The 72,089-nt window shown below is 41.4% G+C and overlaps 1 protein-coding gene across 2 annotated transcripts; it reads right to left on the bottom strand.

The window, feature by feature from the left end:
• Positions 1-25,267: 25,267 nt before the first annotated feature.
• LOC140717039 (polymeric immunoglobulin receptor-like) lies at positions 25,268-57,385 on the bottom strand. 2 transcript variants are annotated; one of them, XM_073030224.1, is made up of 10 exons: positions 57,300-57,385; positions 55,588-55,908; positions 52,558-52,878; positions 43,105-43,425; positions 41,831-42,151; positions 37,249-37,569; positions 35,601-35,912; positions 29,712-29,757; positions 25,918-26,008; positions 25,268-25,669 (listed from the first exon to the last, which is right to left on the bottom strand). In XM_073030224.1, exons 1-10 carry the CDS (start codon positions 57,334-57,336, stop codon positions 25,622-25,624), a joined length of 2,139 nt encoding a protein of 712 aa, XP_072886325.1. In that variant the 5' UTR covers positions 57,337-57,385; the 3' UTR covers positions 25,268-25,621. The 2 variants fall into 2 exon arrangements, 1 of the variants encoding a protein (XP_072886325.1); XR_012096426.1 differs by lacking the exons at positions 25,268-25,669; positions 25,918-26,008; positions 29,712-29,757 and adding an exon at positions 35,998-36,162 and having other exon boundaries at positions 35,780-35,912.
• Positions 57,386-72,089: the final 14,704 nt, after the last annotated feature.

Raw genomic sequence — 72,089 nt, 5'->3', positions numbered from 1 at the left:
ACCTGATGTTCCAGCTTAACAGCTTGCAGGAAATTTCTCCAACTGGACATTTTCTCCCCAACCCCATTTTTCTACACGTTATTCCCCTTTTCTCCTTATCTGCTTCCACCTCTCACCTACCTCCAAACAACACCCCTTTCCCTCCCCATTCCATTTGCCTGTCATGCTTCACCTCTCCACAGTCCCCAACCACCAAGTGGACCCAGTCTCACACCTCCCTCTCTTCTATTTACACTATCACCCTCTCCATTCATACTTGATGCAGAGCGTCGATCCAAACCATTAACGTTTCCTCTCCATCTGACAGATGCTGCTTGATCCGTTGAATTCCTCCAGGAGTGTACTCTGAACCCCAGTTTCTGACATCTTTACTGTCTGCAGCTATTCAAGCACTGTTGAGGTAATTGTGTACGACCCCCAAACCAACACCGATTGTGCAAATTCCCAGTGCAGTTTGTCACTTACCGGATAGAAAAGCAGTCAAAAAAATTGAAGACCACATCTTATTTTTTTTCACAGAGAACCAGACAGGACCTGTCTGTCCTCAGCAAGCAATAACTGAAATAAAAATGAGGAAGAAGGAAGCAGGAAGTTTGATTAAAAAAAAACAAGGGTGACGCAAATGGTGTGTGGTGTGTGACATCTGAAAGGCTTTCAGCTATATTAGCAAGACAGAAATTGTGTTGCCTTTATGGCATTTGTTTAGTTTATAATATTTTCACTTAGTAATTCATTTGTTAGCATTTTTTAGTTAAAGTTAGGATTGTTTAAAGTAAATTTGTTGTCTGTGATATATCGCGGCATGCGATGACATCACATCCAGTTTCGCCGCGTCTTGTGGGAAAATACCGGTTTGGAGAAACGGGAAGGAGGGGGCACACATGTGCGAGATCAGCGCAAGAGAAGTTGTCTCTCTACGCATTAGAAACATAGTGAAGCAACGCCGTAAGTTAACGAGATAATCGATATGTTGAATTAAAATGTTAACGCTGATTCTGTTAAAAGTAATGACAGTTGATAAGGTTTATGTTTTCGTTAGTTAAAGAGTTGCGGATAATTTGTGTTGAAGTGTATTTAAATCAGTCAATGGCGTAAGTAGATTCTGTCTGTATGCTGCACTTTTATGTAATGTAGTTGTTGTAGTTTTACTTTTGCAAGTATTCACGATGTAAATGTGATATCAAGAAGGAAACAAATACTGTACAAATCTTGTATTGTTTTATCAACAGTTTTCACCATACGTTAATGTGGAAGAGTGAACAGTAAATGGTTAATCTTACTGCGATCCTGTTTTCATTGACGACGGTTTACCTCGGTGTTTAGTTCAGCGTTCTCTTACACCTGAGCGAGAACACTATAGAAATATTTAACTGATTCCCAGACTGAACATAATGGTGAGAAGAATTAAAATATTGGACACAACCAACAGCAAGTGTTCTAATCTGAAGCAACAGTAAATGGTTCGAGGAAGCAGATTAATCTATAATGTTGACCACTCTGCCTCTGCAAAGCCCAACTGATTCATCCAGATCTTTTATTTTTTGCCTGATTTAACATGTTAGCCATGTTGAGTCATTAGGGAAGGTGTTCATGGTGAATAGTTAATGGTAGAAAGGGTAAGAGCTTATGTGGAGCTTAGGAGGCAATGGCACCTAACAGTGACTCCTTTGCTTGCATTTTCGGAAACAGCTCTATTTCTATCTTTGATATCTCTATTTTTTCCCTTTCAAGGTTCTTTTGAAGACCCTGATCTGGAGTTACACATTGACTTTGATTCGTTGCAAAAATGCGACCTGTTCTCAGGGTCTCACGACTGACCACTATTCAATACACCAAGGAAGCGGCCTAGAAGTTTACCGTGCCTTCAGGGTTCCTGAATTTCATGGCTCTGGAGGTGAGTGGACTCGAGATCGGTGCCACTGCCTGACGTGTAGTGGGATCACAAGGAAGATTTAAAGCAGCAAGTTGGCTGCTGGCTGTGTGTCCAGAGACCCAAGTTCTTTGGCAACAGAGCTCAGAAAAAGTGACGCAACAGACTTTTTTTTTGTAATTTATTTTTTATTTAAGTTCATCATCAAACCAACATTTCCATAAGATGTATTTCAGATATTGTACATATATATCATATATGCCACAAATCTCCATATAATATTTATCTGAGTTATTCATCTATAAAAAAGAGGAAAGAAAGAACAAGTGAAAGGAGAAATATACCAGCAGTATATTCATTAAATATTTATCTCTTTTCAACCATTCTTGAGGTATATACGCAACAGACTTTTAACATCATAAATCAGTGAGTTGTTTGTTATGTCTCCCCTCTCTCTGTGAAATGGGGACACCTCTTTTCCCTTATTAGGGTGAGAGAGAACCTGTGATATGTCGATTTACTGATTGAACGAGTAATCTTTGTGGTACTGCAAGCCTCTGTCTTTATTGATGCTTTGCTGCACTGTTGATTGCTCGGTGGGGGGCGCTGATGCTTTTTTTCTGGTGGGTGGGGGGTTGTTGCTTATGCATGGGTGGGGGTAGCTGCGGGGGGCTTTGGGTTTCCAGCATTTAACTGTCATTCGTTCTTCGGGGCACTCCTCTGTTTTCATGGGTGGTTGCGAAGGAAAAGAATTTCAGGATGTATATTATATACATTTCTCTGGCATTAAATGTGCCTTTGAAAACTTGGAGTGTTTTTGTGACTGTGAGTAGAAAGTTACATCACCCCTAGTCCAACCAACAGGAGCATTCAATGGGTCTGGGTCTGTACTTACTGGAGATTAAAAGAACAAGGGGGTATCTCATCAAAACCTATTAAATACTGAAAGGCTTAGATGCAGTGCATGTGGAGAGGATGTTTCCTGTAGTTGGGGAGTCTACGACCAGCAGGTACAGTCTCAGAGTACAAGGACGTTCCTTTAGAACAGAGATGAGGAAAAATTTCTTCAGATGTAGTGTGGTGAATCCATTAATTCACTACCACAGGTGGTTGTGGAGACCAAGCCATTATTTAAAATGGAGGTTGATCGGTTCTTGATTATTGAAGGTGTCAAAGGTTATGGGGAGAAGGCAGGTGAATGGGGTTGAGAGGGCCTAAATTTGCACCTATGCCTTTTGGTCTTATGGTCCTCTAATACAGGCACAAATCTGGTGAATCTCTTCTGCAACTTGAATTCTTGAATGCTCAATGCTTGTCCAATGTCATAAGGTCTCTTTACCACCTACTTTACCATCTCCCTCTGTTCCAAATCTCAGGGAGTTTAGGACTTGCACCCCAAGATCCATACATCATTCTGGAGGTGCCTTGGTGATAATTCAGTCAAATATGAGACACGAAAAAGACATGACATGAGACTTGATGAAAGGTCTTGGCCCAAAAAGTCAACTGTTTACTCTGTTCCATAAATTCTGCCTGGTCTGATGAGTAAAATAAAATTTACACAAGCAGATTCAAGATTGTAGCTTGTTTAATGTTATTCCCTGTGCGTGTAAATGAGAATGAAATCATTGTTATTCTGGATTCAATGCAGCACAAAAAAAATAAAAGATATAGAACACAATAATACACAATAAAGTCTTATATCAGCTGTCATTGTGTTCCAAGCATTCTTCCCACACTGTCAATTGGCATAAATGAATTCCACATAGACTGAGAAGACAGCAGCATCATCCATCATCACGTGCTCACAGCTTTTCACATGTAGTGATTTTTATTTAATTGGAGTCATCATTGTCACTGCCCACTAATGTTTCCACATTTCTGAGTCAATAGATTACTGATCCAGTCACATTCCAGGCAGGTGAGCACAAGATCAGTTGGGGGTGGGGGGAATAACACACTGGAGGTGACTGTGTGAGATAGGATCCAGCTAAATTTGCAATGACTTTGTCAGTCAATGTGATTTTTCTGCATGCAAAATCTTTGTTCAAAAAAATTCAACTGAGTTTTTTTGAAGAGATGATCAAAGGAACTGCTGAGGACAGGGCAGTAGTGTTTAGCAAATGAATTTAGCAAGGTACTTGACAAGATCTTGCTTAGCTGACTGATTTGTAATGTGAGATCACATGTTAAGCTAGCGGGATGGATACTGAATAGGGTTGGTGAAAGGAATCAAATTGTGGTGGTGGAGTGTTGGTTTTTCTGACACATTCAGACTTTATCACCAGTGCTGTGCCATTGGGATCAGTGCTGTTATTTGTTAGCCTCTATTACTTGTTATCAATATTAATAATTTAGAATGAAAATGTAGGTGACATAATAAGTAAGTTACAGGTAACAGTTTAGTGCTGTTGGCAGTGGAAAAAGTTGTGTAAGTTTACAAGAGGATCTCAAAACTGAGCCAGTGTTCAGCCCCATTACTCAGTGCCAGCAAGCTCCCCCCACCTGAGCCTGTCCTGTCTGCTTGCATTTGACCCGTCTCCCTCTTTTCTCGGTTCTACCATCAGGTGGAAGGTGCTGGAGTCCTGGGTCCCACACCACAGGGTTCGTCAGCAGTTGGTGCCGGGCAGCTATCGGGCTCCTGGATTGGTTTCACTCATCTCAGTGCTGAACTGACTCTGCAGCTGTGAACTCACTTTCAGGGACTCTGCGTCTCATTTTATGTATTATTTGCTTACATATTTTTACTATTTGCATTGTTACATACATCGTGGGTATCTTGACATTGTCTTCCGGCCATGATGTAATTGAGTATCTGGTGAGTGTGATGTAATGGTCTTGTGATGGTGGGGTGATGTAACTTCCTGCCAGTGTGAGGTCACATGATGTAATTTTCCCACCAGTGTGAGGTCATGTGATGGTCTGTTCCAACAGGTATAAAATGGGGAAAGCCTGCTGTGACACAAGAGTTTTTGTTGGAATGTTGTTTAAGTTGTCCGTTACTCCATTATGCTGTATATTTGGTTTCATGACGCAGTTTTGTTTTAAAGTGGAGTTTTGATTCTTACTGTAAGGTACATTGTCGTTGGACCGGCAGTTTTGAAAATCACTGCCAGTTATGTTTGATGTATCTTCAATTTAATTTTAAAGTGTAAGTATTGGAGAGTGACGATTTTACCAAAGTACGGAAACCCGAAGGATCGAGTAAAGTTGATGTTGTTGGCGGTAATACAGGATCAACCTTACTGGATCTTCATTCAGGGAATAGTAACCTGCATCTGAGGTAGTCCTTGCATTGTAAGAGCAGAAAGAGTTGGGCGCAGCATTATTCGCCAAGAAAAAAGTCAGTTCCTTCAAGCCGTTTTTATTTCCTTCTTTGTGAATCCTTCGGGTGAGGCATATTTCAACTGGGATCAACAGTAATGTTATGTCATCGAGGAATTCGTTACTTCAGGAAAGTCTCTCTTAAATGACTGTATAAATCATTTGGACTTTCACATTTATCACTTTAAGAACTGTGTTCACATTTATCTCTTTAAGAACTGTTCGAGTTGCCATATAGCAGTTAACTTCCGGTTAAGTTAGTCATTTGTTTACTTTTCATTTTTATTGAGCAGAGTTTAAATAAATGTTTCTTTGCTTGTAAAAAAAAAAACCTGTCTCATTTCTGTATTCATTGTTGCTGTATTGTAACAGCACAACTTATCTTCTTCTGCACTTTGGATGTTTGTTGTGTGTGTGGTTTGTTGTGGATTTCATTGTGTTTCTTTGTTTGGTTGGCAAAAGTATGGTGGATGGTCACAGTCTTTATCCCAGAGTGTGTGTGTGGCCTCCATCGGTCGTGGTCAACCATGGGTACTGGACCTCTTGTTGTCATTGAGAGTGTCTTCTCCAGGGTGCAAGCCAGGGCAGAGTTGATATGGAGATCCGTCTGTTGCCCATGCAGTGGGACCCCCCTCTCCATGCTGATGACAGGTCCAAAGGAACGACAAAAGTCGATACAGTTTGGTGCCAGCAGCATCGCAGGAGTGGCCGTGCTGGTGCTGGGTACAGCAGTCAGCCGCCTTCCGGACTCCGACTCCGGATTTTTCCTTGGGGTTTACTCCCAAAGCCTTTCCTGTGAGCGGGTATAGCCGCAAGGCAGAGGAGATTTGAAATTGGAGTTATCCCCCTCCTAGATGAGCTACCATCCATGGTTAATGAGCCCCATCTGCGCAACGAGCACAACTAGTTTTAAGGTGCCAGTGGTCCGCCTTTGCCCCTTCTCCCATCAGTGAGAACAGCTCCAGCGGGCATAAGAACTATGCAACACGTGAAGGCCAGGAGTTGGACTTGGTTGTCAGAGGCTGTTTGAGACACACACTGTGAAGAGCATTTGTTTAGCAGTGGGAGCTCATCCCCACTACCACCCGTCAGCTATGACAACCATTGGAGCCAAAAACTAGAGACCCTACTCTGAAAGTGAGAGGGCAAAGTCTGAGAGGGGCTGGAGGGGCAGTATTTTCCAAACAGAGCAGTGTGTGCATGGAAAAAGATGCCAGAGGAAGTACTAGAGGTGGACACAAATACATTGCTTAAAATACATTTGGGCAAGATCATGTATAGGAAAGATTTAGATGGATATGGGACAAATGTAGGGAAATGGGAGAAGCTCAGGAAGACACTGTGGTCAGCATGGATGATTTGGGCCGAAGCTCCTGTTTGCATAACCTATAACTCTTTGATTCTGCAGAATCCTCTCTAAACTGGAACACACTTCTGAAAGTTTAAAACTCAGAATTCTATTCCATTGCCGCTTATGAGACCACAGCCAGTCAGAGTGCACCTCAATTTCAAAATCCAAAGTTCATAGTACATTCATTATCAAATATATCTATTATATACAATCTTGAGATTTGCCTCCTTACAGTCAGCTGCAAACCAAAAGAAAATCACTAGAACTGACTAAAAAAAAGATGCTCTAACACCCAATGTGGAGAACCTTTATAAGGCACTGGAGAGGCCTCACCTTGATTGTTGTGAACAGTTTTGGTTCCTCGTCTCAGAGAAGATGAGCTGACATTGTGGAGGGTTCAGAGGAGGTTGACAAGGATGATTCCAGGAATGAAAGGGTTTTCATACAAGGAATATTTGATAGCTCTGGAACTGTACTTGCTGAAATTTAGAAGGATGAGGGCAATCTCATTGAAACCTTTCGAATGTTGAAAGGCCTAGACAGAGTAGATGTGGAAAGGATGTTTTCCATGGTGGGGGAGTCTAGGACAAGAGGGCACAGCCTCAGGATAGAGGGGTATCCATTTAAAACGGAGATGTGGAGAAATTTCTTTTGCCAGAAGGTGGTGAATTTGTGGAACTTGTTACATTTGAATTACTTCTGAATTTAAATAATCATACTAACGTTTGACAGTTATGCAGAAAAGCATCTGAACACACAACACATCGAACCTTGAAGTGGATGGACCACAGCAGCAGAGGACTATGAACAAACACTCAGTGGCAAGTTCATTGGGTATAGGAGGTACCTAATAAAATGGCCACTGAATGTTTCAAGGCTATAACTTGTGAGATACCTGTCACATGTTCAGTAGCTTTCAGCAGGAAATCAAATTATGACCAGGTTCAATGACAAGCTGTAGAGAGGGAGACATTTTGCCCTGAAGTCAAATACTTGTAGATGTACATTAAATCTCGGATCGGCACCTGGTATTGAAATTCCACAGCTGTACCATCCTGTATCTCCAGAGTGAAGATCCTCCATAGTAACAGTAAATATTCCCTGTTCTGGGTTATCTGTGATTGACAATCGTCCACTTCATCCGTGTTGCTCTTTTGGTTCCACTAAAACTGAACAGTGACGAGTCTGTCCATGGCACCAGTACTTCGTGTGTGCGGTACTTTGCTCCATAGTGACAATCCATTGTGATCACTCTTCCCACAACTCCTCTTAAATATTTTGCTGCCCACAATGCACCTGAAACTGTGGGAGGCATTTTCAGACCTGAGGGAAAAGGAACAATTAAATGCAAACAGATAACTTTGAACATGCTGGTAAAAACAGGTCTAGGTCACGTCCAGCGTGTGGCACGTGTTGCCACTGCCAATGATTTTGGTCTGAAGTGCAGTCAGTGCTGTTACTGTGTCAGCTGTGTCAGTGCTCTCTCCCCTGTGTCAGTACATTGTGGGTTCACTTCCCACTCCAGAGTCCTGAGCAGAAACCCAGGGCTGACCTTCTAGTGCAGTACTGAGGGACAGCCGCAATTTTGAATTTTCAGTTATCTCAGATGTACACAAAGATCCCAGCTAATTAATTTGGGATGCTCCCAGATTTCAGTGTGTGCTTCAGATTTTGGGGAATTCTGGGGTTGAGATGGGGCTTGGTATGATCATTTAAGGTCATATTTCAATTCTCCACATAAGGCTAATATTCTGACTTCCTCATCACTTACAGACATGTTTATAAACTACAGAAAGAAACCCCTCATGATGTCTGTAACTGTGCCCTCTGGTTATGGTACAAATTCTGTATTTTGTACCTGTCAAGCATTTCTATGTGCAGTTAGAAGGTGGTGCAACAGTGTTCATTACCACTTTGTGTCTAGAAATCCAGCTGCGATTTCAATTTCTGTAAGGATACATTGAGAGTTTAAATCCAATGTATTATTTATGTCTGGAATAAAAAAATCACACATTAATAATGAGAAAGTTCAACTACCAGATTGTCAAAATCCCATCTGGATCGGAAAGGCCTTTCAGGACAGAAATCTCTCATCCTCACTGTTGGGCTCAAGTTATGCCCTGTGTTCGTTTGGAAGAGAGACAACCGACACCTGATTATAGTGAAACGTGGCTTTATTGGCAGAATCGTAACTGGCACAGTGAATCGACGGAGTCGCTGGAGAAGGCGCGCTTTCCGACTTCCCCTTACAATCTGCTCTTATTTATATCCCTTTTTCCCCCCAGCACAACCCCCCGGTACATATTAGGTAATATCGGGCACTTGTGTCCATCTTATTGGCCCGCTGCCATATACTCACGAGTTACCTGTTTCTTTTGTTTACTGAATCGCGTGACACTTGTAGTTTCGGTGTAGCGGAGTCCCCAGTTTCGCTCCCCCCTCCCTCGCATTCCGGCCTCCTAATATTACGTGAGCCACTCCTGACCTGTAATGGCAGTCTCGAATTAACCCTAACATTAACCCTAACACTCACCCACCCTGGTTTACCTTTGACTCCACATCTAGTAATGTTCTTCACTAATTACCCCACTGAAACGGCCCAGGAAAGACTCTGATTTCAACACAATTACGCCAATTGTTGTAGTGATTCCTGCAGACTCCAGCAATGGTAGACCTTTTTCATTTTTCAATCTTTTTTATTGATTTCCAAATAAAGAATATACAAATCGGAAGAGGAGTTTAACAAGTAGATAATATAAAAGACATATAAACAGCAATAGTAAAAACAGAAAATATATCATGTTAAAATCAAATAGATAAAATATTATGCCGTTATATATACAATGGTAAAAAAGAACTACAACTCCTCATAGCAATCATAAAAAAAAGATTGGAAATTTTATTGATAAGGGAAAAAAAACCACTAACTAAACTGAAACAAAAAAAAAGAGAAAGAGAAAAAAAAGAAAAGAAAAAGAAAGATTGGGCAGTCCAATTGAGGATAAAATTAGAAAAAAAGAGAGAGAGAAAGAAAAACACATCCTTCCAATCATCTCCGAACCTTCATGGATAAGGATTTTCCCCAAAGAGAATAAAGAAAAACAAATAAATAAAAATAAATTAAATCATGTGAAAACATTGAATAAAGGGTCACCAGACTTGTTCAAAATTAAAGGATGTATCAAATGTCCAGCTTCTAATTTTCTCCAAGCTTAGACGTGACATAATGGAGGAGAACTAATAGAAAACAGTAAGCGGGTTAGATTCTTTCCAGTGTAGCAAAATAGCTCTCCTAGCCAGTAAAGTTGAAAAAGCTATCACATGTTGGGCAGAAGCAGATACTTTGCTTGCTTCCTCTGGAATAATCCCAAAAATTGCTGTAAGTGGATTAGGTTGGACATCCATATCTATAACTTTAGATAATATTCCAAACACATCCCTCCAAAAATTATTTAAACTTACATATGACCAAAACATATGAGTTAGAGTAGCCACTTCTGCGTTACATCTGTTACAAATAGGGCTTATATTAGGAAAAATATGCGCCAATTTATCTTTGGACATATGGGCCCTGTATACTATCCTTAATTGACTTAAGATATGGCATGAGCAGATAGATGAATTATTGACTAAATAATAAATTTTACTCCATCGATTATCTGAAAGTGAATGTTGAGGTTCTACTTCCCGGTGCGTTGAACCCTATCATTAGGCGACATGCGAGCATTCAATAACTGTTTATAAATGATAGCTATTAATCGTTTTTGAAAAGGTTTAAACTGAAAAATAACATTAGCCAAATTTAAAGAGCAAGCCAAGGAGTAATACGGTAAAAAATCACGTAAAAAATTCCTAACCTGTAAATACCTGAAAAAATGTGTATTAGAGATATCATATTTATCCATTAACTGTGAAAAAGACATTAAACAGTTTTGTAAAAACAAACCTAAAAATGTTTTTATTCCCTTAATTTTCCATGTTAAAAAAGCCTTATCCAAAGTTAATGGTTTAAAAAAGAAATTAGAATAAATATTACTAGAAAGTAAAAAATCATTTAATTCAAAAAATCTACGAAATTGAAACCAAATTTTTTAAATATGTTTAACAATAGGGTTAAGAGCTTGTCTACCTATTCTGGAGAGAGAAAACGGAAGAGGAGCTCCTAATAAAGAAGCTAACGAAAACCCCATTACTGAATTTTCATCCAACTGTAAGCATGAAGGGCGATCTCGGTCATCTATATCATAAATCCAAAAAGTAATATAACAAATATTAATTGCCCAATAATAAAATCTAAAGTTTGGTAAAGCCAGTCCTCCATCTTCATTTGATTTTTGCAATAAAAGTTTATTCACTCTAGAGCTTTTATTATTCCAAACATAAGACAAAATCAGAGGATCTATTTTATCAAAAAATGTTTTTGGAACAAAAGAGGGAACTGCTTGAAATATATATAAAAATTTTGGTAGAATAACCATTTTTATAGCATTTATTCAACCTATCAATGACATCGACATAGATGACCATTTAGAAAGTGCCTGTTAAGTATATTCAACTAAAGGGAAGAAATTATGCCCATATAGCTCGTTAAAAATTTTTGTAATTTTGATACCAAGGTAAGTAAAATGGTTTTTGGCAATATTAAAAGGTATTTGATCAGAATAATCAGAATAATTATTAATAGGAAATAATTCACTTTTAAGTAAATTAAGTTTATATCCAGAAAAAGTACCAAATTCTATAAATATAGATAACACAGTAGGAGCAATGGTAGACCTGATGTTCCAGCTTAACAGCTTGCAGGAAATTTCTCCAACTGGACATTTTCTCCCCAACCCCATTTTTCTACAAGTTATTCCCCTCTTCTCCTTATCTGCTTCCATCTCTCACCCACCTCCAAACAACACCCCTTTCCCTCCCCATTCCATTTGCCTGTCATGCTTCACCTCTCCTCAGTCCCCAACCACCTAGTGGACCCAGTCTCACACCTCCCTCTCTTCTATTTACACTATCACCCTCTCCATTCATCCTTGATGCAGAGCGTCGATCCAAACCATTAACGTTTCCTCTCCATCTGACAGATGCTGCTTGATCCGTTGAATTCCTCCAGGAGTGTACTCTGAACCCCAGTTTCTGACATCTTTACTGTCTGCAGCTATTCAAGCACTGTTGAGGTAATTGTGTACGACCCCCAAACCAACACCGATTGTGCAAATTCCCAGTGCAGTTTGTCACTTACCGGATAGAAAAGCAGTCAAAAAAATTGAAGACCACATCTTATTTTTTTCACAGAGAACCAGACAGGACCTGTCTGTCCTCAGCAAGCAATAACTGAAATAAAAATGAGGAAGAAGGAAGCAGGAAGTTTGATTAAAAAAAAACAAGGGTGACGCAAATGGTGTGTGGTGTGTGACATCTGAAAGGTTTTCAGCTATATTAGCAAAACTGAAATTGTGTTGCCTTTATGGCATTTGTTTAGTTTATAATATTTTCACTTAGTAATTCGTTTGTTAGCATTTTTTAGTTAAAGTTAGGATTGTTTAAAGTAAATTTGTTGTCTGTGATATATCGCGGCATGCGATGACATCACATCCAGTTTCGCCGCGTCTTGTGGGAAAATACCGGTTTGGAGAAACGGGAAGGAGGGGGCACACATGTGCGAGATCAGCGCAAGAAAAGTTGTCTCTCTATGCATTAGAAACATAGTGAAGCAACGCCGTAAGTTCACGAGATAATCGATATGTTGAATTAAAATGTTAACGCTGATTCCGTTAAAAGTAACGACGGTTGATAAGGTTTATGTTTTCGTTAGTTAAAGAGTTGCGGATAGTTTGTGTTGAAGTGTATTTAAAGCAGTCAATGGCGTAAGTAGATTCTGTCTGTATGCTGCACTTTAATGTAATGTAGTTGTTGTAGTTTTACTTTTGCAAGTATTCACGATGTAAATGTGATATCAAGAAGGAAACAAATACTGTACAAATCTTGTATTGTTTTATCAACAGTTTTCACCATACGTTAATGTGGAAGAGTGAACAGTAAATGGTTAATCTTACTGCGATCCTGTTTTCATTGACGACGGTTTACCTCGGTGTTTAGTTCAGCGTTCTCTTACACCTGAGCGAGAACACTATAGAAATATTTAACTGATTCCCAGACTGAACATAATGGTGAGAAGAATTAAAATATTGGACACAACCAACAGCAAGTGTTCTAATCTGAAGCAACAGTAAATGGTTCGAGGAAGCAGATTAATCTATAATGTTGACCACTCTGCCTCTGCAAAGCCCAACTGATTCATCCAGATCTTTTATTTTTTGCCTGATTTAACATGTTAGCCATGTTGAGTCATTAGGGAAGGTGTTCATGGTGAATAGTTAATGGTAGAAAGGGTAAGAGCTTATGTGGAGCTTAGGAGGCAATGGCACCTAACAGTGACTCCTTTGCTTGCATTTTCGGAAACAGCACTATTTCTATCTTTGATATCTCTATTTTTTCCCTTTCAAGGTTCTTTTGAAGACCCTGATCTGGAGTTACACATTGACTTTGGTTTGTTGCAGAAATGCGACCTGTTCTCAGGGTCTCACGACTGACCACTATTCAATACACCAAGGAAGCGGCCTAGAAGTTTACCGTGCCTTCAGGGTTCCTGAATTTCATGGCTCTGGAGGTGAGTGGACTCGAGATCGGTGCCACTGCCTGACGTGTAGTGGGATCACAAGGAAGATTTAAAGCAGCAAGTTGGCTGCTGGCTGTGTGTCCAGAGACCCAAGTTCTTTGGCAACAGAGCTCAGAAAAAGTGACGCAACAGACTTTTTTTTTGTAATTTATTTTTTATTTAAGTTCATCATCAAACCAACATTTCCATAAGATGTATTTCAGATATTGTACATATATATCATATATGCCACAAATCTCCATATAATATTTATCTGAGTTATTCATCTATAAAAAAGAGGAAAGAAAGAACAAGTGAAAGGAGAAATATACCAGCAGTATATTCATTAAATATTTATCTCTTTTCAACCATTCTTGAGGTATATACGCAACAGACTTTTAACATCATAAATCAGTGAGTTGTTTGTTATGTCTCCCCTCTCTCTGTGAAATGGGGACACCTCTTTTCCCTTATTAGGGTGAGAGAGAACCTGTGATAGGTCGATTTACTGATTGAACGAGTAATCTTTGTGGTACTGCAAGCCTCTGTCTTTATTGATGCTTTGCTGCACTGTTGATTGCTCGGTGGGGGGCGCTGATGCTTTTTTTCTGGTGGGTGGGGGGTTGTTGCTTATGCATGGGTGGGGGTAGCTGCGGGGGGCTTTGGGTTTCCAGCATTTAACTGTCATTAGTTCTTCGGGGCACTCCTCTGTTTTCATGGGTGGTTGCGAAGAAAAAGAATTTCAGGATGTATATTATATACATTTCTCTGGCATTAAATGTGCCTTTGAAAACTCGGAGTGTTTTTGTGACTGTGAGTAGAAAGTTACATCACCCCTAGTCCAACCAACAGGAGCATTCAATGGGTCTGGGTCTGTACTTACTGGAGATTAAAAGAACAAGGGGGTATCTCATCAAAACCTATTAAATACTGAAAGGCTTAGATGCAGTGCATGTGGAGAGGATGTTTCCTGTAGTTGGGGAGTCTACGACCAGCAGGTACAGTCTCAGAGTACAAGGTCGTTCCTTTAGAACAGAGATGAGGAAAAATTTCTTCAGATGTAGTGTGGTGAATCCATTAATTCACTACCACAGGTGGTTGTGGAGACCAAGCCATTATTTAAAATGGAGGTTGATCGGTTCTTGATTATTGAAGGTGTCAAAGGTTATGGGGAGAAGGCAGGTGAATGGGGTTGAGAGGGCCTAAATTTGCACCTATGCCTTTTGGTCTTATGGTCCTCTAATACAGGCACAAATCTGGTGAATCTCTTCTGCAACTTGAATTCTTGAATGCTCAATGCTTGTCCAATGTCATAAAGTCTCTTTACCACCTACTTTACCATCTCCCTCTGTTCCAAATCTCAGGGAGTTTAGGACTTGCACCCCAAGATCCATACATCATTCTGGAGGTGCCTTGGTGATAATTCAGTCAAATATGAGACATGAAAAAGACATGACATGAGACTTGATGAAAGGTCTTGGCCCAAAAAGTCAACTGTTTACTCTGTTCCATAAATTCTGCCTGGTCTGATGAGTTCTTCTAGCTTTTTGTGTGTGTTGTGATATTTCCATCAAACCTGTTTTTGGGAACTTGCTGCTGAAGAGGGATCAAAGTAGGAAATAACTGTAGAGACTTTTCAGGCAAACTCAGCATCCATTCTTGGCCTCATTCCATCTCCTCTCTGAAGGCTGATTCCGCTCTTTGAAGGAACATTGAAAGCTCATCTCTTCTGAAATTTATTCCATCTGTTGATGCAATTTCAAGAGCTTTGATGGGACTTCACTTTGCTTTAGTTAGATGTCAGGGGAAAAGCTACTGAATGGAATTGCACAGTCACAATAGGTAAAATCCATGTCGGATGTGTTCCGAAACGAAATCAACATTTTGACAGGAAATGGTCTGTGTGAATAAACAACCACTGCAGTTTCTATTTCTCATAGAATCATAGGGTACAGTAAATGAACAGTTCACACTTGTCCAAGGTGAAGACATTTCTATTTTCCCTATCTCACCCCCACGGTTGCCCTGACCCTTGACCCTGCATACCTCTGCTGATCTTCTCCATTGCTAGTTTCCCAATATACCTGTGATCATGGTTAGATCTTTCAATGTTAGTCGAAATGTGATCTATCCAGGTTCATGCTGTGCAATTCCCTGGGGCAGATGAGGTCTGAAGAGAGCTACAGTAACAATTCTCACCTGTTACACATATTGGAGAAGTAACATAGAATCAGAATCAAAATCAGGTTTCATATCAGTGGCATACTGTATGAGATTAAAATTAGCTGCAGGGCTCCAAAACCTCATCTATCTATTAATTTTCATAGATGCTGGCCGACCTGCTGAGTTCCTCCAGCATCTTGTGTGTGTTGCTTTTGATGTCATTGTAGTGCAAGGGCTGAGGTGATCCAAGAATGTGGCTAATTTGTATTGTCCTGAATTTTAGATGCTGACTTTTCAATTGTTTATAAACACTTAATTTCACATTGTATAGAAATGGATAAATGATAAAATAATTCAGTGTACACGGAGAGCTTTTGTTACTTTGGGTTTGTTACATTTGTTTTAGGGGAAAACAGTGCTGTATATTAGCTGTGAATGTATATCTGCTAAAATTCTGTACATTCAATTGTATAAGTGTTGTACTTATCGCATCAGTCATTGCTGGCTTCCGTGTAAAGTTTGCCCTCAGTGAAGGATGTGGTTTGAACTTCTCTCTTCTGTACTTGTTTTACCAAACAGAATATAGAGAAGTAACAACTGATGCTACACATTGACCAATTGTTCTGGTCTCTTTCTGCATTGCCCAATCCTTCTTGGAAAATTTCTCAACAACCATGGTGCAATATGCTGATGAAAACAAGTGCAGATATACAAAACATCTTCAGCAAAACTTTCTTTGTTTCACCAACCAGATCACTGAACAACAATAACAATTCTTTGAAGAAAAGTGAAAAGGGCATTTAAGCATTGTGTTTAAACCTAATCCCAATCCTGTATATACTTCTAAATATAACAGTGGGATCGTAAAACTTTTTCCATTTGGTTATTGAGTAGCTATCCAAGTGAAGCTTTATAAGGCATTCGTCAGACCACAATTGAAATATGGTGAACAATTTTAGGCCCCTTATCTATTAAAGGATGTGCTGTAATTGGAGAGGGTCCCAGGAATGAAAGGGTTAATGTATGAGGAGTGTTCGATGGTCTGGGCCTGTACTCACTGGAGTTTAGAAGAATGAGGGGAGTTGGCATTGAAACCTCTTCTATAGTGAAGGGCCTAGAAACTAAATGGAGTGCATGTGGAGGGGATGTTTCCTACAGCGCAGGAGTCCTGGACCGGTAGGCACAGCCTCCGAATGCAAGGACATCCCTTTCGAACAGAGATGGAGGAATTTCCTTAGCCAGAGGGTATTGAATCAAAGAATTCATTGCTACAGATGATTGTGGAGGCCAAGTCATTGGGTATATTTAAAACAGAGTTTGATAGGTTTTTGTCAGTAAGCCTGTCAAATGTTACAAGGCAAATGTGGTTGAGGGGGATAATAAATCAGCCATTAGAGAATAGTGGGGCAGAATGAATGGGCTGAATGGCCTAATTCCATTCCTGTGTCTTTTTGTATTATGGTCTTCTGGTCTTAAGTGATGGAATGATGCAGAAAGAGAATGGAACAATTTGATTACATGAGGCATTTATTTGTTCTTCCATTAATTCTGTTTTGTATGAAAAGTAAAGAGAACTCACATTCTAGCCATATCCTTTGGGAATTGCTTTGGGATGTCCTCAGAAAAGGAAAGGGTCCCTTTCTGAATTAGAAGCAGATTTATTTTCACTCTCTTCTGAGGTAAAATTTTCTGTTTTCGGCAGAAAAATCACAAAGCAAGTTCCTTCCCTCAGACCATTAACGAGCCCAGGTTTAACAGGTCCAGATTCACAAGTGGGACCACTGCCTCTGGAATTATCTGCAGCTAATCAACACCCATCAGGTAACCCTGAGCTGAAGAGGTCAAGAGCTTCAAACAGACTCTGGTGTTACTGCTTCACATTCTCACACAGCAGGTGAAGATTATCATGCCATATTCAATAAGACCATAAGATATAGGAGCAGAATTAGGCCATTTGGCCCATTGAAGCTGCTCTGTTATTTCATCGTGTCTGACCCCAATTTTCCTCTCAGCCCCAATCTCCTGCCTTCTCCCTGTCCTTCATCATTCTTCATGCCCTGAACAATCAAAAATCTATCAACCTCTGCCTTAACTATAAAGACTTGGCCTCCACAGATTCACCACCCTCTGTCAAAAGATATTCCTCCTCATCTGCTTTCTGAGAAGATGCCCCTCTATTCTGAGGCTGTGCCCACTAGGCTATGACACTCCCACCATAGGAAACATCCTCTCCACATCTACTTTATCAAGGTCTTTCACTATTCAATATTCAATTAGGTCATGCCTCGTTCTTCTGAATTCTAATGAATATAGATCCGGAGCAATCAGATACTCTTCATATGACAAGCCATTCAATCCTGGAATCATTTTTGTGAACCACCTCTGAACCCTCTCCAGTTTCCACACATCCTTTCTAAGATAAGATGCCCAAACCTTCTCACGATACTCCAAGTGAGGACTCATCAGTGCTTTATAAAGTTTCAACATTACATCCTTGCTTTTAAGTTCTAATCCTCTTGAAATGAATGCTAACATTACATTTGCCTCCTCCACCACTGACTCAGCTTGCAAATTAACCTTTAGATAGATAGATAGATAGATAGATACTTTATTCATCCCCATGGGGAAATTCAACTTTTTTTCCAATGTCCCATACACTTGTTGTAGCAAAACTAATTACATACAATACTTAACTCAGTAAAAAAATATGATATGCATCTAAATCATTATCTCAAAAAGCATTAATAATAGCTTTTAAAAAGTTCTTAAGTCCTGGCGGTTGAATTGTAAAGCCTAATGGCATTGGGGAGTATTGACCTCTTCATCCTGTCTGAGGAGCATTGCATCGATAGTAACCTGTCGCTGAAACTGCTTCTCTGTCTCTGGATGGTGCTATGTAGAGGATGTTCAGAGTTTTCCATAATTGACCGTAGCCTACTCAGCGCCCTTCACTCAGCTACCGATGTTAAACTCTCCAGTACTTTGCCCACGACAGAGCCCGCCTTCCTTACCAGCTTATTAAGACGTGAGGCATCCCTCTTCTTAATGCTTCCTCCCCAACACGCCACCATAAAGAAGAGGGCGCTCTCCACAACTGACCTATAGAACATCTTCAGCATCTCACTACAGACATTGAATGATGCCAACCTTCTAAGGAAGTACAGTCGACTCTGTGCCTTCCTGCACAAGGCATCTGTGTTGGCAGTCCAGTCTAGCTTCTCGTATAACTGTACTCCCAGATACTTGTAGGTCTTAACCTGCTCCACACATTCTCCATTAATGATCACTGGCTCCATATGAGGCCTAGATCTCCTAAAGTCCACCACCATCTCCTTGGTCTTGGTGATATTGAGACGCAGGTAGTTTGAGTTGCACCATATCACAAAGTCCTGTATCAATTTCCTATACTCCTCCTCCTGTCCATTCCTGACACACCCCACTATGGCCGTGTCATCAGCGAACTTCTGCACATGGCAGGACTCTGAGTTATATTGGAAGTCTGATGTGTACAGGGTGAACAGGACCGGAGAGAGTACGGTTCCCTGCGGCGCTCCTGTGCTGCTGACCACCGTGTCAGACCTACAGTCTCCCAACCGCACATACTGAGGTCTATCTGTCAAGTAGTCCACTATCCAATCCACCATGTGAGAGTCTACTCCCATCTCCGTTAGTTTGTGCCTTAAGATCTTGGGCTGGATGGTGTTAAAGGCACTAGAGAAGTCAAGGAATGTAATCCTCACAGCACAACTGACCCCATCTAGGTGAGAGAGTGATTTGTGCAGCAAATATGTGATAGCATCCTCCACTCCCACCTTCTCCTTATACGCAAACTGAAGAGGATCCCGGGCGTGCCTGGTTTGTGGCCTCAGATTCTGTATTATCAGCCGCTCCATGGTCTTCATCACGTGCGACGTCAAGGCAACAGGTCTGAAGTCATTCAACTCCTTTGGTTGTGGTTTCTTCGGTACCGGGACAATACAGGATGTTTTCCACTGTCTGGGTACTCTTCTCTGCTCCAGGCTCATGTTGAAGATGCGCTGTAGTGGTTCTCCCAGCTCAGTCACACAGGCCCTCAGTAATCGTGGGGAAACTCCATCCGGTCCAGCCGCCTTGCTGGTACAGATCTTCCTCAGTTGACCTTCCACCTGTGCAGCCGTAATCCTGGGCGTGGGCAAGGTCTCCTATGAGTGGCTAATTTCCTGTGAGGGAAGTAAGCCTGGTGTGGATTTCTGCGGTGAGGATGAGATTGTGCTGTCGAACCTGTTGAAGAAGTTGTTCAGCTGGTTCGCTTTCTCCACATCTCCACTTATGTTTGCCCCCCGCTTTGCACCGCATCCGGTGATGATCTTCATCCCATCCCACACCTCCTTCATGCTTTTTTTCTGCAGCTTTTGTTCTAGCTTCCTCCTATACTGCTCCTTTGCCCCCCTTATCTGTACTCTGAGTTCCTTCTGAACTCTTTTAAGCTCCAACCGATCACCATCTTTAAAGGCCCTCTTCTTCTGGTTTACGAGGTCTTTGATGTGACTAGTGATCCAGGGCTTATTATTGGGATAGCAGTGAACAGTTCTAACAGGGACAACGGCATCCACACAAAAGTTAATATTAGTAAATATTAGTTAAAATTAGTTAAAAATAAATTTAGGGAATCCTGATCAAGGAGTCCCAAGACCCTTTGTGTCTCAGATTTTTGTATTTCCTCTCCACTTAGAAAATAGTTAATCTTTTCATTTCTTCTACCAAAGTGCATGACCATACACTCCCCAACACATTATTCCATCTGCCATTCCTTCACCCATTCTCTGAATCTGTTTAAGTCCTTCTGTAGCCTCTCTACTCCCTCAACCTGATATTTCAGCTATCTTCATACCATCTGTGAACTTTTTGACAAAGCCATCAATTCCACCATCCAAGTCATTGACATATAATTCAAAAAGTATCCCAATACAGAACCATGTGGAACACCACTAGTCACCAGCAGCCAGCCAGAAAAGGCTCACTTATTCCCACTCTTTGCTTTCTGACAGTCACCCACTGCTTTATCTATGTGAGCTTTTTATCATAACACCATGGGCTCATAGCTTAAGCACCCACATGTGTGGCACTTGTCAAAGGTCTTCTGAAAATCCAAGTACACAGCATTAACCCTTTCTCCTTTGTCTATTCTGCTTGTTACACCTTTAAAGAATTCCAACAGATTTGTCAGGCAAGATTTTTCATTGAGGAAACCCTACTTTGTCATGTGCCTCCAGGTACCCTTAATAATCAACTCCAACACCTTCCCAACCACTGAAGTCAGACTAACTGGCTGACAGTTTCTTTTCTTCTCCTCACTTCCTTCTTGAAGAGTGGAGTGACATTTGCAATTTTCCAGTCTTCTGGAACCATTCCAGAATCTAGTGATTTTTGAAAAGTCATTACTAATACCTCTATGATCTCTTTAGACACCTCTTTAAGAACCCTGGGTTGTATGCCATCTGGTCCAGGTGACTTATCTACCTTCAGACCTTTCACTTTCGCAAGAACTTTCCCTCTAGTTATGGTAACTTCATACACTCTGACACCTGGAACTACCACTATACTTCCGGTGTCTTCCACAGTGAAGACTGATACAAAATACTTATTTAGTTCATCTGCTATTTCTTTGAGCCCCTATTTCTACCTCTCTAGCATTATTTTCCAGCATTCCTATATCCACTCTCGCATCTCTTTTACACTTTATGTATCTGTAGAAACTTTGTGTCCTCTTTAATATTATCGGCTAGCTTACTTTCATATTCCATCTTTACCTTCTTAATGACTTCTTTAGTAGCCTTCTGTTTGTTTTTAAAAGTTCACCCATCCTCCAAGTTCCCACTAATATTTGCTCTATTATATGCCCTCTCTTGAGGTTTTACATTGGCTTTGACTTCTCTTGTTAGTCATGCTTGTGTCATCTTTCCTTTAGAATACCTCTTCTTTTTTGGTATGTAAATATACTGTACCATGTGAATTGCTTCTAGAAATTTCAGCCATTGTTGCTCTACTGTCATCCCTGTCAATGACTTTTCCAATCAATTCTGGCCAATTCCCCTTTCATACCTCTGTAATTCCATTTACTTCACCATAATGCTGATACATCTGACTTCAGGTTCCCACCTGTCAATAAGGCATTTCAAAGTTCAAAATTCAAATTAAATTGATATTCAAAGTGCAGTAAGTATGAGGAGTGATTGATAAGTTTGTGGCCTAAGGTAGAAGGAGTCAATTTTAGAAAACCTAGCACATTTATTACCCACCCCTCGTGTTGCTACCATGTCCTTGTGAACCTCCTTGGGTGATAAGCCCTTGAGACCGAGGTAGCAGATGACTGCACGAAGGCCAATGTTGTCCATTTTCTCAGACAGTGCTAACTAGGGCTGATTGATAAGTTTGTGGCCTAAGGTAGAAGGAGTCAATTTTAGAAAACCTAGCACATTTATTTTTCAACATAGTCTCCTCCTACACTTAGGCCAGGCAGCATCTATGGGAAGAAGTACAGTCAACGTTTCAGGCCGAGACTCTTCAGTTAGTCCTGACGAAGGGTCTCGGCCTGAAACATTGACTGTACTTCTTCCCATAGATGCTGCCTGGTCTGCTGCGTTCCACCAGCATTTTGTGTGTGTTGCTTAAATTTCCAGCATCTGCAGATTTCCTCATGTTTACCCCTCCTACATTTACACACTTAGTCCAGCAGTCGTGGTGCATACGGAACTCTTCTTTGTAGAAGTCGGCGTCTTAGACCTCCAGAAAGTGGTCTACAGCAGGGGTGATTGATAAGTTTGTGGTCTAAGGTAGAAGGAGATGAGTTATACAGCTCTCGTTACATGCACATGCAGTTCAACTCTGAGTGATTATGCAGAAAGTTTGAAGTTAATAACTTTTGTGGTATTTCTGTTTCAGGTAATTGAAAATTGCAAGTACATATAAGATCATACAACTAATATATGCAGACATCCACAGTATAGTAAAGTTTAAAACTATCCCATTCAGGCCTAAAGTTTTAATCACTGTGGAGGATTTCATACTCTTGTGGGGTAACACCTTTACTGACAAGGGGGAATCACTCTGCTTGGCATGCAAGATGTGACTGAGAAATGGTGTCAGGTTCTGAGGCCTCCTCCATGGTGGTTGTAGGAGCTGACTCTGAGACTGCAGGAAGTGGTTCTGACAGCTCTGGACACTGTGCTTCTCCTTCCCTTTTCTTTCTCTTGTTTATGCATTTTGCTCTTGGGGAGATACAGTTAGTTAATTGGAGTATTCTCTTATTAATCCTTCTAGTTTATGATCTGATTTCTCCGCTTGGTTTCCACATCCACATCATCATCTGATGTAATGTCTGCTTTCGACTCTTCATTGACTCCTTTCCTTTTGACCTTCCATTAATCCAGCTGAGCTTTGGTCATTGCTTCTATTTTTACAAGCAGATTTCTTTCTCCCACTTGAAGTTCATGCAATAAGCATAATGCACGCAGAGTAGATTCTGGATCTTTACACTCACTTACAACTTTCCTGAAGCTCCTTGAACTCTCTTCCAGCTTAAAACCAAGCCATGTTTCACACATAACTGCCTGACTAACATGCCAGAACCTTTCTCTGAAATATTGCCCACAAAAACTGTTGTAAATGGACCAGTGTTTTTGTGACTTTCACATTTCCTCTGATCAGCATGCTCCTTCCTTGGTCCAATATGCATTCCAACCAGAAGTACAGATGTTGGCACCAACACCTCTTAGTCCTCTGTTGGGCAATGTTTCATGTTGTTTCTCATGGAGACAGTTGTGGCATCATCCAGTACCTTTCTCAATGTGTTTTCAGTTGGCTTCATTACAGGGGATATTGTATGGGTCTCCAATCAAGTAGAAGTTGTCTCAGCCAAGTATGTCTCCACAATTCTGGTCCTATTTTTAGCACATGTAAACTCAACGTGGCTTGCTGTTTGTTGTATTTCACAGTTACAAATGTTATTCCTACAGGAGTTTTCTTTTCTCCAGGATAAGTTCTTAGCTGAGCATCTGCAGGCCTCAGGAGTCTTTGAAATGCTGTTCAAACTCATTTTGTGGAATGACTGAAAGACAGAAACAGCAGAACCCAGTGTCCAATTCCACTTTAATTATTTGCCCCATTTATTACCGGCATAAATAATATTGCTTGTCTATTGTTAATTTTCACACAGTAAATCTTTAGGCTACATAGTCTAGTGTCACTCTCATCATCATCAGATTTTTCAGCTGCAGCATGTAGATTAGTGCTCTATTGAAGCTGCAACTTGACTTTTTAATCTTTCTCTTCCCTGTACTGTCCATTTATATTTCTGCTCTGCCTGATATGCTCTATGTATGTGTCCTACTTTGTTGCACTATCTGTAAGTTTCACCTTTAAATCAGCCTTTGTTTGGTGAATGTGAGCCCGACACAACGGTAACACAATATTTGTTTGTCATGGCTGGTTTAGGTTCAGAAATTGCAATTTGTTCACATTCACTTTCATTCCTAACTGCAATTCAATTGCATCTCTTTCTGCAGTTTCTGTTGAGACACAAGTTTCCACTGCTCTTTTTAATGTGAGTTTTGATTCAGTTAGGAGTCATTTTTGAACATTTTCTAGTAAGATTCCACAAACTAAATAATCTCTCAGTGCATCATTAATCACATTACCAAACTGACAATGCTCAATCTCTTCAATTCAGCCATGTACACTTCTTTTTGATTCCACTTATGAAACCTAAAGCATTCTGCAATCAACAATGATTTTGGTTCCAAATGTTCCTGCGCTACTTTGAAAATATCAGCAAAACTCATTTCTGCTGATTTGCTTGGAGCAGTCAAATGTTGAAGCAAACTGTATGCCTTTAAAGGCAGCGTTCTCAGCAAAACTGGTACTCATTTTTCATTGTCAATTTTATTCACTTTAAAATATGGTTGAATTAGCTTAACACACATATTCTAATATCTATTGTGGAACCAATCCTTCCAACATAGACAGCTATTTCTCTTTATGAACCTGTGAATTTAGCCGTTTTCTGACTTTTTAAAAACTCAGTCATGTTTTCCCTGCCAAAGAAGAAGTGCTGCACTGCTTTTTTTTAAAAATTATACTCAACTGTGCTGGGTTATGATTTTCATGCAGTTCAACAGTTTGATAATGTTCTTGGGTATGTTTTAAAATTCCTCATTGCCAATATTATATTTTGTAACTTCAAAACACTAAACTAATTCAAAGGAAAACACAGAAGTATGGGAATGTGGTTCTAACTTTGTTCTTTAAGTGAGGCCCACATGTACCATATGTGTTACATACATTATCACTGTACCACATATTTATACACATAACCCATAATGAATTATTTGAACTAACAAGAAAGCTTAATCAACTACTATCTATATATTCAAGACTACTCAAATGTAGCTGAAATATTGAATATGCAAGTGTCCAATAGTTGGGGAGTCTAGGACCAGAGGACACAGTTTCATAATAGCAGGACATCCCATTAGAACAGAGATGAGGAGGAATTTCTTCAGCGAGAGCATGGTGAAGGTGTGGAATTAGTTACCACAGATGGCTGTGGATGCCAAGTCATTAGGTATATTTAAAGCGGAGGTTGACATCTTCTTGATTAGTAAGGGAGCTGAAGGCTACAGGGAGAAGGCAGGAGACAGGGGTTGAGAAGGATAATAAATCAGCCATGATAGGATGCTGAAGCAAACTTGATGGGACAAATGGCCTAATTCTGCACCTATGTTTATGGTCTTATGCTCTTGACTCCCTCATGAAAAGCCAGGAGCTTGAAAGTGATCTGTTCGCCATGTATGAATTTTCATTCTCAACTAAACCAAAAGGATAAACCATTTATTAACATCAGCAGTTTATAAACAAGTATTTTAACTGATTATTTATCAATTATTGGAATATACAACAGCATTGACCTCTGACATTTGAAACCATAGAAGAGAGTTTAATAGGGTAAAATGGTCTTAATCCATTCACAGACACAATAGGGTTAAAATTTATTACTGGGACAACAAAAAAAAACATATTGAGATCAGTGAGGTTGACATGTTGGAAAGAGAATGCTGAAAAGAAGTCACTGTCTTGAAGTACGGTAACATTACTTTGTCACCTTCATGAAGTTAACAATTCAATGACGAGAGGTTAACTCTTCACAAATGATGCAAGTTGCACAAGAGGGAAGAAGTATGGATATTTTATCTTGGTGCAAAATTCCAGCAGTCAGAAGCCTTCACTTTACCTTATAGACCAGTCTGTGAGGGTCTGATTCATCAGGTTTCTGTAAAAGGCAATGGTCAAATTATCAGACTCAATGACGCTGGGAACTCTGCTTTAGAGTTGTATCTGGAGTTCAATATATTCACATCAAGCATTCTGCACACATACAGTGTGTCAACATCTTGTCAATATCATCTGCAAATGGCTTTGGATTGACCAGTGGATAAGGAAAATTAAATGTGTTTAAATGTCTTTCCTCAAATGATGAGTATGATTGAAAGCAAATTCCATTGATCTCCATAAACCTACCTTAGTTTGTCTTGTAAACCATGTGACTGAAATAGTGCCAATCATCAGCAGAGTGAAGAACAGCCAACGAACCACCTTCCATATCATGAAACTGAGCAAAGGGGAAGAGATACAGAACTGATGAGATGAAACAAGATGTCTTTGCATTTGAAACATTAACCTTCTGTTCCCTCTGTAACATTATTGGTGTGGAGTGAGGTAAATAAACAGAGTCAGAGGAGTTCAACTAGAAGAGTACACTAGTATTGATTGAACAGCGGGATTCAGGAGGGTTAACAACCTGTGATCATCAGTTACGGACCTAATCACTGTGACATGGTCATGTACAAATGAGTTCTTTGAATTAGGAAGTACAACGTGAAAATGGATTTAGGAGTAATAATGAAGCATAGAGGTGCCTTTATGATACTGAAATGTCATTGGAGGAAGTGGACACAGCTGTAAGGAACATGCCACAAAGTATGTGATCTTTTTCCATTGCCACCATCAGAGAGGAGGTAGAAAAGCATGAAGACACACACTCAATGTTTTAGGAACAGATTCTTCCCCTCCACCGGATTCCTGAAGGCACAATGAACCAACCCATGAAGACTTCCTCAGTATTTTTGCTTTCTTTTTGTACTACTCATGAATATATATTTCTTATTGCAATTTATAATTTTTATGTATTGCACTGTACTGCTGCCACAAAATAACAAGTTTCATGACCCGTGCCAATGATATTAAACCTGATTCTGATTCTGTGAGGAAGACAGAAATCTCTGCCATGTAGGTAGATATGAAAGATAATGAATGATGCATGCCTGAATATGAACTGAGAAAACAATCATGAGGGTGATCAAAAAGTGTAATTCCCTAGTAAACACAAAGTACACTGCAGATGCTGTGGTCAAATCAAGACATACAAAAAAGCTGGATAAACTCAGCAGGTCGGGCAGCATCCGTTGAAAGGAGCAGTCAATGTTTCGGGCCGAGACCCTTCATCAGGACTAAAGGAGGGGGCAGGGGCCCTATAAAGAACGTGGGGGGAGGGTGGAATGTGCCAGGTGAAAAACCAATCAGAGGAAAGATCAAGGGGTGGGGGAGGGGAAGCAGGGAGGGGATAGGCTGGAGAAGTGAAGAAGGAATATAAGGGGAAAGCACTATGGGAAGTATTCTCCATGACTACTCCTTCACTAACCTCATCCCATGGTCTGAGGAGGAGCTTTGCTTGTTTGCCAAACCCCAAACTATGGGTCTCAGCCCAGAACGTTGACTGCTCCTTTCAACGGATGCTGCCTGACCTGCTGAGTTCATCCAGCTTGTTTGTACGTCTTGAGTGTAATTCCCTGACTGCAGTGGGCAAAGTGAAATTGAGTTCAACGGTTTCTAAAGGTCTCACTCGCAAGAGAAGGTCTAAAATCCCATTAAGAGACTTTGTAAATTGAGGAAACAATGGGGTAAATCAATCAGGGCAATGAAAATGACCACAATAAAATGCAATTATAATGACAAGTTAGTAGGAACCATGTAGGAATAAAAGCCAATTATCTCAAGACAATGACAACATTTTTCATTGTGGTCATTTATTGATTATATTGGTTATTGGAATTACCAAATATCCCTGCATGAAAACAAATCTCAGGGATGTATATGGTGACATACATGTACCTTAATAATAAATGTACTTTGAGGTTTGAAATCTTTTCTACAATTCATCCAGTTCAATTACATCTCTTCTTTAGCAGAGAACCAAAGCTGAACACAACACTCCAAGTGTCATCTCATCAATTGTCTTGTACAACTGAAACATCACATCCCAACTTCTCTATACTGACTGATGCCAAGTGCCTTCTTCACTACCCTTTTGAACTCTGACTGCACATTCAAGGAACCATGTACCTGAATTCCAAGATCCCATTGTTATTTAACATTTTTCAAGGCTGACCAATCACTGTGAAAGTCTTACTTGATTTGACTTTTGAAAATGAAAATAATTTGCACATACCTGAATTAAATTCTACTTGTTATTCCTCAGCTCAAATACCAAGCTGATAAAGATCCAGTGTAATTCTTCAAAATCCTATTCACTGTCTTAAAAATTATCTGAGTGTCATCTACAAATGAATATTTTTTTCTGCAATTACTGTTGTTGAGTCATTGGCCAATCCTGCAAATTGTTACTTTATTGCTTTTTGCTCTACCTGCAATCCTTGAGTCAGTAAGTGTCAGTGAATTTTACAGCAAGGGGAAAAAAGCATCCTGGGGTTTGGCAAACAAACAAAACTCATCCTCAGACCATGGGATGAGGTTAGTGAAGGAGTAGTCATGGAGAATACTGCATGGCAACTCTTTGAGTGCAGCAAATGATTCAAATTTCCTAAGAAGAAACCAGACTTGTTTTCCTTGGAGAATATGAGGTTAAGAGTGGCTATGATTGATGGATGAAAAATTATGAGATATACAAGTTGGATAGGAGAAAGCAAACATCCCCATTCTCAGAGGTGAATAAAACTAGTTAACATAGATTTAGAAGGGATTTGAATGGATTGTTTTCACCCAGAGAGTGGTGGAAACAGTCACAATCAGTGTTCGTGAAGTGTCTGAATGAAGTCTTAAGTCAGATCTCCACAGAAGGCTTTGGGCCATGTGCTGGAAGATAGGATTTATTGTACAGTATTGTGCAAATGTCTTAGGCACATGTGAAATAATTCAGTAATGTGAAGATCAATAATGAAAAGTCTCTAAGTATCAAATAAATGCTATATAGAACAGCAAATAGTAAAAAAAGATACTAAATCAAAACAACATTGGCTTTAAGACTGGATCAAATCTGTTTGGTATACAGTCATACAACTTTATAAGAAAGTTAGCTGGAAGGTTGTTCCAAGCATCTTGGAGAACTTGCCACAGTTCTTCTGCGGGCTTTAGCCGTCTTGCTTCCTTCTGTCTCTCCAGGTAATCCCAGACAGCCTCAATGTTGAGATCAGGATTCTGTAGATGCCAAAACATCTGAAACCATACAATAGTCTAGGGGGCCTTAGACTTTAGCACAGTACTGCAGATGGATGTGTAATGGAAAGCCACATGTCTATGTTGTATGGCTCTGGGACTGTGTGAACCTATTACACAACACCATGATATGAACCCTGAACCTTAAAGTTCAAAGTAGATTTATTGACAAAGGACATAAATGTCACCATATACAATTCAGGGATTCTTTTTATTGTGGGCATACTTAAAATATTTATAGAATAATAACCACAACAGAATCAATGAAAAACTGCCCACGTAGAGCATTCAACCAGAGTATAGAAGACAGCAAACTGTACAATTAGAAGAAATAATAAATATTGAGAACATGAATTGAAGAGTCCTTGAAAGTTATTACATTGGTTTTGGGAAAATCTCAATGGTGTGGCAAGTGAAGATATCGCCTGGCCTGTTGAATTCCTTCAGTATTTTGTGTGTGTTGATGAGACAAGTGAAGTTCAGTGAAGTTTTCCCCTTTGTTTGTTCATTAAACACTAATTATCTACTTCTAAAATATGAACTAATATTAACTTTGAAGTCCAAGTTATTACAAATTATTCAGAGAGATTTATTTATTTATCTTGGAGTCTTGGGATTAAAAGATGTAGGAGAGCATTGGTTGTACCACTGGTTGTAGAACTGAAAATAATATTGTCGCAGGCATTCTGTACAAGCAAAAACTAATTTCTCCCTTAATTATCTCTCATATGGGAACAGGACTAATCATAGCACCAGCAATGAGAACATTGTACCTTTAAGCAGAACTAGGTCAAGAGGTTTACCTTGCAGTTGATACTGTTGTAAATGTTTCACATGAATATTCACGTCCTGTTGAGGCAAGGAAAGATAATTCAGTCTCACGTGCTTTGCAAATGCAGCCAGGCAAGAGTACATGGTTAACAAGTAGAAACTCATGCCTCAATAAAGGACTGATCGGTTAACTGGAGGTGAGTAATTTCTGTTTCCTGTGCAAATGTGAACACCGTTGTTCCTGGGGAAGTTATGGGGCTTGGATCGCTGGGATTGAAAACCCTATTTAATCCTGTGCAAACAGAAGTGGAAGTTCCAGCCAGGCTAATGACAGCTGCCAGCACTGGGAGATCTGTTGTTGGGGTCACAACATCCACCAGAGGGATGAACTCATCTCTGCACAGAGGGTATATGGAGATATTGGACCAAGTACAGTTGCTGATACAACAGTGTAATGCTTCTCTTCTCAATGAAAAGACAACTCCTGGTATAATGTAAAATACTGGAGGAACTGAACAGTTCAGACAGCATCTACGTAAAGAATAAACAGTTAACTTTTCAGGCCGAGATCTTTCTGATGTAGGATATTGACCTGAAACTTTGACCGTTTATACTTTTGCATAAATGCTGCCTGACCAGTTGAGTTCTTACAGCATTTTGTAAATGTGGTTCTTGTTCTACAGCATCTACAGAATCTCTTGTGTTCCTGTTCTAATAGTGGGCAGACAAATGTCAGTAAACATCAGAGTTATACAGTATGGGAGCAGGCCCATCAGCTCAACTCATTCACACTGATGAGTGTGTTTAACTAATCTCGACTCACTTGCCTATATTAAACCCACATCTCTTTTCCAGAAATGTTTTAAAGTCATTTTTATGTTATCCACCTCCACCAATTCATTCAGTAATTTGTTCCAGATAACTCCCCCAATCTGTGTAAAAATATTGCCCCTCCTGTCCCTTTTATATTCAACATTAAGCAGTAAAACACAGTAGACCATTCAGCCCACAATGTCACAGCCTTAAACCTACTCTACGATCAATCTAACCCTTCCCTCTACACAGCACACAACCATTTAAGATTCCCTTAAATATACCCGAAATATTTAGCAGCATCATGATAAATCTCCTCTAAAACCTCAAGTTGCCACATCCTTCTTATAATGAGGTGACCAGTACTAAACACTATACTCCAAGTGTGGACTAACCAGAGTTTTAAACAGCCCTAACATTACCTCGTGGTTCCTGACTTCAACACTTCGATTAATGAAGGCCAATACAGCAGGTGCCTACCTCACCATCCTCTCAACTTGTGTGTCAACTTCAAAAGGTATTTGGTTTTGGACCCCAATATCTTGCCGTTAATCTTGTACTTTGCCTTAAAATTTTATCTTATCAAATGTATAGCCTCATACTTTTCCCAGATAGAATTCAATCTGGCTCTTCAGAGCCCAGTTCTGCATTCCATCTCCGTAAGACTACAAAGACCATAGAATTAGGCCTTCAGCTCATCACATGTGCTCAGCCATTTTATCATAGCTGATCCATTTCCTTGTCAACCTCATTCTCCTTCCTTCTCCCCATAACCTTTCACACTCTGACTAATCAAAAACGTTATGGTGTGCTCCCACAGGCCTGGACCCAAATGTGGAGGAAATGGCAGGATGCCCAGACTGCAATGGAACCAAGAGGTAAGATGTTGGAATCAGAGCCTCATAGGAGCGACTGAGAAACAGCATGAGGTAATTCATCCTCTCTGACACAACAGCCACTGCAAGGCCCCAACTGAGTATCCTTCTTAAATAATCTTAGACTGAGGGAAATAGGAGCCAGCCACAATTAACTTGACAAAGTCAAACCAAAAAGGAACAAGGGCTTATCAACTCTAGTTAAGGCACTGTTAACAAATACAGGTGCTTAAACGCCCCAGTGCACTACAGCACTCAGCAGGGCTCAAGCAGTTCCTCCCCTCCCAAGGCTGGCACTTGACTGTCCAGGGAGCTCTTCAGGCAAGTCTGAAAACACAGGGCAGTCCTGGACCTCAAGGCAGCACTGGAGAATCTAGAAAAGATCTGGTGCTCCTGAGGCAGGTCAGAAAAACACAAGGGAAACTTGGAGCTCAAGAATCTGGAAACAGGTCCAAAAAACACAAGGGAGACCTGGAGCTTGAGGCAGTGCTGGAGAATCCAGAACAGATTTGGAGCAGTCAAGACAGGTCTGAAAAAACACAAGACAGAACTGGAGCTCGAGGCATAGCATACAACTTGAAACCGTAGCATTTGACTTGGATGCATAGCATGTGACTCAGGAAGAACACATTAGATGGAAGACCTTATAAAATTTGTTGACCAAGAGAACTGTGGAAAAAAATCTTGAACACAGACTGGAGAAGCTCAGAACCTTCACTGGGTCCATACAGTGGGAGTCATTCCATCATGGTGCAAACCCTGAGGACTGGATCCAGCTGTAGAGGAACAGCAGGATCTCCAGGCTGAGACACAAGGTAAGACATTGGAATCAAAACCTCAGAAAAGTGATGAGTAACACCATGAGGTAATTCATCCTCTCTGACACCATGACCACCCCTGAGGCAGCAACTGAGATTCCTCCTTAAATAATCATAGAAACATGAGCCAGCCACAATTAACTTGACAAGATCAAACCGAAAACACAAGGGCTTATCAACTCTAGTCAAGGCTCTGATTAGCAAATACAGGTGCTCAAACACCCCAGAAGCTCAACACTCTATGGAAAGCCACAAGGCACATGACAAAGAACCTATGAACCACTGCCTTAAATGCACCTGACCTCCACCGACACCGATGGCAAAGAATTCCAGTCTCACTACCCTCTGGAAAAAGAAAATTCCTCCTTATTTTTGTTCTAAATGGACATCCTTCTCTTTTGAGGATGTGCCTTGTGGTCATCGACTCCCTCACCAAAGGAACATGCTCTTCACATTCACTCTATCTAGGCCTTTCAACATTTGATTGGTTTCAATAAGTTGCCCCCTTATTCTTCTAAATTCCAGTGAGTAGAGGTCCAAAGCCTTCAGTTGCTGTTCATATGAGAACCCTTTCATTCTCAGAATCATTCTTGTGAACTTCATTTGAATCCATTCCAAAGTCAACACATTTTAGATAATAGGCCTAGAAATGCTCACGATAGTCCCAGTGAGGCCTCAAAACTGTCTTACACAGCCTTAGCATTACATCCTTACTTTTACAGTGCCTATAAAAAGTATTCAACCACCTTGGAAGTTCCATGTTTTATTGTATTACAATATTGAATCACAGTGAATTTAATTTAATTTGGCTTTTTTTGACACTGATCAACAGAAAAAGACTGTTCTGTGTTAAAGTGAAAACAGATTTCCACAAAGTGATCTCAATTAATTATAATTACTTGATTGCCTTCAAGTCAGGATTTAATAGATGCACCTTTGGCAACAATTACAGCCTTGAGTTTGTGTGGATAGTGTGTTCTTGATGATGTGTGGTGTTTGGCTTACACCAACCATAGCACTTAGACTGATGGCCAGATAGCTCATTTTTGGTTTTATCAGTCCACCAAATCTTCTTCCAGTTGACTTCAGAGTATCCCACATGCCTTCTGGCAAACTCTAGTTGAGATTTTTGTGAGTTTTTTTCAATAGTGGCTTTTTCTTTCCCACTGTCCCATAAAGCTGTGACAGGTGAAGTACCTGGCTGGTGTATGCACAGTCTCTCCCATCTCAGCCACTGAAGCTTGTAACACCTCCAGAGTTGTCATAGGTTTCTTGGTGGCCTCCCTCACTAGCCCCTTCTTGCATGGTCACTCGGTTTTTGAGTATGGCCTGCTCAAGGCAGATTTACATCTGTGCCATATTCTTTCCATTTCTTGATGATTGAATTAATCATACTTCAAGAGATATTCAGTGACTTGGAAATTTTCTCATATCTTTCTCCTGACGTGCTTTTCAACAAGACTTTTGTGGAGTTGTTTGTAATGTTCTTTCGTCTTTATGGTGTAGTTTTTGTCTCACCAGCAGTTGGACCTTCCAGTAACAGGTGTATTTTCACTACAATCAGTTGAAACACCTTGACTGCTCATGGTGATCTCCATTTAACTAATTATGTGACTTCTAAAACCAACTGGCTGCACCAGTGATGATTTAGTATGTCATATTAAAGGAGGTGAATATTATGAAATCAATTATTTTGTGTTTTATATTTGCAATTAATTTGCATCACTTTGTAGAGATCTGCTTTCACTTTGACACGGAAGAGACTTTTCCTGTAAATCAGTGTCAAAAAAGGCAAATTAAATCCACTATGATTCAATGTTGTAAAACAATAAAACATGAAAACTCCGGGGGGTGGGGGGGAGGTATATATTCTTGACCTCTTGACTAGAATATTCTTGTCCTACTGTAACCTATGACAATCTTCTACACTCCACTACACCAGCAACATTTGTGTTTTCGGCAAACATGTTGAACAATCCTTCCACTTCTTCAGTCAAGTCCTTTATAAAAATCACAAAGGACAGTGGTGCCTGAACAGAACAAGCCTCCATTAATCAGAGAATTGAGATCAAGAGTCACGAGACAATTGTGTAACATTGCTGGTCACCATCTCCTGGCAGAATACATAATCTACTGCCATCCTCTGACTTCTGTGGGCAAACCAGTTTCAATTGTTAGAGTGTCTCAAATGAGGAGACATAGTAGCAAGATTAGGACTGGGTAATTTAAAATTAGATGCATAAGAACTTCTTCACAATCCTTGGAATTCTCCACCTGGGAGATTGTGGAAGCTGGATCAGTAGAGATATATAAACAGAAAGTAGATATTTTTGATATAGTTCAGGGAATGGAGAAGTGGGAGAGGGCGCAGTGGAGCAGAGATGGCCAGGTATAGTTCAGCCAGGATTACATTGATAATGGGATAGTCTTCAGAGACCAAACAGCCTGCTGTGGCCATTCTTCCTGAGCTCTTACACTAACTGCACGTGGTCTCCACAGTTCCTTTAGTCTGTACAATTCTCTGTGCTGGCCCATGGCCAGGTGGTTAAGGTGTTCATCTAGCGATCTGAAGGTTGCTAGTTCGAGCCTTGGCTGAGGCTGCATGTGTGTCCTTAAGCAAGGCACTTAACCACACATTGCTCTGCGATGACACCGGTGCCAAGTATGGACCTGTATAGGGTCCTAATGCCCTTCCCTTGGACAACAACGGTGGTGTGGAGAGGGGAGACTTACAGCTTGGGCAACTGCCGGTCTCCCATAAAAAAAAACTTGCCCAGGTAAAAAATCCATGGTCTATCTAAACTAACACACACAATTCTCTATATTTTCCATGAAACAAACCACTGGAAACTATTTATAGTGTAAGGAGTGAGTTTGGGTATTTGCTGTTTTTCAAGGTTGGAAAAATCTCAAGGTTGGAAAACCAGAAACATCATCCATTTAGACACAAAGCCACCATTGTCAGCAAGAGCAGGCGGCAGACAGGAAGTACTCTGTCTCAGCTATTGAACATGGCATTCGACTCTCTGCAAGACTTGTTACCGTGGAGACAGAATAGGCCAGATATGCCTGACTGCAGCCTAAAGAACATAACAGATTAACTCTCCAACCCACTAACCCACCCCTCCACAAACCCCACCACCACTATGTTATCATTTCATGTCAGCCACCTTAGGTACAAACACTAGTATGCCTAGTGTAATTTTATGGGCATGCACAGTCACTGTATATAAACTATCTTACGTATTTATAATTATTTTTTAATTTATTGTTGTGTTCTATATCATATTGTGTTTTTGTGCTGTATTGGACCCTTACACTCTGTACTAGAAATGACATTAAGCAATGTTGAATCTTGAAAGCAATACATGATAATCAATCACCCTGATGATTCAGACCCTCCTCCACCACTTACCAGTGCCAGTGAATCGAATCACAAAACTGCAGTTGCCCTCCCTGTTGTAGACGGACACATTCACTATTTCACTAGACTTTGCTCCACGAGTATTCGAGGCTGTGCAGTAATATTGATGGTGTTGGTACTTGTTGGATTGACAATGTAGATCCAATTTATCACTGACAGAGATCACAGATGAAGTGTTTTCATGCCATGTGTATTGAATTGGAGGAGATCCCTGGACAGACTCACAGGACAGTGACACTGAGCCCTCAACGCATGAGACATTTGCAGGAGAGAGAAATTGAAGCACAGGAACAGACACCGGTTCTGTGGAGAAGAATCAGTGAACATCAGAAAACCAATAAAGATTCCAGCAGCTCTGCATCTCAGCCAGAGCAGGTGGTTGTCTCACCTCTAAGTCCATCTGTGTCTCTGTATCCTCCCAGATGACTGAACCGCCACGTCTGCCATTATCCCAAAACACAGCGTGACTCCAGATCAGGACAGCAGTGATGATATTGAGGATGTGATGTGTCAGTGTGAAAGTCAGCATCTCTCTCAGCAGCAAGGAGACAGTCTCCAGCGGTGTTTGAAAAAAACAATGCAAATATTGTTTTAAGGTGAGAGGTGGGCGATTTAAAGGAGATTTGTGAGACAAGTTCTTTAGCTACAATGAGCATTGTGACTGTTCTGTCAGGCAAAAAGGTGGAACAGGTATAACAACAATATTTAGAATGCATTTAGATTAACCCACAAAAAGTTTGGCACAGGTGTAATTATGGACATTTACAAGCAGATAGAATTAGCTTAGACTGACATCATAAGATCATAGAACTATAAGACATAGGAGTAGAATTAGGCCATTCGGCCTGTTGAGTTTGAACCACCATTCAATAATGTTGATATAATTTCCCTCTCAAACCCACTCTGCTGCCTTCTCCCTGAAACCTTTGACACACTTACTGATCAAGAACCTATTAACCTCCACTCTAAGTATACCCAATAACTTTTCTTCCACAGCCTTCTGTGTCAATAAATTCCACAGATTCACCATCCTCTGGCTAAAGAAATTCCTCCACAGGTCTGTTCAAAAGTAATGTCCTTCTATTATCTTTCCCCTAGTCTAGACGTCTCCACTGCTGGAAACATACTTCCCACATCTACTCTATCTAACCAGTCAATATACCATAGGTTTCAATGAGATCCCATCTCATTCTTCTAAATTCTAGTGCATAAAGGCTCAGAACCCTTTCATTCCAGGGAACATGGTCAGGGGAGCACATGATGGGACAAAGGTATCCTTAGTATCATCACTTCTGTGCTGGATGTTCCATGTTCAATCTTCTTCTGTAGTTCCATTTCTGCATTTTCCACATAGGAAAGGTCAGGGAGGTCAGCAGGGAAGTGTGGGGACTCGGAGCTCCTTGACCAGTATGGAGGGAGAGAGAAAGAGAGAGATAGAGACAGTGGGGCTGGAGAGGATGTGACTGATCCCTGAGGTGAGATGGGGATTGGGTTGCCCTGCTCCAGGGCGACTGACCGGAGTCTGTTGAGCCTCTGCCTAACAGAGCCTCAGAATATTGATTCTGCCCTGGGCCCTCCCATGGAAAATATGGATCAGACATTTCAATGGAGACATAATGTCAATCAATGAGAAACCTACCATTAGATACCTGTAGATGCACATCAAACATTGGATGATTGCCAGATGTTGTAATTCCACATCTGTAATGTCCTGTATCTTGAGAGACAAGATTCTCCACAGTAACAGTAAATATTCCCTGGGATATGTTATCTCTGATTGTCATCCTTCCATACTGCTCATTTGTCCCATTTGTATTCACTAACGATGTGCATTGGCGACCCCACATATGGCAAAAATACTTTGTGTGTGAACGGTACATTGGTGCATAGTGACAATCGATTGTGACCGCTCTTCCCACAACTCCTCTTACTTTATCTTCTGCCCATAAAGCACCTGAAACTGAGGGAGAAGTTCTTCAGAAAATGGACAGGTAAAATCAAATTTACACAGACTGCACATAGACTGGGAAGACAACAGCATTACCCATCATCACGTGCTCCCAGCTCTTCACAAGTCATGATTTTTATTTGATTGGAGTCATCATTATCATTGCCCACTAATGTCTCAGTGTGCTTCCACATTTCTGAGTCAATAGATTACTGATCCAATCCCATTCAAAAAAGGTAAGCCTAAGGTCAGTGGTAGGTAAATTGTGTAAGAATGGATCACCTGAACTTGCAAAGGGAAGCTTTGATTTTGGATGGTCAACATGATTCTGTGCACAGGAAATCCCCTCTCTAAAGTATTTGTCCTGAGTTTTTTGTGAAGAGATGCTCAAAGGAACTGTTGAGAACAGGGCAATAGAGTTTAGCATGAGCTTAGCAAGGCTTATGACAAGACTTTGCATAGTGTGTAATGTGAGATCACATGGTAAGCTAGTTGGATGGATACTGAAGAGGCTTGGGGGAAATATTCACTTTGTGGTTGCTGGTTTTCTGACAACATCTGACTTTGTCACCAGTGGTGTGCTATCAGGATCAGCGCTGTTGTGTGTCAACTAAAGTTTTTTGTCATCTGCATTAATAATTTGGAATGAAAATGCAGGTGACATGATTAATAAGTTGCCGATGACAGAGTAGTGCGTTGGACAGTGGAAAGATCTAAGTTTACAATGGGACCTGGAAAATGAACCAGGATTCAGCCCCATTACACTCTGCTGGTATGACTCCCCAACCTGAGCCTGTATTTGACCTGTCTCCTTCTCTTCTCATTTCTACAATAAGGCGGAAGGTGCAGGAGTCTTGGGTCCCACACCGCTGGGTTTGCCACCAGTTGTTGCCCTGAAGCCATTGGACTCCTGGTTTGGCTTCACTCGCCATAGCACTGAACTGACTCCACAGCTGTGGACTTACTTTCGGGGACTCTGCCTCTCATGTATTCAATGTATTATTTGTTTACGTATTTTTTTGATCTGCACAACTTGTCATCTTTTGCTTGTCTGTGTCTTGTCATGGATTCTGTTGAGTTCCTTTGTTTTGTGGGTATCTGCAAGAAGATGAATCTCTCAGTTGTTTGTGATATACGTACTTTGATAATAAATTTACTTTGAACTTTGAACTAGGAAAGTGGCCAATGAAATGGCTGATGGAATTGAACTCAGGCAGTGTGGAGTGTTGCACTTTGGGAAATTAAACAAGGGCACAACTTACACTGTAGGGAATTAGGTGTGCAACAACAGTGGTCCCTGAAAGTGGTAACACAGGTGGACTAAGTGGTGGACAAGGCAAATGATCTGCTTGTCTTCATTGGATGGGGCATTAAGTGCAGCTGGGATAGCATGTTACAGCTATAAAGGACATTGACAAGACCTCACTCGGCTACCCTGAGCAGTTCCTGAGGAAGGGTATGAGTAAATTCAAGAGGGTTACAGAAAACATTCACAAAGATGCTGCTGGGACTGGAGGGTTTGGGTTATGGATAGGCTGGAACTGTTTTTCCTGACGTGAGGGTGACCTTATCAAGGTTCACAAATTAAGAGGGACAAAAGTATGGGTGGGAGAGTCGAAAATTAGAGAGTCTAGATTGAAGTCAGAGGGCCTGGAGGGGCAGTGTTTTCCACACAGAGCAGTGTGTGCGTGGGAAAGGATGCCGGGGAAGTGCTGGAGGTGGGTACAAATTTAAAATACAATTGGAAAAGTTCATGGACAGGAAAGCTTGAGAAGCGTACGGACTAAATACAGGGAAATGGGAGAAGCTCAGAAAGACACAGGGCCAAAGCTCCTGCTTCCATAACTTGAAACTCTATGACTCTGAGCATCTTCTCTAAACAGGACCACACTTCTGAAAGTTTAAATTCAGAATTCAATTTCACTGCATAGGTGTGGTAGCTTTTAGAATCACAGCCAATCAGATTACACTTCAATTGAAACATTTGAAGTTCAAAGTACATTTATTATCAAAGTATGTGTACTATATACAACATTGAGATTGTCTCCTTACAGGCACCCACAAAACGAAGAAGCCAAAGAGACCCCATTAAAAAAATTCTCAAACATCCAATATGCAGAAATAAAAATCATGCAGACTATAAAAGTAAGCAAATAATGTTCAGAACTGAAATTCACAAAAATGAATCACAGACGCAACGCCAGTCACCACTTCAGCTGATTCAGAATCCCGTTAGTTGCAGGTCACAGCCTCAGTTCAGCACAGATGAGTAAACCCTGTGGAGCAGCAAGCTGAACACTGGCCCATTCCTTGCCTACAACAGGCATTCCTGTAGGGTTTCCCATGGATTTTCAAGGTCTATTATTCTGTCTCAATCATGAAGTGCAACAGCCTTGATCATTTCTGTTCATAGACTCAAACAGAAGGAATGGGCTTCCTTCTCGTTATCTCAAAGTGAGTGATCTATTTTGATCAGCAACCAGAAACACAGTTTCAGCTTTCACTAATTTACCTGGGCTGTTCAGGAAATTCTAAAGTTAATGATGACCACAAGACAAAGGGACCACCAGACACAAGAGTAGAATTAGGCCATTTGGCCTACAGTCTGCTCCGCCATTCCATCATGGCTGTTCCATTATGTTTCTTAATCCCAAACTCCTGCCTTCTCCCTGAAGCCTTTTGTAATCTTACTAATCAACAAACTAACAAGCCCTGCTTTAAATATACCAATGAATTGACCTCAACAGCCATGTGAAGTAATGAGTTCCATAGATTCAATACCCTCTGGTCAAAGAAATTCCTCCTCAACTCTGTTGTAATACAAGGAGTTTGCACGTTCTCCATGTGGAATGCATGGGTTTTCTCCGGATGCTCCTGTTCCCTTCCAGTAACTGTAACCAGGATCAATGGACAACAAACTGTGCAAACTTTGACTTTGTTCTCCCCAAACCTGGCCACAAAGCTATCTATGCCACCATCCAAGTCATTAACATACACCATAAAAAGTAGCAGTCCTAAGACCAAACCCTGCGGAACACTACAAGTCACTGACAGACAAACAAGAAAGCACCATTTTGTTCACATTCTTTGCCTCTTGCCAGTCAGCCAATCTTCTATCCATGCTAGAATATTTTTAGTAATACCTGGCTTCTTATCTTGTTTAGCAGGCTCATGTGTGGCACCTAGTCAAGAGTCTCCTGAAAATCCAAGTAAACAATATCCACTCTCCTTTGTCTGTCCTGCCTGCTGTTTCCTCAAAGAATTCCCACGGATTTTTCGGGCAAGATTTCCCCATAATGAAACCATATTTTATTATGTGCCTTCAAGTACCTTGAAATCCTATCCTTCATAGTGAACTCCAACATCTTCCCAATCAATGAAGTCAGGCTAACTGGTCTATAAATCCCTTTCATTTGCCTCCCTCACTTCTGAAAGAGTGGAGTGACATTTCCAATTTTCCAGTCCTACAGAACCTTTCAAGAATCTAATTATTCTTTAAGGATCACTATTAATGTCTCCAAAAATTCTTCAGCTATCTCTTTCTGAATACTTGGTGTACTCTGTCTGGGGCAGGTGACATCTACCTCAACTTCCCAAACACCTTCTCCTCAGTAAAAGCAATTGCACTCACTCCTGCCCCCTGACATTGCTGCATTCCTGTCATACTGCTTGTGTCTTTCTCAGTGATAAATTATGCAAAATACTGAATAGGTTCATTCTCCATTTATCTGTCTCTCATCATTACCTCTCCAGCACCGATATCCAGTGGTTTGATATCCACTCTTGTGTCTCTTTACTCCTCATATATCTGAAATTGTTGGGTATTCTCTTTTATATTATTGGCTAGTTTCCATTTATATTTCATCTTTTCTCTCCTAATGACTTTTCTCATTGTCTTCTTGTTATTTTTTAAACGTTTCCCAATTCTCCAACTTTCCACTAATTTGTGCTATATGATCTTCCTTTTGTTTTTATGAAAGTGTCACTGTCTCACAACCCAATAGCCATTCTAGCATCCTCAATGTAGAAGCTAGAAGTATGAATGGAATGCTCTCTATTTGTCTGGATTTGCAAGTCCAACTATAGTTAAGATACTCCACATTTTTCAGGAGAAGTGATAGACTAAACTGCTCACCCCACCCCATGGAGGCTGCAATGTGTAACTTCTACAATGCAAAGAAATTCCTTACCCTCACTAGGCATATAAGAGCAGCAGCAACAGAGTAACAAAAAGAAATATTTAAATATATCCTCCCTTGAAATTAGAACTTACTGATGCCATTGATTTCTGTCACATAGCTGCAGATCTCTCCGTTGTTGAAAATGATCACATTAACCTTTCCACTGTATATTACTCCAAGACTATTGGAGGCACTGCAGTAATATTGATGGTGGGTTTGGTTGAAGTATTGACAGTGCAGAGTCAGCTCCTTGTTATCTGAGATCTTTGGATGCCCAGATGAGGTTTGTTCATACCATCTGTACTGAATGGGAAGAGATCCCTGGAGAGACTCACAGGACACGGACACTGAGCCCCCGAGACGTGAGACATTTGCTGGTGACAGATATCGAAGCACAGGAACTGACACAGGTTCTGTGGGAAGGAATTAAACATTCAGACACTGAATGAACATCGGCAAATCAGACACTCTTCAGCCACATCATTTGGTACATCTATTTACCTGCTTGTTAATGCAAATAACTAAACAGTCAATCATGTGGCAGCAACACAGTTCATAAAAGCATGAAAGCATAGCCAAGGGATTTAATTGTTGTTCAGGCCAAATATCAGAATGGGAAGGAAATGTGATCTCATGACTTTGACCGTGCAGTCAGATGAGGAGGTTTGAAAATCTCCTGGGATTTTCATTTACAACAATCAGTATATTTTGCAGAGAATGGTGTGAAAAACAATAAATATCCAGTGAGCAGCAATTATGTGAGCAAAAATGCCTTGTTAATGAGAGAAGAATGGCCTGACTGTTCAAACTGCCAGAAAGATGACAGGAATAAAAATAAGCATGCATTACTGCAGTAGTGTGCAGAAGAACATCTGGACACGCAACACATTGAAGCTTGAAGTGAATGGGCCAAAGCAGCAGAAGACCATGAAAATACACTCAGTGGCCACATTATTAGATATAGGAGTTACCTAACAAATTGGCCCCTGAGTGTTCAAAGGCAGCGTATTTGTGAAATATCCGTCACATATTTGGTGGCTTTCACGAGAAAATGAAACTGTGACTGGGTTCAGTGACCAGCCGTAGAGAGGGAAATATTTGGCACTGATATTAATGCAGAAATAGTGATGGATAGACAGGGCCTGGATAAATGTCTTCTAATATGTGCAAAGGCTGAGCAGGAGGAGGAGATTGCTGTTCTTCAGACACATCCACGAGATGGGCATTTCTCTATTCAACAAGCTTGCCCCTGGTATCAACACATCGTCACTCCCCAAGATGCCTAATGCATTGACCCTTCCCAGAGGAAACATGTTTGAGACATTTATTTAATTGAAGGCACAAAGTTAATCCCTGAGAAACTTACCATAAGATACTTGTAAATGTACATGAAACATTGGATCGGCATCTGGTGTTGTAATTCCACAGCTGTACCATCCTGTATCTCCAGAGCGAAGATTCTTCACAGTAACGTTAAATATTCCCCATTCTGGATTATCTGAAATTGCCACTCGTCCCCTCTGTCCATGTTGCTGTTTTGTTTCCACTGTAATTAAACAGTGACGAGTCCATCCACGGCACCAATACTTTGTGTGTGAGCGGTACTTTTCTTCATAGTGACAATCGATTGTGATCACTCTTCCCACAACTCCTCTTACATATCTCTCTGTCCACAATGCTCCTGAAACTGAGGGAGGCATTTTCAGATTTGAGGGGAAAGGAACAACTTAATGCAAACAAATATCTTTGAATATGATGGTAAAAACAGGTCCAGGTCACGTCCCGCATGTGATCCATGACACCACAACCAATGATTTTGGTGTGAAGTGCAGTCAGTGCTGTTGTTGTGTCAGTGCTCTCTCTCCTGTGTCAGTACATTGTGGGTTCACTTCCCACTTCACAGTCCTAAGCAGTCCTGACCTTCCACTGCAGTACTGAGGGAGATCTGCAATATTGAACTTTCAATTACCTCAGATAATGTCAGCCTTTCAAAAGTACACAAAGGTTCTAGCTGTTTCATCTGGGATGCTTCCACATTTGTGTGTGTGTATGTTTCTTGGATTTCAGGGAACTCTGTGTTGAGTCGGGAGTCAGTAGGATCATTTGAGGTCACGTTTCATTTCTCTCCATGACACCAATGTCCTGATATCTTCCACTAACAGACACACATCTAATCTGCAGAAAGAAATCCCTCATGATGTTTGAAACTGAGCCCTCTGGTTCCGATGGAAGTTTTATATTTCTATCTGTCGGGTATTTCTATGTGCAGTTAGAAGGTGCTGCAATAGTGTTCGTAACCAGTTTAGTGTCTAGAAATCCAGGTGTGGTTTCAATTTCTTTTGGCATGGATTGAATGTTTAAATACAATCCATTAATTATTTCTGGAATAACAAAAGCACATATCAATAACGATAATGATCAAATACCTGATTGTCAAAATCCCATCTGGTCGGAATGGCCTTTAGAGACAGAAATCCCTCATCCCTACTCACCCGAGTTTACCTGTGACTCCATGTCTAATAACGTGCTTCACAAATTGCCCCGCAGAAATGGCCCAGGAAAGACAGGTGAATTCAACACAATAAAGTTGATAGTTGGAGTGATCCTTGCAGAGTGAGACCAGATTCCAGCAATAGCAGAATTAACGGTTACACTGGATCAGATGCAGCACAATAGTGATTACAAAAAAAAATGTTTTAATTAAGGAAATCTGTCCAAACTGTCAATTGGCATAAATGCATTCCACATAGACTGAAAAGTCAACAGCATCGTCCCTCATCACGTGCCCACAGCTCTTCACAAGTAGTGATTTTTATTTGATTTGAGTCGGTATTGTCACTGCCTACTAATATCTCAATGTGTCTCTACATTACTGAATCAATAGATTACTGATCCAGTCTCATTCCAGGCAGGGGAGCACAAGACCAGTGGTGGGTAACTTTCTGGAGGCGATTGCGTGAGACAGAATCTACCTGAATTTGCAAAGGCAAGGTCGGATTTGAGATAGTCAATGTGAGTTTTGTGCATGGGTGTGGAAGGAAATGATGAGTTTTGATTAATTTTGAGTCTGGCTAGGTATTGCTCAAGACCTGGGCCATGAGGGTGACTGGATAAAAGGCAGACGCTTCGCTTGTGTGAGCTAACTATAGTCAGACATAGATCATGCCAGCAATGAGGTATGGTTAACCTTCTTCCGATATTGTCTAGCAAGTAGCAAATAAAGGAACTAACATAGTTGTAAAATATTGTATAGTGGTTAACAGTCATCGCCTGCAATGGGTCATAACAACGGTAAGTATCAAGGCGGTACTCAAGGAAGAAGACCGAAGGGTGAATCTTCTCTGCAATCGAGGCCTGCTGATCCGTTGAGAAAGGCGCCGATGAATAAGATTACAGGAAAGAAGGTCGAAAGTATAAGAAAATTAAACAACTCCACCTGCGTCACCCGCGGACAAAGTTTGGTTGGAAACGGGAGACAGCAGGTACTCTTGTCATCTATTCTCGTGATCTCTATGTGTACAGCTGTGGTGACTAGTCTTTGAAACTAAAGAAAAGTTAGTACAGTACTGGAAACATGAAACAGAAGCTGGGGACGGAGATTCTAACGGGGATTTGGAGTATATGATGTGGTGTTTTAACAAATGGGAAAAGGTGGCTAAACGGCACCAGCCACCAGTGGTTAAACCTAAAAATGAGGAAGAACAAATTACACAGAAGGCTGAGGTGCTCCCATCAAGATTCTTGGTTCCGACTGCCCCAAGCTCCGTACTATATCCCCGAATAGCATCCCCTTCCCCTATCTGGAACTTCTGGATGGTAAGGAAACAATAGAAGTGGTTGTTGGGTGTCCCGGCATTGTGACCGCCAACAACGGCCGCAACTGCAGCCGAGGAGGGGCCGACGGATAGCCCAGACTCTGTTCCAGGCTCCTCGCATAATTGGAGAGAATGTCCGATAATTAAGCCCTGGGCCCCGGCAGAGGTACGCGACATGATTATGGAAGCCTTCCATAGTTGGTTGGGCCAGGCTTTGCCCAGATTTCAATTCATTACCTGGAGATGCCCAGGCACTGCTCAAGGCAGCCTATGGAACTTCCAGACCCGGAGTTAAAGCATGAATTCCCAATGCGCCCCACGGGCACAGGGCCCCTCCATCGGGGAACCATGGGTTGGTGATGGGAGTGTCCTACTGACAGAGTGAAGGATTGGCTGAGCAGAGCAAAAGATGCCATTCTCCCAGGACTCAGGCAATAGGGCGACTTTGGAGAAGTAACTAAATGCCCGCAAATAGAGTCTATTACTAATGTTATTGCCTGATTTAAAGATACTTGGGAATCCAGCCCAGGGATACCCCTAGCAGAAAAGCCCACTGGCGGCACAAACATTTATAAATTGTCTCCGACCAGAGGTAACACGTTCTTTTAAAATTGATCAGTCTGACATGGCAATACCAAAAGGCAGTAAAAGAAATTAATGCCACAGGTCCGATGGTAGAACGAGCCCCTTTCCCAGTGGAGATTGGCTGTGGCAGCAAATAGAAGTCGACATTACAGTGGGGGGAATCTTGGATAATTTAATCGGAACTTGTAAACTAGTAACTGCGGCCCTCAGGGATCCAGATCCCGGGGACGATTATAGAAGCCAAGCAAATCGACATGAAGACGCGAGGGTTGGCTTGTTATGGACCAGATACAGCGGTAACCGTAGTAACTCCGTGACATGTCGACTGTGAATTCCATAGACAGAGTCCCCCTACACTAATCATGTAGAATTAGTGAAATCCGTAGCTCCACAGACTCGTCAGGGGACGAAATATCCGACTACCATCCATCAGATAATATCGCCCATCTCCGGAAGCGGCATTAAACTTGTCACAGAGACGCTATTGTCACAGGGGGTTTTGCGATGAACTCAAAGCCCTTACAGTACCCATCCCCAAACCAGGGAGGCCGAATGAGTGGCGGTCTGTTCGGGATCAGATCGTGCAGCCCATTTCACCGGTTGTTCCGGACACGAATGTGACACTGGCCTCCATCCCTTCGGACTCCCGTTTGCATACAGTAATTGATTTGTGCTCTGCCTTTTTCTCTACGCCACTACATGGGGACCGTCAGTATCTGATTGTCTTCACATGTAATGGACAGCAGTACACATAGACAGGGTTACTGCAGGGTTATGCAGAAAGTCCGGTTGTCTACGCTGCGGCGCTCCGTGAAGATCCGGCAAATTTCCCACTGCCCGGCGGTAGCATGATTTTACAACATACAGACGATTTATTGTTGGCCCCACAGGCTCTGACTGGATGTAGAGAAGACTCTGTGGAATTGTTGAATCATTTGGCTGCCACAGGACATAGATCCTCCTTGCTAAAGTTACAAATCTGCCAGCCTACAGGAACATACCTGGGGTATGTACTGCACAAAGGAACCCGCCAGAGCATGTCAGTGCCATTGTGCAGGCGTCTAGACCTGCTACCGAGAGACAGATAATAACCTTCCTGGGAATGACCAATTACTGCCGATGGTAAATCAGAGTAAAGTCTTCAACAATGGGAAATTGTCTCTCAAAAAAAAACTTGACGGGGTTATTTGAAGAGATGACCAGATGGACTGATGGTGACAGGGCAGTAGACTTCAGCACATGGAGTTTAGCAAGACTTTTGACAAAGTCTCACATAGCAGACGGATCTCTAATATGAGATCACATGGTAAGCTCTCTGGATAAATCCTAAATAGGCTTAATGGAAGGAGTCTGATTGTGATAGTGAAGTCTGACAACATCAGATTTTATCACCAGTGGTGTGCCACAGGGATCAGTGCTCTTACTTGTTAACCACTCTTATTTGTCAGCAATATTAGTAATTTGGAATGATAATGTAGGTCACATGATTAATATGTTATGGGCGACACTGTAGTGCAGTGGACGGTGCAAAGAGTTGTCCAAGTTTGCAATGGAATCTGTTAACTAAACCGGTGTTCAGACCCATTACTCTGTGTCAGCACAATCTGGCCCACCTGAGCATGTCCCATCTAACCATTTGAACTCTCTCCCTCTCTTCTCACTATTGCCAGTGGGTGGGAGATGCAGGAGTCTTAGGTCCCATGCCAGGCTCCTGGATTGGCTTCACTCACCTCTCCACTGAACTGACTCTGCAGCTGCAGACTCACTTTTGAGGACTCTGTCTCATGTTCCATGTGTTACTTGTTTACATATTTTTATTTCTTGCACGATTCATCCTCTTTTACAGGTTCGAATTTTGTCAGTCTTTGTTGTGGATTCCATTGTGTTTCTTTGTTTTGTGGGTGTCTGCAAGAAGATGAGTCTCTAGGTTGTTTATGGTATACATACTTAGATAATAAATTTACTTTGAATTGGGAATGTAGCCAATGGAGCAGGTGATGGAATTGTACTCAAGCAGTGTGAAGTGGTGCATTTTAGGAAATTAAACAAGGGCTCAACTTACACTGTAGAGAACAAAGTGTGCAACTACATTGGTCCTTGAAAGTGTCAATACTAGTGGCCAAAGCACTGAACAAGTCAAATGACATGCTGGTCTTCATGGATGGGACATGAAGTACAGTTGGAACAGCATGTTACACATTTGAAGGATGCTGACAAGACCTTACCTCGACTACTCTGTGCAGTTCCAGGGGAAGGATGTGAATAAATTATACAGGGTACAGAGAACATACACAAAGATGTTACTGTGGCTGGAGAGTTTGGGTTATACAGAAAGTTTGCAGACGACGCAAAGGTTGGTGGTGTTTGGATAGTGTTGAGGATTGTCGAAGATTGCAGAGAGACATTGATAGGATGCAGAAGTGGGCTGAGAAGTGGAAGATAGAGTTCAGCCCGGAGAAATGTGAGGTGGTACACCTTGGAAAGACAAACTCCAAGGCAGAGTACAAAGTAAGTGGCAGGATACTTGGTAGTGTGGAGGAGCAGAGGGATCTGGGGGTACATGTCCACAGATCCCTGAAAGTTGCCTCACAGGTAGATAGGGTAGTTATGGAGAGTTAGCTTTCACAAGTCATGGGATAGAGTTTAAGAGTCACAGGGTAATGATGCAGCTCTATAAAACTCTGGTTAGGCCACACTTGGAGTACTGTGTCCATTTCTGGTTGCCTTACTATAAGAAGGATGTGGAAGCATTGGAAAGGGTACAGAGGAGATTTACCAGGATGCTGCCTGGTTTTGAGAGTATGCATTATGATCAGAGATTAAGGGAGCTAGGGCTTTACTCTCTGGAGAGAAGGAGGATGAGAGGAGACATGATAGAGGTATACAAGATATTAAGAGGAGTAGATAGAGTGGACAGCCAGCGCCTCTTCCCCAGGGCACCACTGCTCAGTACAAGAGGACATGGCTTTAAGGTAAGGGGACAAAATTTCAAGGGGGATATTAGAGGAAGGTTTTTTACGCAGGGAGTGGTTGGTGCGTGGAATGCACTGCCTGAGTCAGTGGTGGAGGCAGATAAACGAGTGAAATTTAAGAGACTATAGATAGGTATATGGAGAAACTTAAGGTGGAGGGCAATGTGGCGGGGGCAGGGTTTAAGGGCCGGCATAACATTGTGGGCTGAATGGCCTGTACTGCACTGTATTGTTCTTTGTTACAGATAGGCTGGAACTATTTTTCCTGAAGCGAGAGTGGCTGAGGGGTGAATTATAGAGGTTTACAAATTAAGAAGGAGAAACATGTGGTAGATGGTCACAGTGTTTATCCCAAATTAGGGAAGTTAAAAACTAGAGAGCCTGGACTGAAATTGAGAGGGGAAGCTGTTAGAGGGCCTGGACTGGCAGTGTTTCCCACACAGAATAGTGTGTACGTGGAAAAGGCTGCCAGAGGAAAGGCTAGGGGTAGGTACACATACACTATTTAAAGTAAATTTGGACAAGTTCATGGACAGGAAAGCTTTAGAAGGATACCAACCAAATGCAGGGAAATGCGCGAAGCTCAGGAAGACACTGTGGTCAGCATGGATGCCTTGGGCCGAAGCTCCTGTTTCCATAACCTGTAACTCTTTGACTCTGCAGCATCCTCTCTAAACTGGAACACACTTTTGAAAGGTTAAATTTAGAGTTCTATTTCATTGTATCTGTTTGACAGCTTATGGAATTATAGCCAATCAGAATCCATGTCAAGTTCAAAGTACAAAGTGCATTGATTATCAAAGTATGTGTGCCATATACATCCTTGCAATTCATCCCCTCACAAGCAGCCATACAGCAAAGAAACGGAATGAACCAATTTAAAAATAAACCGTCAAACACACAATTTGCAGAAGAAAAACCATGTAAACCTGAAAAGTGAGCAAACTACATTTAGAAGTGAAATTCATGAAAGTGAGTCATAGACACAAAGCCAATCATTGGTGCAGATGATTGAGATGCCCGTTAGTTGCGGGCCACAGCCTCAGTTCAGCACAGCGATGAGTAAAGCTTCCAGAGTAGCAAGCTGCCTACCGGCCACCTCTCACCTACGACAGGCATTGCTGTAGTATTTTACGTGGATTTTGAAGGTTTATTATCCTGTTCACAATCATGAAATGCAGTAACCTTGTTCATATCCATACATAAACCCAAAAAGAAGGAATGGGTTCCCTTCTCATATCTCAAAGTGAGTGAGGTATTTTAAACAGCAACCAGAAACTCAGTTTTAGCCATCTCTAATTTACCTGGGCTGCTCAGGAAATTCTCAAGCTAATGATAACTATAAGACATTGGAGAAAAACTAGGCCATTTGGTCCATACAGTCTGCTCCACCATTCCATCATGGCTGATATATTATCGCTCTCAATCCCAAACTTCTGCCTTCTCCTTGTAACCTTTCATGCCCTTACTAATCAGCAAATTATCAAGCTCCAATTTAAATATACCAAATGAATTGGCCTCAATAACCATAGAATCACCACCCTCTGGCTAAAAAAAGTCCTCCTCATCTCTGATGTAATGTAAGGAGTCTGCATGTCTTCCTCGTGGAACGCGGTGAGCTTCCCTGGGAGCTCTCATTTCCTCCCACAGTCCAGAGATGTGATGTGCAGGCTAATTGGTCATTGTAAATTGTCCTGTGATTAGGTGGGCTTGTTCCAGTTCTGTCGAGGGTTGATCAGACGTTGTGGCTCGAATGCCGAAAGTGCCTTCTCTGCACTCTATCACTAAGTAATTAAATTAAAGAGACGTTGTTGTAATCTGAGGGTGTGGCATATGGTCTTGGTCTCCCCCACTACAGGACACATCTTCTCTATGCATTCTATCTAGGCCTTTCAATATTCCATGGGTTTCAATGAGATCCCCCTTATTCAAAGCCAAAGTCAAAGTAAAAATTTATTATCAGAGTACATACATTCAACCACATACAACACTGACATTCTTTTACTTCAGGCATACTTATCAAATCTATAGAACATTAACTTTAAACAGGATCAATGGACAACAAACTGTGCAAACTTTGACTTTGCCTTTGTTGTACCCAGACTTGGCCAGAAAGCTATCAATACCATTGTCATCATTGACATGAAATGTGAGAAGAAGCAGTCACAACACAGACCACGTGGAACACCACGAGTCACCGACAGGCAAATAGAAAGGGGCCCTTTGTTCACACTCTTTTTCTCCAGCCTATCTCCCAATCTTCTATCGATGCTCCAATCTTTTCAATAATACCATGGCTTTTTATCGGCTTTAGTAGCCTCATGTGTGGCACCTTGTCAAAGGCCTTCTAAAAATCCAAGATGTTTCTTTGTCTATCCTGCCTGTTATTTCTTCAAAAAATTCCACCAGGTTTTTCAAGGCAATATTTCCCCATAAGAAAACCATATTTTATCATGCACCTCCAAATGTCCTGAAAACTCATCCTTAATAATGGATTCCAACATCTTCCGAACTACTGAAGTCAAGTTAACTGCTCTATAATTCCCTCTCATTTGCCTCCCACTTTTCTGAAAGAGTGGAGTGACATTCCCAATTTTCCAGTCCCACAGAACCAACCCAGAATCCAGCGATTCTTTACAGATCACTACTAATGCCTCCACAATTTCTTCAGCTTCCTCTTTAAGAACCCTGGGGTGTAGTCCACCTGGGCCAGGTGACTTATCTACCTCCAGACCTCTCAGCTTCCCAAGCATCTTCTCCTTAATAAGAGGAACTGCACTCATTCCTGCCCCTTGACATTGCTGAATTTCTGTCAAACTGCTTGTGTCTTCCTCAGTGACAAATTATGTAAGATGCTTATTAAGTGATTCCTCCATTTCTTTGTACCCCAATACTCTGTCTCCAGCTTCATTATCCAGTGATCTGATATCCGCTCTTGCTTCTCTCTTATACCTAATATATCTGAAAATCTTCTGGTCTCCTCTTGTATATTATTGGCCATTTTCTCTTTATATTTGATCTTTTCTCTCCTTTTGGCTTTTCTTGTTGCATTCTGTTGGTTTTTTTTTTAAAGTTCCCCAATTCTCTTAACTTCCCACAAATTCTTGCTATATTATGTGTCCTTCCTTTTCCTCTTATGACAGTGTCACTGTCTCATGACTCAACACTCATTCTAGTATCTTCAATGCAAAAACCAGAAGTATGAATTGAATGTCCCCAATTTGCCTGGAGCTGCAAGTCCAACTATGTTTAAGACATTCCACACTTTCCAGGAAAAGTCACAGACTTAACTGTTGACTACACTTTGATCTACCCCATGGTGGCTGCAATGTTTAGCTTCTACAAATGCAAAGAAATTCCTTACCCTCACCAACAGTATAAGAGCAGCAGTAACAGAGTAACATAAAGAAATATTTAAATGTATCCTCCCTTGAAAGGAGAACTTACTAGTGTCATTGATTTCTGTCACATAACTGCAGATCCCTGTGTTGCTGAAGATTGTCACGTTTAGCATTCCACTGGATTTTATTCCAAGCCTATTCGAGGCGTTGCAGTAATATCGATGGGCTTGGAGGTCTAAGGATTGACAGGGTAGAACCAGTTCATTGGTGTCTGAGATCATTTGATCCCTAGATGAGTGTTTTTCATGCCAAGTGTACTGAATGGGAAGGGATCCCTGGAGAGACTCACAGGACACTAACACGGAGCCACCGAGATGGGAGATATTTGCTGGTGACAAATATCGAAGCACAGGAACAGACACAGGTTCTGTGGGAAGGAATTCAACAATCAGACACTGAATGAACATCTGAAAATCAAACACTCTTCTGCCACTTTATTAGATACACCTGCTCACCTGCTTGTTAATGCAAGTATCTAATTAGTCTATCACCTGGCAGCAATGCAGTCCATAAAAGCATGCAGACATAGTCAAAAGGTTCAGCTGTTGTTTAGTCCAAACATCAGAATGGGGAGAAAATGTGATCTTAGTGACTTTGACCATGGAATATAGTTGGTGCAAGACAGGGAGGTTTGAGTATCTCAGAAACTGTTGATCTCCTGGAATATTCATGCACAGTCTGCAGAGTTTACAGAGAATGTTGCAAAGAGTATCCAGTGAGCAGCAATTCTGTGAGCTAAAATACCTTGTCAATGAGAGTGGATAGAGGAGAATGGCCAGATAGTTTCAGGCTGACAGAAAGATGACAGAAGTTCAAATAAACGTGTGTTATGACAGTTACTGTATGCGGAGGAGCATCTGAACACACAACACATTAAAGCTTGAAGTGAATGGGCCACAGCAGCAGAAGACCATGAACATACTCCTTGGCCAATTTATTAGTTATAGGAGGTACCTAATAAAGTGGCCACAGAGTATTTAAATGCAGCAACTTGTGAGATATCTGTCACATGTTTGATGGCTATCAGGAGAAAATGACCTGCTGTATAAAGGGAAACATTTCAGAATCAGAATCAGGTTTTTTATCACTGGCATGTGTTGTGAAATTTGTTAACTTAGCAGAAGCATTTAAATGCAATACATAATATAGAAGAAGCAAAAAAGAATAAAATAATAATAATAAATAGTAAATCCATTACAGTACACATATATTGAATAGGTTAAAAATTGTGCAACAAACATAAATAATATATATTAAAAAAGTGTTGTGGTGTTCATGGGTTCAATGTCTATTTAGGAATCAGATGGCAGAGGGGAAGAAGCTGTTCCTGAATCACTGAGTGTGTGTCTTCAGGCTTCTGTACCTCCTCCCTGATGGTAACAGTGAGAAAAGGGCATGCCCTGGGTGCTGGAGATCCTTAATAATGGACGCTGCCTTTCTGAGACGCCGCTCCTTGAAGATGTCCTGGGTACTTTGTAAGCTAGTATCCACGATGGAGCCGACTAGATTTACAGCCCTCTGCAGCTTCTTTCGGTCCTGTGCAGTAGCCCCCCCTCCCCCACCACCACCATATCAGACAGTGATGCAGCCTGTCAGAGTGCTCTCCACGTTATATCTATAGAAGTTTCTGATTGTATTTGTTGACATACCAAATCCCTTCAAACTCCTAATGAAGTATATTCGCTGTCTTGCCTTCTTTATAACTGCGTCAATAGGAACCAGGTTAGATATCTGAGATTTACAAACCCATGAGCTTCAATTGCTCACTTTCTCCACTTCAGATTCCTCTATGAGGATTGGTATGTGTTCTTGAAGTCCACAATCCCTTCCTGAATTCCACAATCAGCTCTTTCGTCTTACTGACGTCGTGTGCAAGTTTGTTGCTGTGAAACCACTCCACCAGTTGGCATATCCCACTCCTATACACCCTCTCATCTTCATCTGAGATTCTACCAACAATGGTTGTATCATCAGCAAATTTATAGACGGTATTTGACAGTGATATTAATACAAAGATTGTGAGGGATGGACAGTGTCTGGACAAAGATCTTTTAAATTGTGCTGAGGCAGAGCAGAAGGAGAAGGAGACTGCTGTTCTTCAGACACATCCACGAGATGGGCATTTCTCCATTTTACAAGCTCAGCCTGGGGTCGGCACATCGTCACTCTCCAGGAGTTCTCATGTTCTGACTCTTCCCAGAGGAAACATGGATGAGAAATTTATTTCATTGAAAGCACAAAGTTAATCACTGAGAAACCTACCATCAGATATAGTGCCTATAATCAAGAGATTCTGTTGTTGTTCAGGGCAAGTATTAGATGGTGAGGAAATGTGATCTGAGTGACTTTGACCGTGCAATGATAGTTGGAGTCAGACGGGGCAGTTTGAGTACCTCAGAAACTGTTGATATCCGGGGATTTTCATGTACAGCAGTCTTCAGAATGGTGTGAAAAACAAGAACTATCTAGTGAGCAGCAATTCTGTGAACAAAAATGCTTTGTCAGTCAGAAAGGTCAGAGGAGAATGGCCCGACAGGAATTCAAATAACTACACATTATGACAGTGGTGTGCAGAAGGGCATTTGAACACACAACACATCAAAGCTTGAAGTGAATCGTCACAGCAGCAGAAGACCATGGACATATGCTTTGTGGCCAATTTATCTGATATAAGAGTAACCAAATGAAGTGCCCACTGAGTGTTTAGAGGAAGCAACTTGTGGGATATCCATCACATGTTTGGTAGCTTTCAGACAGAAATGAAATTGTGACCTGGTTCAGTGACCTGCCGTAGAGAGGGGAACATTTGGCACTGATATTAATGCAGAAATAGTGAGGGATGGACAGAGTCTGGATGAAGGTCTTGAATATGTGCAGAGGCTGAGCAGGAGGAGGAGCAGATTGCTGTTCTTCAGACGCATCCATGAAATGGGCATTTCTCCATTCAACAAGCTTGCCCCCGGTATCAGCACATCGTCGCTCCTTTAGACATCTAATGCACTGACCCTTCCTAGAGGAAACATGGATGAGACATTTATTTCACTGAAGGCACAAAATCAATCACTGAGAAACCTACCCTCAGATATTTGTAGATGTAAATGAAACATCAGATCGGCACCTGGTGTTGTAATTCCACAGCTGTACCATCCTGTATCTCCAGAGTGAAGATCCTCCATAGTAACAGTAAATATTCCCTGTTCCGGGTTATCTGTGATTGACACTCGTCCCCTCCGTCCGTGTTGTCCTTTTGTTTCCACTAAAGTTGAACATTGGATAGTCCATCCATGGCACCAATACTTTGTGTGCGAGCTGTACTTTTCTTCATAGTGACAATCGATTGTGATCGCTCTTCCCACAACTCCTCTTACAGATTTGTCTGCCCACAATGCACCTGAAACTGAGGGAAGCATTTTCAGATTTCAGCAGAAAGCAACAACTTAATGCAAACAAATAACTTAGAACATAAGGGTAAAGTAGGTCCAGGTCATGTCCAGCTTGTGGTCCATGACAGCACAGCCAATGATTTTGGTCTGAAGTGCAGTCAGTTCTGTTACTGTGTCAGCTGTGTCAGTACATTAAATTCCTACTGTAGAGTTCTGAGCAGAAACCCTGGGCTGAATTTCCAGTGCCGTACTGAAGGAGAGCCACAATGTGGTTTATCAATTACCTCAGACCATGTCACCCTTTCAAATGTACACTAAGCTCCCAGAGAGTTCATTTGGGATGCTCATGTGTGTGTGTGTGTGTGTGTCTCGGAATGCAGGGAACTCTGAGGTTGAGATGGGGACTGGTAGGACCATTTGTGGTTATGTTTCAATGCTCTGCATGTGGCCAATTTCCTGACATCTTCGACTAACAGACACGTTTATAAACTTCAGAAAGAAACCCCTCCTGACGTCTGAAACTGTGTCTTCTGGTTCTGATGGAAATTTTATATCTTGCATTTGTCAAATGTTTCTATGTGCAGTTAGAAAGTGGTCGTTACCACTTTAGTGCCTAGAAATCTAGGTGTGATTTCTATTTCTGTAACAATACATTGGGACTTTAAAGATAATTTATTAATTACTTTTAGAATTAAAATCAACATCAGTAATGATAAAGATCAGCTACCAGACTGTCAAAATCCTTTCTGGATCGGAAAGGCAATTCCGATCAGAAATCAGAAATCTCTCATCCCTACACACCCTGGTTTATCTTTGAATACAGATCTAGTAATGTCCTTTACCAATTGCTCCACTGAAATGGCCCAGGAAGGACTGATTTTAAGGCTATAACATTGACTGTCATAGTGATCCCTGCAGAGTGAGATAAGATTCCAGCAATGGTAGACTTGATGTTCTCGCTCAACAGCCTTTGGAAAATTTCTCCACCTAGACATATTCTCTCCCCACCTGGCTCCACCTGATTCCCCTTTTCTCCTTATCTGCTTTCCCACTCTCCCATCAACAAATTCCACTCCTTTTCCTCTCCATTCCATTTATCTGTCATGCTTCACCCCTCCTCAGTCCCCGACCAGCAAGTGAACCCAGTCTCACACCTTCGCCTCTCCTATTTACACTATCTCCCTCTCCACTCACACCTGATGAAGGGTCTCGACCCAAACCGTTGACATTTCCCCTTCCCCTGACAGATGCTGCTTGAACTGCTGAGTTCCTCCCCAGGAGTTTCTCTGAACTCCAGTTTCCAACATCTTTAGTGTCTACAGATATTCAAGTACTCTTCTGGAAATGGTGTATGGCCCCCAAAGAAACATTGATTAAAGAATGTCCAGCGCAGGTTGTCACTCACCAGGTAGGAAACCAATCAGAATAATCGAAGTCCACATCGTTTTATTCACAGAGACCCAGCCAGGACCTGTCTGTCCTCAGAGAGAAATAACTGTGAAATAAAAATGAGGAAGAAGGCAGCAGGAAGTTTGTTCAAAAAAACCACAGTGTATGGTACATGACAATCTGAAATGATTTTTCTTATACTTAGCAATACAGAAACAATTCCCAAAGACCAAATGAAATGGTGAGAAGTGTTAAAATATTGGTCAGAAGCGACAGTAAATGTTCTAATCTGAAGCAAAAGTAAATGGCTGGAGGTGTCGTGAAGCAGGGGATTCATCTGAAATGTTGACCACTCTGCCTCTGCAGATCCCACATGACTCCCAGAGTTCCTCCAAAAGTTTTAGTTTTTTGCTTGTTTTAAGACATTAACTGCGTTGAGTCATGGCGGAAAGTGTTCATGATGAAAAGTTAATGGTGGAAAGGGAAAGAGCCCAAGTTGGTTGTTGTGAGTGTGAGAGGGAAGTTATGTCACCCCTAGTCCAGACCAGGAGATCATTTGATGGCCTGTACTCACTGGAGATTAGAAGGATGGGAGACAATCTCATTGAAAGGCCTATATAAAGAGAATGTGGAGTGAATGTTTCCTATAGTAGGGGAGTCTAGGACCAGAGTGCACAGCCTGAGAGTACAAGGATGGTCCTTTAGAATGGAGATGAGGAAGAATTTTTTGAGTCATAGAGTGGTAAATCTGTGGAATTCACTGCCACAGACCGCTGTGGAGGCCAAGTTATTGGGTATATTTAAAGTGTGATTAGCTGTAGCAGTCCAAAATGGGAATATTTGATGAATCCCATTGGAGCTGTCCGCAGAGTCGCCACTTATTGGTGCCATCTTGAACTTTAACTAAAAATGTTAATTGTTCAACCCTGATTTCATTGTAAACACAAGAAAATCTATATTCGCTGGAAAACAACACACAGAAAATGCTGGAGAAACTCATCATCTATGGAAATGACAGACAGTTGACATTTCGGGCCAAGACCCTTCTTCAGGACTGAGAAGGAAGGAGGAATGTTTTGGAATAAAAAGGTGGGAGGAAGGGAAGGAGGCTAGCTGGAAGGTGATGGGTGAAGCCAGGTGGGTGGGAAAGGTCCAGGGCTGGAGAAGAAGGAATCTGATAAGAGAGGAGAGTGGACCATAGGAGAAAAGGAAGAAGGAGGGGAACCGGGGAAGTAACAGGCAGTGGAGAAGAGGTAAACTAAGAGTCATGGCCTGATACCTCGACAATATATTCATATCTATAGATGCTGTCTGCTGAGTTTCTCCAGCATTTAGCTTGCGTCGGTTTTGATTTCATTGTAGTTTGAGAATTGAGGTGATCCAAGAATCTGGCTGATTTATATTACCATGATTTTTTGTTGCTGACTTTTCAATTGTTTATAAACACTTAACTCCACATTGTATGCAAATAGATAAATGATAAAAATAATTCTGTATACATGTAGAGCTTTTTGAACTTTGGTTTTGTTAAATTTGTTTTTGGGGAAAACAGTGCAGTGAGTTTATATCTGCTTAAATACCGTGCATTGTATAGAATGACTCTATTGTATCAGCCACTGCTGTGATCTGTGTAATGTTCACCCTCAGTGAAGGATAAAGGAAGATAAATCTTTATTTATCCAGAAGGAAATTATTGTTGCCCAGTCAGACATATGTCCTTCAAAATGCAAAAAGTAAGCATTGATGTGGGTAGAACTTCTGTCTTCTTTAATTGTCTTAACAAACAGAATATGAGAAGTACCAATGGACACTACACACTGGCAGATGTTCTGGTCTCTTCCTGCATTGGCCCATCACTTCTTGGAAAACTTCTCAGTAACCATGGTTCAATATGCTGATGAGAACAAGTGCAGAGATACAAAACATCTTCAGCAAAGCAGTTTTGTTTCAGCAACTAGATCACTGAACAACAAAAACAGTATGGTAAAGAAAAGTGAAAGGCCATTTAGCCATTGTGTTTAAACCTAATCGCAGTCATGTACATAACGATGGGACTGTAAAACATTTTTCATTCATTGTTGAGAAGTTATCCAAGAACTGAAGCTTCATAAGGTATTAGTCAGATCACGCTGGGAAAATGGTGAACATACTTGGGCCCCTTATCTATTGAAGGATGAGCTATAATTGGAAAGGGTCCAGAGGGGGTTCATGAGAATGATCCCGGGAATGAAAGGGTTAACATGTAAAAATTGTTTGATGGCTCTGGGCCTGTACTTGCTGGAGTTCAGTAGAACAATGGGGAAATTTTATCGAAATCTGTTGAATAGTGAAGGGCCTAGAAACTCAATGGAGTGTATGTGGAGAAGATGTTTCCTATAGTGGGGAGGCTCTGACCAGAGGGTATAGCCTCAGAATACAAGGATGTCCCTTTAGGTGAGAGACCAGGAGGAGTTTTTTTAGCCATATGATGGTGAATCTATGGGAATTCACTGCCACAGGCAGCTCTGGAGGCTATGTAATTAAGTTTGAAATGGTTTTTGATTGGTAAGGTTGTCAAAGGCTTTAATGAGAATGTGGTTGAGGAGGATAATAAATCTGTCAGTATTGAATGGTGGAGCAGAGTGAATAGCTGAATGGCCTATTTATGTTCCTATGTCTTTTTGTATTATGGTCTTAGGTGACGAAGCAATGCAAGAAGAGGATGGAATAATTTGTTTTCATGAGGCATCCACTGGAACTTCCCTGAATTCAGTTTTTTAAGTCAAGTAGAAGGGCACAGAAGTTCTAACCACATTCTTTGAGAATTGCTTTGTGATGTCCTGGTTCCGAATCAGAATTGGATTTATATACATTGCCATCCGATGCAAAATTTGTTTTTTTTTGCAGCAGAAAAAAAACAAAAGCAAGTTCCTTCCCTCAGACCATTAACAAGCTGAGGTTTAACTGGTCCAGATTCACAAGTGGGACCACTGCATCTGGAATTATCTCCAGCTCATCAACACCTAACAGATAACCCTGGGCTGAAGAGGTCAAGAGCTCTAAACAGACTCTGGTGTTATTGCTTCACATCCTCACAGGGCAGGTGAAGGATATTATGTGATAGTCCTCCTAGTGAGTGGGGCATTTCAAAGTTCAAAATTCACATTAAATTTATCAACGTGCAGTATGATGTCAGCATAAACTACCTTGATTATAAGACAACCATGTGTTTCACCTTGTCTCATTTCCAAGACCCTTTATTACACATTCATGGGTTACAGTCACAGATCAGTACTGAGAAAAGTTACACCTTCTATCTGCAGATTCACGCCCTGATGACCGATGCAAGCTGCAATAGTTTGCAGCTCACTCATTTTATTCAGCACCCAACTTTTATTTCCATTGATCGTTCTCATTTAGGGCCTTGGTACAGTGACTAGAAATATTCATGTTTGTGTCTTTCTCACTCCAGTTCTTCAAAATGCATTTTGAAAGGTCAGTAATCATGCACCTGATTGAAGTTCAAAATGTCATGGTAAATTTATTATCAAATTACATTTATGTCACCATATGCTACCCTGTGATTCATTTTCTTGAGGGCATTCAAAGTAGAACAAAGAAATACAACAGAATCAATGAAAAACAACACAATATGGAGAAACAATGTGCACAGGAAGGCAAACTGTGCAAATTCAATAAATAAGTAAATATATAGCACTAAGCACATGAGTTGTAGAATCCTTGAAGATGAGCCTAGAGGTTGTGTTTAGTGCTCACTTCAGTATTGAAGTGAGTAAAATTATCCACACTGGTTCAGGAGCCTGATGGCTGAGTTGTTCCTGAACCTGGTAGTTTGGGACCTGAGTCTCCTGTACCTCCTTCCCGATGGCAGCAGCAAGAAGAGATCATGTTTGGATGATGTGGGTCCTTGATGATGGATTCTGCTCTCTTGTGGCAGGACTCCTTTGTAGATGTGCTCACTGGTGGGCTGGGCTTTACCTATCAACTGATCAGATCAGTCTTAACCAACCTCCATACAGACCGTCCCTGAGTAATTAATGAGTTTGTTTTTACAGATACCTATAAATCAACATTACCCATATGTCTGAAAACACAACAAATATCATTCAGTACAGTATCCATACCTCCATGGTATTGTAATGAAAGGCATCAACTGCATTTAAAACTGACAAGAAAGTATATGTCTGAAAAGCAGAGAGAAAGAAAACTAGTTCTGTTATTTGTTGGAATTTTGAACATAGAGCAGTACAGCACAGTAGGAGCCCTTCAGCCCACAGTGTTGTGCTAATCTATACTCCATGATTAATCAAATTTTTCCATCCTACAGAGCCCATAACACTTATCTACATACATACATGTGTATGCCTTTTTGAGAGCCTCGTTAATGTCCCTATTTTATCAGCCTCTACCACCATGCCTGCATGGTGTTCCAGGGATCCATCACTCTCTGTGTATATAGAAAAAAAAAACTACCTCTTGCATCTCCCTTAAACTTCCCTCCACTCACCATTAATGGATGTTCTCTAGTATTGGCCATTGTCACCATGAGAAAGAGGTGCTATCTGTCCACTCAATCTACGCCTTATGCACTTCTTCTACACCGCTCACCCTCCTTTGCTCCAAAGAGAAGATCACTGACTGACTCAACTTTTACTTTTCCTCATAAGAGATGTTCTCTGATCCAAGCAGCATCTTGGTAAACCTCCTCTGCATCTTCCCTGAAGCTTCCACAGCCTTCCTACAATGAGGCAATCAGAACTGAACACAATTCTCCAAGTGTGATCTAACCAAAGTTCTGTAGAGCTGTAAAATTACCTTGCAGCTCTTGAACTGAATTCCCTCGAGTAGTGAATTCCAACACCTCATACACCTTCTTTTCCACACTTTCAACCAGCACGGTAATTTTGAAGGATGTAATGGACTTGGAGACCAATATCCCTCTGTTCCTCCACATTGTCCAGAATCCTGCCATTGACCTTGTAATCTGCCTTCAAGTTTGATCGTCCAAAGTGCATCACATCACATTTTTCAGTGTTAAGCTCCACCTACCATTTCTCCACCCAGCACTGCATCCTGTCTTTATCCTGTCGTAACTTACAACAACCTTCCGTACCATCCACAACACTAACAATCCTCATGTCATGTGTAAACATGTGTACATACGTTGGAATTTTGAATTGAGTAACATAACAGGGGCTTGTTTGTAGGTAGAAGTTTCCATAAATCAGGAGTTCCTAACCCAGGACTGAACTGTGTCACCTTTTATCTGACACATCATTCCTCTGACCAGACCTGCTTTCTCAACTGACACTCTTCCACTTTTAATCCAGATCTGAGGAAGGGTCCCTGACCTGAAACTGGGTTCAATTGAAACATCCACTGCTTATTCCTTTCTATAGATGCTGCTTAACTTGTCAAGTTCCTCCGGCATTTGTATGTGTTCAATCAGCATGTTGGAGGAAGACTGCTGAATGGTCTAACTCAACATCAGCAGACACAAAGATCTGATTTTTGACCATGGAAGTGGAATCCAGAGGTCCATGAGCCAGTCCTTATCAGGGGTCAGACGTGGGAAGAGTCAGTAACATTAAATTCCTTGGATCTGTCCTGGGTCCTTATTTCAAAGGTTCAAAGGTCCAATTTAATGTCAGAGAAATGTAGACAATATACATCCTGAAATGCTTTTTCTTCGCAAACATCCATGAAAACAGAGAAGTGCCCCCAAAGAATGAACAACAGTTAAATGTTAGAACCCCGACGTCCCCCCCAGCTCCCCCCTCCCGCGCGTAAGCGGCAGCAAGCAACAATCCCCTTCCCCCGACTGACAAAAAAAAAGCATCGGCACCCGCCACCGAGCACTCAAGCGTGAACAAAACAACGGCAAAGACACAGACTTTCAGTTACTCCAGAGACTTTGTGTTTCATCTGAAATTCGACGTAATAAGGGAGAAGGAGGTGTCTCTGTTTTTCCCAGCGAGTGGGGAGGCCTAACAAACAACCCACTGGTTTACGATGTTAAAAGTCTGTTACATTGCATTTTCCAAGCTCTGATCCCAAAGGTCTCAAAGATCCCAGGTCTTCGGGCGCAGAGCAGATATCCCAACTCCCCAGACGAGACGCGGGTCTCCTGTCGTGCTACTGACCCTCGATCCACCCATTTCTAGTGCCCCGAGATTTTAGACTTCCAAATCCGAGCCGGACTCTTAGGCCGAACCCTTGGCATGCTGAACATCGGCCAGTCATGAAACGGTTCCATTCCCTCAAAGAACTAAAGTCAGCATGTAATTCCAGCTCAGGGCCTTCAAAAGAACCCTGAAAGGGACAAATGAAGTTATTAAAGATGGAAACAGAGTTGTTTCCGAAGATGCAAGCAAAGGAGTCGCCATTTAGCACCATCTTAACTTCACTCCGCCTCTGAGTGTATTTTCTGCCTCCATTTTCCTGGAAGTTTGCGAAAATCAAAATGTCATCTAAACCTTTGACAAAGTTCCATAGATGCACTATGAAAAACGTTCTTACTGGTTTCATCATGGTATGGTATAACAAAACCAATGCCCATGAACAAAAAAATCCACAAAAGGTGGTGAATACAGCCCAGGTCATCATAGATAAGCCCCTACTTACTGTTGAGTACATTTACAAGGGGCATTGTCGAGCAAAAACAACACCCATCATTTATGAACACCCATCCAGGTCTTATTAATAGATTCTAACATCTTACCAACCACTGAAGTCAGGCTAATTTGCCTATAATTTCCTGCTTTTGTCTCCCTCCCTTCTTAAAGTATTGATTGATATTTGTAATTTTCCAGTCCTCTGAAACCATACTTGAAAATTCACTGCTAATTCCTCCTTCTGTTAACTTCTGCTAACTCAGCCAGAACCCTGTGAACAAACAAATGCTGACCTCTGCAAAGAAAACAATGCAGGTTTCAATTCTTCTAATTAGGTTCCTACTCAGTGAGTGACAACCAGCATCGGACATTTTCTTCATCAGTTTTGGTTTGGCGATCAAAGATATTGGAAACTGCAGTTCATTGAAAACTCCTGGAGGAACTCAGCCAGCCAAGCAGCATCTGTCAGGGGGAAGGGAATTGACAATGATTTGGGTCGAGACCCTGCAGAGAATCTGAGTGGAGGAGGAAGACTGTGTAAATAGGAGAGTGGATATTGGGGAAATAACTGTCAAATCAAAATAAGGAAGAAGGGAGCAGGAAGTCCAATTTTGAACTGTAGCAAACCAACTGAAGTGTGATATGTTGCAAAATGAAAAGTTCTTGGTTATATTTAAAAAAAAATAAAAAGTTCCCAATGACTGAGAGAAATGATGAGAAAAGTTGTATTGTTGGACACCAGCAACAGTAGATGTTATCATCTGGAGCAAAAATAAATTGCTGGAGGTGTCGTGAAGCAGGGGCTTAATCTGAAAATGTTGACCACTCTGTTCTCTGACTCCCCAGGTTCCTCCAGAAGATTCTTTTCTTGCATCAGCCATCATGAGTCATTGAGTTTCACAGTGAGAAGTTAACTGAGGAGCAGAAAATAATGAGAGGAAGAGGAAAGAGATTATCAGTATGTTCTGTTGTTGTTCAGTACAAACCACAGAATGGGGAAGATATACGATTGAAGTGACTCTGGCTGTGGAATGATTGTAGGTGTCAGAGTCTCTCAGAAACTGCTGATCTACTGCAAATAGCACACAAAACAGTCCCTGAGTTGTAGTCGATTTCAGAGTTACAAAAGAGTCCTCTGAAACCATACGTAAAACTGTTCCAAAACAGTTCAGAGAATGGTGCAAACAATAAAACAAAAACATCTTGTGAGTGGCAGGTTCTGTGGGGGAAAAATGCCTTGATAATGAGAGAGATTAGTGGAGAATGATCAGCCTGGTTCAACATGACAGTAACTGAAATAACCACGTGTTACAACAATGGTGTTCAGAAGCTCATCTCTGAAAGCACAACACGACAAACCTTGAAGTGGACGGGCTACAGCAGCAGAAGATTGCAGACATCCACCCAGTGGCCGCTTTATTAGATACCCCCTGTTGAATATATGTTGAGTGTTATTTTGAGTATAAATGGAATAATTGCCTCCATCATCAACCACCCCCATCTGTTTCGACAGCAGGGAGGGAGGGGAAATTAAATTAAACCCAGAGGTGTAGTAGTTGGTCCAGAGCTTATTGACAGAGGCCGAGCAAAATTTCTGAAAGTCACCGAGCCTGTCACGTTGAACAATCTTGTTCATCATGATAAATTGGTCAAAAATTTAGATTTAGAAGAGTTAGAGTAGGTACACATTTGAAGCAATTTAAACTCGTATTCGAACTTATCCAAATCAAACAAATAGCTCCACTTACCTCACTCATGTGGTCGGTATCTCCTATTCATCCCGCTACCCTTGTAGTGGTAATGGATTCCTGTGTCAGGCACTCTCCAATGTAAACCAGGGAGGCCTTTGATCATCAGGAGTCTGCATGATAATCACAAGGTAGATGTCAATTCTGCCTCTGCACAGGTACCTAAAATTTGTATTATGAATGTCAGTAATGTTCTTCATTTGTTGCAAACTAAAGTCATAGAGTCAGAATGTGAAAGCAGGGACAAGCCGTAAATGCTGGCTGCCTGCCTGTACTTTCCATTGTTTGGAGAAGTTAACAAACTCTATATCATGCTTATGCTTAGTTAATATAACATGAAACAGTCAAAAAACAGGAACAGGTCTGCCTTTACTATGTTGCTAAATATGCTAATAAAATCTCCCTGTATATGTTCCCTATCACTCCATCCCAGCATATTCATGTGTGTGAATAATTGCCTCTTAAATGTCATCATCACATCTTCTCCCACTATCTAACCTTGCAGTGTATTCCAGGCATGCACAACTATGTGCAGAATTCTCAATAGTATATTCCTTCAGGTTTTACCAATCTCTCCTCTCATATTAGATCCTGGAGAAAAATACCTTGACTCTGCCGTCTCTATCTAAGCTGCTTAAAATTTCATACACTTCCCTCTGATGTCTCCTCAGTCTTCAGAGAAAATAGTCCTAGTTTGTACAAGCACTCCATACAGGTTATGTACCCTAATCTAGAAAATAAGCAGGTAAACCTCTTCTGCAGCCACTCGAAAGGCTCCACATCCTTGCTGTTATGCAGCAACCAGAACTACGCACATACTCGAAATGTGGCTTAAGCAAAGTTTTATACAGCTGCTACATGCATTCATAACCTTTTTAGTTAATATCCTGACTGAAGCCTGTTTTACCACCAACATTGCGTCTGTCTATGTTGCCAGCTTCACAGAGTTATAAACTTGCACTTCAAGATTTGCACATCGTTCTGGATCTGCCTTGGTGATAATTCAGTCAAATCTGTTTTGGAGAACCTGCCACTGAGGAAATAACAAAGCAGGAAGCAGACATGATGTAGGAGGGGCTTTTCATGCAATCAAACTCAGCATGCAATACATGGCTTCATTTCCTTTGAAGACTGTGTCAGATCTTTTCGGGCAATATTTAAACTCACCTCTTCTGAAATATATTCCATTGGTCAGTGTAATTTCAAGAGCTATGATGGGATGTCACTTTACTTCAGTTCAATATTAGAGGGGAAACAGCCGATTGGAATTACACATTCATGCATTGTGATGACATGGATTTTAATACAGTGGTAAAATCTGTGTCAGCTCTGTTCTTGAGCCAAATTAAATCCATTTTGATAGGAAATGGTCTGTGTGAGTCACTGAAGTATTTCTCATAGAATGATACAGGACAGAATTTGTACAGGTCACATGTACAGTATCTCTCGTGATGAGATCTGAAGGATTATTAAATATCGACTGTTCCTTTAAAAAGAGAGAGAGAGCAGAGAGTGTGTGCTGATTCAAAGATGAGAGTGAGAGCAACAAAAGCCCGTGAGTTGCCTTGGAAACGGCAAGGCGGAGCTATATGATGGACAGCTGGTGTTCAGCACTTGTGGAATATATACAAGGTCAAGTGGCTTTGCAATCAGACACACAGAGACACACGGATGACACTGGATGAGCTTTGTGTGCCCACGACAAGGGTAGGTTTTCCTCGCAGTGTGGACAAAGGGGTGACTGGTGGAAAGCTATCAGTGTGTTTAACCCTTGCCTGCATTGATAGCTGTACCACGTGAAAATGGCGTCCTCTTTTGGTGTGGTCACAGTCGGTGACTTTAATAAGTTTTGGGAGCAGGAGGATGACATAGTTGATTCGACGGCATCAGCACTGGGAAGACAAAACATCTTCCTCTCTCTCTTCAAACTACTCAATTCAATATCCAGACGGAACTGACTTCATACCTATACCATCGTAAGACTGTATCATTTATCACCTGAGCTGGGAGAAGCTTGGGAACTTTATTTACTCACTTATATATGCATATACTCTGCTAACCTGTTTGCCTTATCCGGTTTTATATTACTTTATTCAGATTCAGTTTATTGTCATTTAGAAACCACAAATGCAATGCAGTTAAAAAATGAGACAACGTTCCTCCAGAATGATATCACAAAAGCATATGACAAAACAGACTACACTAGAAAATCCACATAATGTTTGGCAATCCCCAATCCAGAGTCCGGAGAGGCTGCTGCATATTAATATCACGCTACCGTCTTAGCGCGTTCCCCAGAAAGGAGCTCCAAATCCACCCGACAAACAAGACCAAAAACTAAAGCTACAAGACCTGCACAAAACCACATAGTTACCACATATAGTTACAACAGTGCAAACAATAGCATAATTGATAAAAAACAGACCATGGGCACAGTAAAAATAGTCCAAAGATGTTAAAGGACTATAAGTTCAAAAGAAATCACCACACAGTTTCCACAAGTCCCCAGGGTTCCGACAAACTCGCCATCCCACGCCGGCGGCAGAAGGGAATACCCCCGCTATGGACTTCCATGGCACCGCCCGACTCAGCCTCACAGACGCAGCACACAATGAAAGCTCCGTCGAACCCAGCCTCGCAGACGCAGCACACACCAAAAGCAACCTGACCGCAGAGAACTCTGAGTCCGTCGAACCTCTGAGCCGACGACTATCCCCTCCGGCACAGCTTCTCCGAGCACCATCCTCTGCCGAGCATCTTAAGACGGCCCCGCCAATGGCCATCGGCAACACGACCCCGAGGACTGGGGGCCTCTTCTTCCCAGCAGAGTCCCGGACCTCACAGCAGCAGCAGCAATGAAGAAGGTCTTCCTGGAGATTTCCCGATGTTCCTCCGTGCTCCATGTCCGTTTTCAATCGATTATGACGGCACCCCACTTCACAAATAACAGATAATCAGCTCCAGAGTGGCTGCAGCAAGCTGTGTCGCGCCGCCATCTTGGAAATCAAGGTTACTAATAAAACATAGTTTTATCACATAGTTACTAATAAAATAGTGTGTATAACGGAAGACTCAGACTCCAGGTGTGTCCATTTCTGCTGATCCTTTTTAACCCATTACGGGGTACATAACACTCTCCCCTTATAATCTCCATTAACTCTAACCCAGCATACCTTCACTCACTTTCTTAGCTAATGAAAATTACCAACTCCACAATATATAAACACAAGAAACTTTGCAGATGCTGGATTTTCAAAGAAACATACACAAAACATTGGAGGAACTCAGCAGGTCAGGCAGCCTCTGTGGAAATGAATAAGCAGTCAATGTTTCTGGCTGAAACCCTTCTTTAACACTGGGCAGGAAGAGGGAAGACACCATAATAAAAATATGGAGGGAGGGAAAGGAGGATGTCTAGAAGTTGACAGGTGAAGCCAGGTGGGATAGGAAAGATAATAAGCTGGAGAGGAAGGGATCTATCTGATAGCAGAGGAAAGTGGACAATAGGAGTAGAGGATCCAGGCGGAGGTGAAAGGCAGTGGAGAAGAGGTTAGAGGCCAGAATAGGGAATAGAAGAAGGGCGAGGCTGGAGTTTTTTTTCAATAATATTCTACAACTTGTCCTGATAATCCAGTCCTGATGAAGGGTCTCAGCTTGAAACATCAACTGTTTTTTCTGTTCCATAGATGCTGCCTGATTGGCTGAACCCCTCCAGCATTTTGTGTGTGTTGCCTCTGATTTCTGACATCTGCAGAATCTCTTGGGTTTATAAATCCACAATATCACTGTTCACCTGGTTAGATCATTAGATGTTAATTGAAATGTGATCTATCCAGACCATGCTGTGTAATTAGGACATCATCGCAGGAGTTCTTCGGGGAAGTGCCCTAGAACCAAACAACGTCAGCTGCTTCATCAATGACCTTCCTTCTGTTATAAAGTCAGAAGTGGAGATGTTCGTAGATGACTGCACAATGTTCTGCACCATTCGTAACTCCTCAGATAGTGAAGCAATTCATATCCAAATGCAGCAGGACCTGGTCAATATCCAGGCTTGGGCTGACAAGTGGCAAGTAACATTCGAGCCACACAAGTGCTAGGCAATGACCTTCTCCAACAAGAGAGAATCTAACCATCATCCCTTGGTGTTCAGTGGCATCACCATCACTGAATCCCCTACTATCAATATCCTGGAGGTTACCATTGACAGGAAACTGAACTGGTTTAGCCATATAAACACTGTGGCTACCAGAGCAGGTCAAAGCCTAGGAATCCTCCGATGTGTAACTCACCTCCTGACTCCCTAAAGCCTGTCCACCATCTACAAGTCTCAGGTCAGGAGTGTAATGGAATAATCGCCACTCAGCTGGATGAGTGCAGCTCCATCAACACTCAAGAAGCTTGACACCATCCAGTACAAGGCAGCCCACTTGATTGGTACCCCTTCCACAAGCACCCAGTCCCTCCGCCATTGACAAACAGTTGCACAGTGTGTACTATCTACCAGATGCACTGCAACAACACACCAACGTTCCTAAGGCAGTACCTTCCAGACCCACAACCACTACCATCTAGTAGGGCGAGAACAACAGATACCTGGGAACACCACCACTTGGAAATCCCCCTCTAAGTCACTCACCAACCTGACTTGGACACATATCACCGTTTCTTCATTGTTGCTGGGTCAAACACATGGAATTCCCTCCCTAACAGCACTGTGGGTGTACCCACACCTCAGGGACTGCAGCAGTTCAAGAAGGCAGCTCATCACCACTTCTCAGGGGCAACTAGGGATGGACAATAAATGCTGGCTTAGCTGGAGATGCCCACATCGCGTAAATGAATTAAAAAAAGGTGAAATATGAGGAGAGTTTCAGTACAGAGTAACAGTTGCCATATGTTTACACACTTTGGGGAATATATTGTGTTTAACTGTTTATTCTTAATTTCATTGTAGAGTAAAAATTAAGGTGATCTGAGAAAATAATTGATTTATATTTGCCTGAAATTTTGTCACTCTCTTTGTACATGTGTTTGTAAAAGCTTAATTTCACTTTGTGTTAAATAGCAAAATAATAAAATAATTTAATGTACATGGGATCTATCATTCTGTATTTGTTATTTCTTTAGAGGAAAACAGTACAGCATATTAGGTATGTATGCAAATACACTCAGTGTCCACTTTATTAGATACAACTGTACACCTGCACTTTAAAGCAAATGGCAAAACAGACTCTGGTCATATTGCATCACTTTCTCATATATCAGGTGAAGGATATTATGTCACATGATCATTTGTACCTGATCAGTAGTCTATGTTTTCCAACTTCATGATTACAACAGTGGAGTTCTCCTTCTGTTATTTTGACATAAAGATGATGTATTATACAATAATGGGTTACAGTCACTCAACGGCTTCGAGATACACATCTCCTGTTTGGAATTTCACACCCCGATGCCTGATACAAACTGCAACAAATTGTGCGTCACTCATTTGATTCAGCTCCCCATATTACTTTAGTTTGCTCTTTGTCCTTTAACAACTTGGTGCAGTGACATCAGTTATACCCATATTGAATAATTCATCACAGCAGTCCATGTGTATCAATATTTCAGAACAGACAAAAGCAAAATAAGATAGCGGCGCGCTCGATCGCTGCAGCTGCTACAGGGTCATAAGACCCTGCTGGGCATTAAGATCTTAAAGTACTCCAGGTCTACCCCAACAGCGAGTTGCTCATTGGTGGAGAAACTGAAGGAGCCGGAGTTGGTGTGGACCGTGATGTTGCCTGCATTAGGTGTGCGAAGTTTAACAGTGGGTGATTGTCTTAGTTGCCTTTCTTGAGATCGCAAGACTCTGTTGGACATAGGTAAAGTGGAATGCTACAAGTCTGAATCACTGAGTTATTGGCAGATGGGGAGAAAACTGTGTGGCCTCAGTCGTAGCAAGGACTCAGCACCAAGCTGTGTCGCCTATTTACAGCCGCTCGGGGGAGAATCGTCAGACTCCGCGCCTGCCCTTGGAGGCATGTACTGGCACAGCGTCCAAGCTGAAGTCATTGCTGCCCCCTAGTGTTCGCTCAGCAGCAGACAAACCATATTGTGTTCAGCTGCAGATCTTTGCAACAATCGTGGGACTCAGGGTCTTGTGTGACTGTATTTTACTGATCTCTGAAACGAGCTTGCAGCTTATATGTGTTATACAGTTTTGTGCTTTGTGTGAATGATGGTACTGTGTTTTGCACCCTAGCCGCAGAGTGACGCTGTTTCATTTGGCTGTATTCGTGCGTATTCATGTGTGGTTGAGCGACAATTAAACTTGAACAATAAATATGTGACTATCTGAAATGAAATTTGCCGATAATGGAAATACCCAGAAAATCAGAAGGCATCTGCAGAGATAAAACTGTCGTTATATTGATATCAATGAGGGTAACATGTTGG

Source organism: Hemitrygon akajei, chromosome 27 (genome assembly GCF_048418815.1).
Source record: "Hemitrygon akajei chromosome 27, sHemAka1.3, whole genome shotgun sequence".
Classification (NCBI taxonomy): Eukaryota; Metazoa; Chordata; class Chondrichthyes; order Myliobatiformes; family Dasyatidae; genus Hemitrygon; species Hemitrygon akajei.
The sequence above is the reverse complement of the archived record's forward strand: the minus strand, read 5'-3'. Positions and strand labels throughout refer to the sequence as shown.

What these genes read in the sequence shown, in the direction of transcription:
- LOC140717039 (XM_073030224.1), bottom strand. Translation starts at nt 57,336, where the DNA reads ATGTGGACTTCGATTATTCTGATTGGTTTCCTACCTG. An exon ending in ACATCTACAAATATCTGAGG is followed by an intron (nt 52,879 to 55,587) that starts GTAGGTTTCTCA and finishes TCCTTCCCACAG; the next exon opens with AACCTGTGTCTGTTCCTGTG. An exon ending in GGTTTACAAGACAAACTAAG is followed by an intron (nt 25,670 to 25,917) that starts GTAGGTTTATGG and finishes TGCCTTTTACAG; the next exon opens with AAACCTGATGAATCAGACCC.